At 44.8% G+C, this 60,948-nt stretch overlaps 1 protein-coding gene across 2 annotated transcripts; it reads left to right on the forward strand.

The window, feature by feature from the left end:
* The first annotated feature begins 31,318 nt into the window (after positions 1 to 31,318).
* On the forward strand, positions 31,319 to 60,628 carry Xpnpep2 (X-prolyl aminopeptidase 2). Of its 2 annotated transcripts, XM_063246396.1 has the most exons (21): positions 31,353 to 31,748; positions 35,426 to 35,499; positions 36,944 to 37,054; positions 38,462 to 38,525; positions 39,498 to 39,602; positions 39,729 to 39,815; positions 40,669 to 40,815; positions 43,595 to 43,696; positions 44,355 to 44,436; positions 44,749 to 44,944; positions 45,668 to 45,757; positions 47,749 to 47,858; positions 48,473 to 48,550; positions 49,711 to 49,782; positions 51,500 to 51,560; positions 52,906 to 52,975; positions 53,550 to 53,654; positions 54,042 to 54,101; positions 54,675 to 54,751; positions 57,967 to 58,056; positions 58,646 to 60,628. In XM_063246396.1, the coding sequence occupies exons 1-21, from the start codon at positions 31,700 to 31,702 to the stop codon at positions 58,829 to 58,831; spliced, it is 2,016 nt and encodes a 671-aa protein (XP_063102466.1). In that variant the 5' UTR covers positions 31,353 to 31,699; the 3' UTR covers positions 58,832 to 60,628. The 2 variants fall into 2 exon arrangements, with proteins under 2 accessions (XP_063102467.1, XP_063102466.1); XM_063246397.1 differs by lacking the exon at positions 54,675 to 54,751 and having other exon boundaries at positions 31,319 to 31,748; positions 58,646 to 58,825.
* The last annotated feature ends 320 nt before the right edge of the window (positions 60,629 to 60,948 follow it).

The raw sequence follows: 60,948 nt of genomic DNA on the forward strand, positions 1-60,948 counted from the left end.
AGCTCAGGAGTCTCCATTTCCCTCAAGCAAAAATCTTGGAAAATTCAATTCCACATATACAACTATTTATTCATTTTAATCAGAAAAAGAAATCCAGACATAACCCCACTTTATCCAAGATCCATGCCCTTGAGAAGTTTGATGCAAACTGAATTGGGAGGAAATTGATGCCATTGTTTGCATCCCGGGAGGGTTTGCATTGAAAGGAAGCTCCGCATTACATCCAAGACAGCCAGTATGCCACATCTCTGAGTTGACAGAAAAATTGACAGTAAAACTGATGACGGTGGGTATACTGTAAAGTTAAGCAAACAACAATTGCAACAAGACCCTGGCTTTGGGGCCTCCGGCCCACTGAAGAGATAGCCAGGATCCACTCAGACAACAATAGGCCAGGAAGGATAAATTAAAGTAAGATCTGGGTGGTGACACCATTGCTAACTCAGTAGTTCTGAGAAACAAGAGAGTGTTTCGGCAAGAATTTTCAGGGAGACCACTGCGGGTGAGTGTCTGGGACTGAGTTCCAGGCCTTTCCACCATGAACACACAGAGCTATACCTTTTCGGCCTTTCCTTGGTTGTTCTCGTTGCTCCAGGGTCCCCTGCACTGTTCCCTGGGCCTGGCCATATGGTTGGCTGCCTGGGGAGGTCCTGGCACAGCTCCTGGAGCCTGAGGAGGGGTGAAGATGTGTGGGCTGGTTGGAGTGTGGCCAGCGCCCTGGGCCAGCTGCAGGGCACAGGGCCAAGTTGACAATGCCAGCCACTGGAGACAGAGTGGCAACTGCTGCCGTTGCCTCCAAAATACCAGTTGAGGTTTTCTCCTACTTGGAGGTTTAGAAACTATTTCCAGTTCTATTATGTCTTTGTTTTGCCCTATTTTTGCTTTTATTTTTAATACTGTTGGTGGTTATGCCTGGAGGTAAGAAAGAAAGAGAGAGAGAACAGGGCAAGAGCCAAAAGAACAGTAGAATCGGGAGCATGTACCCTGGTTCTGGCCCTCAGCTTCTCCTCTACTAATCCCATCCTTGGGGCCTGCGCCTTCCAGAGCCTTTCTCCAAGCACAAGGACCAGCGGGGCTGCCACTCTGCCCTATACTGTGGCCCATTCTCCCAGCATCCAGTTCTTGCTGATAAATGAGGACTTTTACTCTGCCATGGAGATTTACTCTGCCTTCCCCTCTATCAAACACTCTGTCCTCGGGCAGCCTCACTGGCATCCCTGGCCTGCTTTGCCATTTATATGCTATAGATTCTACATCTATTTCTCCAACCCCCGCCTCTCCTGTGAAACCCAGACTTACATGTCCAACTGACTTCTCCACTTGGATGCAGACGTTTTAAAAACTGCACAACTGGCAGTACAGGGCTGTGAGCCCTGAGAGAAGGAAGACAAATGAGGTGAAGTTTATGCTGTCCCTCGGTTTCTGCTTGGATATGCTTTCTAGGCCATCCTGTAGGAAAGGTCTCTCTGAGTTCATGGAAAAGATATTGCAGTTTTGGAGACCCAGTTGGCTGGATTTGGCAGGGTAGAGTTCCAGGGAGGCAGGGAAAACCCAGAAAAAGAGTTGCAGGTATCTTCCTAGGTGTCCTCCTGGTTGAATTGCTGGTACCAAGCTATGCATACATTATGGAGTGGAACCCTATTCAGCTTGCTGAAAGCCTGTTAAGATGCCACAAGTCAAAATTCTCAGAGCCCTAACGGAAGTAGAAGACATGCAATTTACCATCATCCAGAGTAAAGAAACCTTGTGAAAATCCAGGATATTCAGTAAAGAATGCAAGAAGAGTCATACCTTAGCAGTAAGGATAATGTAGTCGTAGAATAGATGCTACCCTAACCCTGCTCTAATGAGTCTTAGAAACAAGCCTTGAAAATCTCAGGCTGGTTGCAAATACCCTAACAACCATCCAGAGCAAAGCTCAAGACTCCTTAAAAGAAAACACAAAATCCAAAGACTCAACAATGTACATTTACAGTAAAAAAGTATTAAACATATAAAAAAGCAGGTAAAATGTGCTGCTTCCACAGCCCAGGGAGAAATACCAGTTATTAGAAACAAAACCAAGAATGGCAGAGATGAAACAATTAACAAACAAGGATTTTTAAAACACCTACTATAAATATGCTCAAAGATTCAAAGAAAAGTACATAAGTAGCAAGAAAGAAAATTTCAAAATCAAAAATATCAAATAGATTTTGAAGGTGAAAAATATATTTGAAAAAAAAATCCACTGTATAACAGTAGATTAGACACTGAAGAAAAAAATTGTAGTGAGAACTAACAAAAGTTACCCACAGTCACCGGGGATATAGCTCAGTGGCACAAGCACTTACCTGGCAAGCACAAGGTCCTGAGTTTGAGTTCCAATACAAAAAAGTTGCAGTGAAGCACAGAGTTAAAAAAAGTGATAAAAAAGTTAAAAGAATGAAGCTGGATGTGATGGCACATGACTATAATCACAGCGCTCCGGAAACTGAGGTAGTGGGGATCACCATGAGTTCAAGGCCAGCATGAACTACATAGCAAGACTCTACCTCAAATAAACAAACAACAAGTTAACAGAATGAAAGGGGGAATAGTATGTGATACATTCATATGGTGGAATATTATTTATGAAAAGGATGCATGCTACTACATAGATGAATCTTGAAAACATATGCTAAGTAAAAGAAGCCTGTCACTAAAAACCACAATTTATGATTTATGACATGTCAAAAAGGAGAAAAAATACAGTGACAGAAACAGATCAGTGGCTTCCAGGGACCGTGGGACTAAGAAGTTGGAGGAATAACTAAAGAATTTCTTTCAATCTGATGAAAATGTTCTAAAATTGGCTTTAATGCTGGTTGTACATACTTATGAAAATGCTAAAAAGCACTGAATTATGCACTTCAAGTAGGTGAATATGTGGTATGTGCATTATATTTCAATAAAGTTGCTATTTAAAAAATTAACAGAGTTTAGTGATCTATGGTTCAATATTACCATCTAACATATGGTGTCATTAGAGTTCCAGGAGGACGTAGATGCAGAAAAACATTTGAATAATTAACAGCTGAATTTTGGCAAATCTGATTAAAACTATTAAATACCTATCTAAGAAGTTCAGCAAACTTCAAAAAAGATAATAATGAAGAAGATCAAACTAAGTCATCTCATGAGCAAACTGCTGAAAAATACTGATGAAAAAGTGTTAAAAAATAGTCCTAGGGGGTGGGGATTTAGCTCAGCAGCATTAGCACCTGCCTTGCAAGTGCACAGTTGTGAGTTCAATCCCTGGTACCCATAAAAAAAAAAGCAAAAACTTTCAACTGAAAAAAAAATATCCCTAGGAAAGAAACACATTCTGCAGAACCAACCCAGTGGTGACCAAGATGTCTCACCCAGAATGTTGCAAAGTCAAAGATAATGGAGTGACATCTGTAAAGTATTCAAAGGCCTACTCTGCAAGAAATGTTAAAGGAAGTTCTTCAAGCTGAAGGGAAATGATACCAGATAAAAACAGAGATTTACAAAACAGAATGATGAATGCTAGGAATGATAAACATATGAGTAACTATAAGGAAGTGCAAGTTTTCTTCAATTCGAAACATTCATCAAAAGATAATGAACTTAGGCGGGTGGATGAACATAATCAATGCATAATATGTGAATGTATGAAAATATCACAGTGATATTTTCACCCACCAAAAAAGAAATCTTTTAAGTACTTTGACCTTTACAAAAAAGGAAAAATTTTCAGTAAACGTCTCTGTGCTGCTACTAAAACTTCAGTTTTTTAACAATAAAAAAGATAATTAATTTATTGAAATGTCTCACTGTGTCCCATAAGTACATGTAATTACTAGGTGGAAAATAAAAAAATGTATTTAAAAAATAATTCACTGCTAAATGCCACTGAATTATTCATTTTAAATGGCTAACTTAAACCTCAAATTTCATCTCAATAAATTATTTCAAAAAAGATAACTATTAATTCAAAAATAATAGTAATCTGACTGTCCAGGAGAACATGGAAGATAGATAACAGCAGCTACAGAAACTCTCTGAGATAGCCAGCTTAGAATCCAGGAATGGTGCAGTGTGAGGAGTCCTAAGCAGGGGGAGATATACCCTGCTGACCCAGGAACGAACTAAGTTGAGAGAAACCAAGTGGAAATGCAATCCCAGTGCTATGACCAGAACAGATAAAATCTCAGCACCAAAGCTGGAACCCACGCCTCTGGAAACCGCGATTTGAATTTCCTGCCACTGATGCTGCATCTGAATTGGCACAGCAGAGACAGAGATGTGAAACCTCTGAGAGTGGGAATCGGCTAATGGAGTTGAGAGCTGGACTGGCAGGGAGCCCTGCATCGACCTGCAGTGAGTGAGAGGAACCGGGACTCCTCCACAGATAAAAAGGCTCCAACAGAGGACATTCTGGGACTGGGCAGACTAGCAGGAACAGGACACTGCAGTGACTTCAGTCGCATATTCCCCTCTGAAGTGGGATTGGTGGGGAGTGCCTGACCTGGGTGACGCTGCGGACTAAGTCCCAGTAGGCTAGCCCAAACCAGGTCCCAGTGCCTGGCGGTCCACCCTAGCAGTGAAGCCTTCAGTAGTTTGACCTGGAGGGGTGGGCCTAGCAGAGGCTGCCCAGGTCTGTGTCTGTCTCCCTAGTATACTGCAGTGGGCAGGAACACCTAGCTGGCGTGATTCAAACAAACTGTAACCCTCAAAGAAAGAAACTGGGCCTCCTATATATGCCTGTATGGAAGTAACAAAAAAATATGAGAAGAGGAGGCAACAAGAAAGAGTCCTTGGCCCCCAATCCTGAGAAAACTGGTTCAGGAAAGGTAAATGCAAAGGAGAATGAGGACAGAAAACATGCAATATCAGACACGGCACAAATAGACATAAAGCGGTATCTCCAGAGCCTCATAGACGAGTTCAAAAGGGAAGTATTTAATGAAGTAAAGCAAAATATAAGTAGAATAGTTAGAGGAATGCTAAGCACCGCCCAAAAAAAAAAACAGATGGTGAATGGAAGAACAGAAAAAAAGGGGAAAATTGTTTGATGGAGAAAATAAAGAAAACATAGAATACATGAAGCAGGTTCAAAGAGATTACCAGGAAACTAAAAACTCTATTGAAAGCTGGTATAACAGCTTGAAAGAAACTAAGGATAGATTATCTGAACTGGAGGACACCTTTGTAATGTGGGAGCATGAAATGAAAAACTTCTTAAAAATAACAAGTAAACAAACAGCAATAATACAAAAGCTAGAAGATGATAAGAGGATCTGTAACTTAAGAATTAAGAATGTAAAGGAAGAACTAGGGACACAAACAAATGAACTACAAAGGCTATTCACAGAAATAATCCAGGAGAGTTTTCCTAATTTAGTAAAAGGTAAAGATACTCAGATGTATGAGACATACAGGACTCCAGCCACCTACAACCCAAACAGAACTACACCCAGGCATATAATAATCAAAATTCCAGAAATCCAATATAAGAACAGAATATTAAAAGCCATCAGAGACAAGAAACAGATCACTTACAAGGGAACACCCATCAGAATTACAGCAGACTTCTCGGCACAAACCAAATCATGAAGAGTATGGGGCAAAATAATTCAAGCTTTGAAAGATAATAACCTCCAGCCAAGATTGATATATCCTGCACAACTGTCCCTAGAAATTGATGGAAAAACAAGGTGCTTCCAGGATAAAGAGGAACTAGGGGAATTTGCAACCACCAATTCAACTCTACAGAGAATACTGCAGGACATTCTAAAAGAGAAAAATAACAAGATTCCAAAAACAGTAACAGAGAGGCCACAATGAATGGAGCAGAAAGTGAAATGAAGAAGATGAACTGACAACTAATGACAGAAAAGAGCTCAACAGAAATGAGGTAGACAAGGTTGGACATAATTTCTAATATAGATGGCCTAGATACCCTAACTTCAGGGGAAAAATAGAGAATAGCTGGCAGAGTGGATCAAGAGATAGGGTCCACCGAGAGGCTCTTTATAGGAAATATAATTAGCCTGAAGAAGGTTATATGGACCAAAATTAAACATGAGAAAATGGAACTCAATGTGATAGGGAACCAGAGAGTAATAGGGGTAACTACACCAGTATATATGGATAGGTTGAACAGACAGGCTTTACGAAATGAAGAAATATAACTAGAAATCCAGCCCAGGAGTGAGAAAGTTCAGAAACACTTAAGTAAATAGCAGGTTGCCCCCCAATACAAAACCGTGAGTGTTGGGGAGACCCAAACATACACAGTTCATTCCAGGGGAGTAAAGGGGAGGAATAGTCCTCAAAAAAAAAAAGCAGAAGATATAGCTAATAGTGTATCAGTGATTAAAACCCCTATTACTCCCACCACTCTGCTTGGTTGTAACTCGTTCTGTGCTAGTTTGTATACAAGCACTGGGTCTGAGGGGCACAGAAGGCTGCCCATTGCATAGGGGACATCTTTAATTCCCTATTAACTCAGTCAGGATCCATATATGACTTATACTGTTGTATCATGACTGATCTTAGTTAAATCTAACTTGTTTGATTGCTGCTTATTATTGACAGATTTTATTCAAAACCTGTAAGTTTGATGGCAACAAGTTGAGGAGTACAGACAACTATACTGAAAATGACAATGATTCACTATGATATCCATTCTGATTGATTACTACCTGTTTTTGTAGCTCTACGCTATCTATAAAGTTGTATTTCTGTTAATTCTGTTATGTACTGATATGCTCAATTATACTTTATCTGATGATATAGTCAATTGTGTTGATGATAACAAGAAACAGAACAGTGACCAGGATAGAACTCCTTATACAGCAGATTTATATGTCTTTTTAGTTTTATATGTCTATAGGAAAGAGTTTAGTTCTGCCTTGCTTTGTTATGTTTTTCCCTCTAACATAGAAAGGATAGAAATACATGTTAAGACTCAAGCTTACGTAAAACCTATAAACAATTTATGAGCACTGATCTGATTACACATGATGAAATGAACAAAAATTTGAAAGAAAGAAAGTGACACTGCAGTACCAAATCCTGATTCCGGAGTGTTATGATGTGAAATCCAACAATATTATTAATCTTTGTTCAGAAGGATTTTAATCTAACAAGTTTTGCTAGGTCTCAACATAAATGAAGATATGGATAAACGTGTACACGTCTAAGTATATAGGATTGATAGACATAATACTTAGTTTTTGTTGGAGAGTTGAACAGAACTGTTAGCAGTCTCCCTGGTTGAAATCCCATTTATATGTTCCACTTGTGTACCTTGAACAACTATTTATAGGGGGACAATATGTATACATCAGCTAATGATTTATTATTATTCCTTTTCTTTGAAAATATTCACTATTTCTGCCCATTTTCTATCTTGTTTTGTATCTCTTTAAATAAATAATAGTATTCCATTTGGGAGTTTATCATACATGGAGAAACAAAATGGATTATAACAAGACCAGAAAGAATGGGAAAGGGGAAATCAAAGCATACTATTTTAAATTTCTTATTTGTACATGAAGTCACATAATAACATCTAAAGATAATTTGTGATAATATAAAAATGCTTTTTTTAAACCCAAAGCAACTGCAAACATATACTTATAGCTAATAAGCCAAAGATAAAATATTAAAAGATTTCATTTATTCCTTGATACCTGTCCCACCAGGAGGTGGAGCTTAATTCCTCTGAATGTGAGCTTAATCTAGTGACTTGCATATAATGAATAAAATTTGAAAAGGAAAAGTAGTATCTTTACAATGGAGAATGCTGGCGGCTATGACCTTAACTAAATGATCAAGCTGAAAATCATCTGTAAGTCATGTTCATAGCATATGGTACAATGAGATGATGACAGGAAAAGGTTGTATCACCTCCACAATATTTTCCTTAAAGTCCATAACCACAAAATAATCAAGATCAAGCAACAGATTAACCAAAAGTGAGAAATATTCTATAAAATATCTGACCAGTACTCCACAAAATTGCTCAGGTCATCAAAAACAGAAAAATCTGGGAAACTGTCTCAGCCAGGAGGAGTCAAAAAGATAACAACTAATTAAAATGTGATATCCTGGATGAGATCCTGAAATGCAAATGGGCAGTGGGAAAACAGGGAAAATTCAAATGGAGTCCGTAGTCTAGTTAATAGTATGATGCCAATGTTAACGTCTTGGTTTTGTGTGATATATCATGTTGTATAAGATGTTAACATTAAAGAAGGTTGGGTGACATGTCTATGGGAATTCTCTGTGCTATCATTGCAAGTTGTTAATTAAAAGTATTTCAAAATTAAAAGTATGTTTAAGAAAATATTGTATTAGTCATTTTTCATTACTATAATGAAATACCTTAGGCTGGGTACTTAAAAGAAAATAAGTTGAGCACACATTTCTGGAAACTCCAGTGGATCTGCTCAGCTCTGAGGAAGACCTCATGGTGTAGAGCACTTCTGTGAGGAAAGTGTACATAGAAAAATCACATTGCCAGCCAGGAAGCAAAGATGTGCCTGGGGAGTGGCCAGGCTTGATTTTTCGTAGATCTTTCATGAGAAGCCACTCAAGATCCCATAAAAACTACCTTAACCTCTTTTGAGAGTGGAGTTCCCAACAAGACTTAGTCACATCCCACTATACCCCAAGTCTTAAAGGCACCACAGCCTCTTAACATCACTACACTAGGTACCAACTTTCCAACACATGAACCTTTTGGAGGACACACTTAAACCATATTCAAACCATAAGGACACTCGATTCAAAAGAGGACAGAAAAACAAGGAAATATTTGACAAAGAACAGATGGGAAGAACAGAAAACAGGGAATGGATGACCTAACTCCACCTGTATCAGTAGCTATATTAAATATACATAGACTCTAAGCAATACAATGCAAAGATAGATTACCCTGCTTTATTAAAAAACAAAATTAGACTCATTTTGTTCTGCTTTCTGTAGGAACTATCTTTAGGTACTCGTATAAAGACACAGGCAGTTTCAAACTAAGATGATGAATAAAGATATTCCTGCTGTGGCTATATTAATTTCAAGATAAGATTCAAGACATGGATTATTACTAGGAATAAGTACACTTATGATGACAAAAGGGTCACTCCATCAGGAAAATATAATAGTCTTAGATGTATACTCACCTAACATCAGACTTCAAAATATATGAAGCCAAAGTGGACAGAACCAAAACAACAATAGCTAAACTCACAGGTACTGTGGTACACTCCTATAATCCTAGAACTCTGGAATTTGAGGTAGGAAGATAGCAAGTTCAAGTTCCACCTCGGCAACTTCACAAAACCCTGTCTCAAAATAAAAAAAAGGGGGGGTCACATATATAGCTCAATGTGAAGGCCTTAAGTTCAATTTCCAGTACCTCAAAAACTAAACAAATAGACAAACTCGTAGTAGGAGAGTTTGACATTTCTCTCTCAATAACTAATAAAACAAGTAAAGACTTCAGCTTCATCAATCAATTTGACTTATTTTACATGAATAGAACACTACACCCAAATCTGTGGAATACATATTCTTCTAAAGCACAGATGGAATATTCTCTAGCAAAGATCATATGCCTGGCCATAAAATAAGTTGTTAAAAATCTAAAAGGACTGAAATTTTGCATAATATGTTTTATGACCTCAACACTATTAGAAATCAATAACAAGAAGATGTTTGGAAAATCCTTAAATATTTGAAAAATAAAATAACATATTCAAATAATCTATGGGCCAAACAATAAATTCAAAAGGAAACTTTAGAAGCTGAGGCAGGAAGTTGCAAGTTCAAAGCCAGCCTGGGTAACTTAGAAAGACTGTCTCAAAACGAAAAGGACTGGGATTTTGCTTGGTAGTAGAGCTCCCTTGAATTCAGTCTCTTGTACCAAAAAAAATTGAAAATATACTATAAAAATTGTGGAGTGTCACTGAATTAGTATTTATGAAGAAGTTCTTAACACTTATATTAGAATACAGAAAACGTTCTTGCATCAGTGACCTCAGCTTCAAATTTACTAACCTAGAAAGAAACAAGAGCAAATTAAACCAAAGTAAATAGGAAAAGGAAGTAATAAAGATAAAGGCAGAAATTAATGACTAATAAAATAATACAGAAAAGCAATGAAACCAAATCTGGTGCCATGAAAAGATTACTTTCAGCTAGACAATACTGGTTACATGGTTGTATTACTATGGGTGCATTCTATTGCGTGTAAATTATACTCAAAATGGATAGAAGATTAGAAATGACACTTCACAAAGGAAGACACACAAATAATACATGAAAAATTTCAGCACATTAGTAGTCACTGGTGAAATGCAAATTAAAACCACAGTGAGGTACTTGTATACACCCACTGGAATGGCTGAAAGATAACAAAACCAAGTGGAATATGAAGCATTGGCAGCTCTCACATTGCTAGCTGGAGTATAAAATGGTAAGACCACTATGAAAGAAATCTGGTAAATTTCTTATAAAATTAAACATATGTCAATGCTTTGTTCCAGTCTCCACTCTGTGGTAATTTTCCAAGAGAAATAAAGACAAATGACCACAGTAAGACTTACAGGAGACTGTTCGTACTAACTTTATTTGTAAAATATCGAAGCTAGAAAGAGCTGTCCAGCAGTGAGTGAATGGATAATCGAATAGTGGTATAGTTGTGGAATGATATACAATATACATAATAATTTATACCCATAAAAACATATATTATAGCACTAATATGATACATATTCATCAATAAAAGGAACCAAATACACTGTATGCTACAATGTGATAAAATTTGAAAGCATTACATTAATTGAAAGAAACCAGATACAAAGATTGAACACTGTGTAGCTTCTTTTATTTGAAATTCTAGACTAAGGAAATTAACCTATAGTATCCCAAAGCAAAATGATAGTAGCGAAGACTGAAAAATGGAAATGAAATTAATCTGATTACAAGGTTTTTCAAGGAAACTTTTTGCCATGTTGAAAATGGGGTAAATCTTGATCGTAGTGGTGGTTTTAGTTTTGGAGTTTGTTTGTTCACTTGTTTTCATTTTGTTTGAGACAGGATCTCACTATAGGGCAGGCTGACCTCAAGCTTGCAGTGATCCTTCTGCCTCAGCCTCTCGAGAACTGGGACTAAAGGCATGCACCACTATGCCCAGTGCAGTTGTGGTTTTACATACAGCGTCAGTCATTGGGTGCTCAAAGCCTAGGAAAATGTGCTTGGTGCATCCCCTGTCTATATACACTATTTGAATCGTTCAAAACCAGTGTGTCAATAACATTCTAGTGGCTCGATTTCATGCACTTCTGACAAAGAAACATTGCTCTGGTGAGTCAAACAGTCTACACTGACCTCTTAGGACCAGGCCCAACCACAGTCCCATAGCTGATCCTATAAATGAGAACCCTAGAGTTCTGTGTAAATCTGGTGCACCCCAAGCATGGGGTGGCAGGCTAGAGGCTCAAAGTCTTGAACAGTGAATGGGAGAAACATGGACTGGATCCTGTGTATTACTGGGATGCATTCTGGGCTAAGGATAGCTCACCCTTATGATACTGCTGTCCCTGCCCAGGCTCAAACACTAAAGGGAAAACCTGAAAGTTCCACAGAAAATGCTGCAAAGTACCTGGAGGTGGGGCACTGAAGTGCAGGCGGTATGTGTTACCTGGTGTGTTGGTCAGCTGTTATTATTACAATGAAATAACTGAAGTGGGATACTTGTGAAGAAAAAGAAATTTATTAATTTCATGGTTTGGAAAGTTCAAGAGGATGGCATTGGCATTAGCTCAGCTCCAATGAGGGCCAAGTTCAGACTTTTACTACAATCCTCTCTGGAGAAATCCCAAGGGAGCCCATGCCCATTATCTTAATTGCCTCTGAAGGTGTGTCCCTAAAAAGACCTCCCACTAGGCCCTACCTCCCACCACAGGCACACTGAGGACCAGACTTCCAGCATATGAATCTTTAGAGGGGGACATACCTGAGCCATAGTCAAATCATAGCCCACAAGTATACACATTTATCAAAATTCATTGACTGATACACTCATAATGAGTGTGTTTTATTGCATATAAATTATACCTCAATAAAGTAGAGAACAATTCCCAGCCCCATTCCACATAAAATCAGATAGCCTTCTGTCTGGAAAACCTTAGTTTCTTGTTCTCAATTGCCTACAGAATCACATCTACAATACACATCTAGCTCAGCTCTGACCTGCTTCAGCTTCAGCCGCTGATGCGTCCTTCCTCACCCATTTTCCACACTGAACTGTGAATTGATTTCTAAAAATGCCTGCACCTCTTTGCAATGCTGCACCTCTACATATCAGGTTTCCCTTGCTTGAGTGAGCACTGTCTTCATGAAAGAATTCCTACACATTAATCAAAGTCATCTGAAATGTCACTTTTCCATGTAACCCTGCCTGACCACCAAACACAACTGGGACAGTTGGAGGAAGAACAATTTCTTCCCAGTGAACTCACAAGTCTGAGACACTTTTTATAGCAGTGCCTCTTGTCAAAACTGAACTGATGGTACCTCCCTGGGGGTTTTCTCCAACATCAAATTTCAAAGTCCTCCAGGATAGAGACCATACCTTCTTCATCCTTACATCTAGCACAGTGCCTTTGATATGGCAATATCTAAGGCTCTCGAGAGAAGCTTCTGAATAAATGAATGGATGAATGTTCCCCCTTTGGGACTTTTTAATGGTAACATACAGTGGAGAATGATTTTACCACAAAGAATAACCTATAAGCAAAAACCTTCATTCCTGGATATGCCAGAAAGGATAAATATTTGGTTATGGGTCCATTTAAACTCCGAATTATGCCACAGATGCATTTCAGCCTATCCAGGACCTGTATTTGTGAGCCAGCCTGGGGAAGGGGTCATCTGTAGCCAGTTAGATGTTGTATACCCATTGGCATCAGCAGGAGCATCCTTATTTTTCACTGGGCAGTTCTTACATGTCAGGTACTGGTATATATACTTTTGCATATTAACTTATTTAATTTGTGTAGAGGCCCTTTTCCCATTCTCTTCACTGTCTGGGAAATTTATATTTGTAATTTCATGGAAATGTTATTGGAATCTTTGTGAAATAATTCCAGTCTACCATCTCCAGTGCAACCCATGGTGAATCAAGACACTAATACATATTTACAGTTAAGAGCATCCAAGGGGTTCTGAGTCCTGTCCAGATGAGGGTTCATGGAACAAAGGCCCTGACTCAGGGCCTAACCTGGAGTTTATTAATTCTTTTTTTTTTTTTTTTTTTTTTTTTTTTTGTCTTTTTCCTTTTTACCGGTACCGGGGATCGAACTCACGACTGCCTGCTTACAAGGCAGGCGCTTACGCCGCTGAGCTAAATCCCCAGCCCCTATTAATTCTTGAAGAAAGGAGTGGCTAAGAATTAGTAACTGGGACAACTGCAGGAATGATGTGAGAATTGTGAGCTGAGCTAGCTAGGAGGCCAGAAAGCACCTCTGTGATATGCAGAGAAAGATATGCAGAAAGACGAATCTGCATAACACAATTGAGGTAGCATTTAATGTTTAGGAGGCTGTTGCTTCCATTTTGATTTGTAAACTTTTGTGTCCAGGGAAGACATAGCCTCTTATCTTGAGGCTCAAGCCTAGTTGACAGTCCTAGAGCTTTGGTTCTGTCATCCCTCTAGGCTCAAACATTTAGAGGGAGACATTAAGGTGAGGAAACAGTCAACTGTCAGCTGGCTTCAAAGTTTACACATCAGCACCTCAGCTAGCTCTATTTACATTTATTTAGAGCCAGTTAAAAGAAAAGGAAATAGCTATGCCAGCTCTGGGTGTATCAGTACATAGAGAGAGGGCCAGGTTTAGCCAAAATAGAGGTAATTACTCTATATTCAAGGAGATCTGTGCAGATGGCCTTCTACAAATTTGCACAATAATGATGAGAGGAAAGTGCTATTGTGTTGAACCGTATGAAATTGGCAGTATTCAATCTTTTGTTGACCTAGAAAATAGCATTTTCATAGGGTTAAGCCTAACGTTACCATTCTCTTTTTAGAGCCAAGGAAAGTGAGGCTCCTGGAGGTGAGCCCCTTGCCCATATTTGAATGTTGACCCCAGTGTTGTTTTGCTATTTCTCCACACTGCCACTCACATAGGCTTGAAATTCCTGCCCTAAGCAAATCCACAAGGACTAAGAAGTGGGATAGGATTTGCCCTGGCTAGGATTTCAAATACTCTTTGGTAACTGGAGAGAATGACATGAACAGTGTGGCCTAAAAATGTTTGTCTTTCAGTGGTCGCATGTCCATTTTTTTTTAGTCTCCTACTCCTCCAGTATCCACCTCTCTGGCACCCCACCCCTACCCCCACACACGCAGAAGGGAAGAGCCAAGCCGCTGAGTCACACACCACACTGCAGTTGCCTTGACTTTGTTCACGTAGGCTCGGTGGCTCCAGACTCTGACTTCGGCCTTGGCAGTGTCCTTAATTGGCACCCAGTGGAGCCACTACATGCTCTCCTTACCATGCACACAGCTGGCATAGGCGCTATCACCCTGAGGAAGACAGCCATCAGGACAGGCCAAGGCTCAAAGCTGAAGTCAAAAGCCATGCCTCGCATCTGAATGAGCACAGGCATCAGCAGGGCAAAGGAGAGGCAGCTTCCTTCCAGTCGTGTTTTGAACCTTGACAGATCTAGCAGATCCTGCAACCCTGACATCCCCCCTGCTCACTTACCAGACCCTAGGCATTACCTGTTGGTTCAACAGGCCTGGAGGTCAGCAAGAGAGAAACATGATACAGGATGTAATGACCCAGCAGGAGAAAGTCACAGTGACCCCAGCTCATAGTGTGAGGAAAGTGACAGAGCACTGCCTGGACTAGGGATGGGCACAGAATGGAGGCCTGGGAAATGCAGGTAGGCAGAATGTCAGACATCAGGTGGCCGGAGGAGTGGAGGGAGAGGCAGGACGTTGGGGCAGGCACTCCATGAGGTTCCAGCTTGAGATGAGCACTGGGGGAAAGGGGCAGTTGACTGGGATATTGATTTGAGACTACAAATACTGGGCCACAGGAGGAGAGAGAAACAGGAAAGGCTTCCTATAAGAAGGTCAGAAAGAGAAGCAGACAGACCTAGGATCTTAACAAAAGATGGTTCAGAGGCTTGTTTTCCTGTTTCCTCTCTCAGGATGGGAAAGCATGAAATACCTCAAAGGACTGAGCTGGAAGATAGGAGGCCTGGGTACTAGTCCCACCTTGCCACCCTGAGCCTTGCCCTCAGGGCCTCAGTTCTCTGCAAGTATAAATGATGAGGCAGGATGGGTAGAGAAGGTGGTTGGTTAGAGCAGTGTCATGGTTCTTAAGCTTTTTCTATTTGGAAAATGTTTTTTAAAAAGATCCAATGTGACAGTTCATCATGTTAAGCAAACAAAAATAGAGCTGCTCTCATATCCATTCCTGAGGGTTCCCCCAGATCCTACATGGCAGCCTAGAGCCTATTTTAATAAACATTGGGCTAGACCGATGGTTCTCATACTTGTACGCCACCATCACCTGGAGGAGGCATTAAACCACAGATAATTGGGTCCACTTGTTGGGTCTCTGAGTCAGTGTGTCTGGTGTGGGTCTCAAGAGTCTGCACTTCTAACAATTTCGCAGTTGATGCTTGTGCTGCTGGTCTAGGGTCCACACTATGAGAAGCAGTAGGTTACATTATAACTATAGGCCTTTCTGTATTCATGCCCAGTCAATATTTACATGAAATACATACCTGATAGATTTTCTATGATAATACAGCATGAGAGAGCACCTGGCATCATGCATGGCAAGAACTCAGTAAGTTCTTACTTCTTACTTAGTAAGAACTCAGTCAAAGCTGGTAGGATCTAATTCTAAATGCCCTGTTCTTAGGTCTCTTTAGATGTAAAGCTACCGGCCAAGGGATTGACAGAGGCAGAAGTATTTCCTATGATGAGTCCTATAATGAGTTTACCATCTGTTATGCTCCCCCAGAAAGCAACACCCCCGCTAATCCTACCATCAGAGGTTATTGCATGTCAAACTTTATCCTTTCCAGACATCTTTTTCCAGCTAAACTCCCCAAGATGTGGGTAGTTGTTCATTCCTGATTCCTCAGTGTCTCTCAGATGTTTTCCCCATGTGTAATGGGAACATAGTTGCCATCTTCTGTGAGTTCTCTCAGGACAAGGACCTTACCTGTTGTATTCTTCTCAGCATCCTCCACGGCTCATGGTTCAATGTGTTATACAGAGTGGGCACTCAGTACAAGTTTGTGGAATAGAATAAAAGAAGCATGTAAGCTCTGACTTGATGGAGGCCTTGTGAACTAGCACCATGGTTAAAGCTACTTTGGAAGGGCGTTTGGGGAGGGCAGGTCTCCAGCCATGTTCACCTGGGATTGCTGCCCAGGAGGTTTTGCGTAGGGGTCCCAAGAATGTTCTCGGCCCCCCATTTGCTACATCCTCCTCACCACTTTCTTAAACACATTGGCACTGACCCTGGTAACAGACTTGATCCTTTCCCTTTGCTTCATGATTCTGTTAAGTGACTGCCAAATCCCGTTCCTGAATAGTCAGCACATTCCTCAGGACTGCAAGTGGAAGCCCATCTGCTCCGGGAGTGCTTCCTTTCATTTATTGTGCTATTTTAACTCCAGTTTCCCATTTGGACAGGAGAATCTTCCAGCCGGTGAGGAAAGGAGAGGGTGGAGAGGCTCACCACAACCTTCCTCATTTTTCATTCATCTCCCTGGTTTCTCTGGAAAGAAATCAACTACGTGCCTGGCAATGCTCTTAACTCTCTACATGTGGCCAATTCTTATAGCACTCCTGTGACGAAGGTACAAATATCATCCCCATTTTCTAGATGGGAAGCTGAGGCAGAAAGAAGTGAAGTGACTTACCCCAAGTCACACAGTTTATAATAGAGCTGAGATGTGAACCAAGGCAATCTGGCTCTGGAGGATGAGTTCTTACCCATAGCCTTTGCCACCTTGTAGGATGTGGATGCCGGAGGCTCCAGATCTGGAATGAGTGGTGAGGACATGGCACTTTCCCTTTCCATTGTCTATCCTGAAACCCGAAGGTCACTGGTATTAAATGCAGAAATGTTACAGATAAGCAGGTTTCTCCATCCCTTACACTGACTCACTCAGTTAATGCAGTGTTTGCACTTGCAGGTCCTAGGCCAATGGGAGAATGTGGGCTTTACCCTGGGGTTAGTTGTAAGGTCCTGCTGGAATAATGCAAAACAGTTGCCAGGAATCTAGAATCTAGTATTGACTGTGTGCTCTTCTCTTTGTGGACTGCTCCATTTGGGTCTCACATCAACACTAAAGGAGGTTGTAAGGAGAAACTGAAGCTCCCGGTTGCTTCCAGCCAACCTTAGCCCCTGTTCCTGTACACTTCACTGCTGCATTGGACATAAGTGCTTGTGTTTATTTGTTCAATTCTCACAGCAACTCCATGAAGTAAGAACTATTATTATCCCGGCATTCCATTTCACAGATAAAGAAGCTAAGGCATAGAGAGATCAAGTAACTTACCCAAGGTCACACAGTCAGAAAGTGGTAGATCTAGGAGTTGAATGCAGACTGCAGCTAACACTGGCTTAACACTGTAGGATTCCCAGTGTGTTATCTTAACTGTTACACTGGCTACCTCTTGGCATTGAGGTCACCTCCAGGCACTTGAGGTGTTTTATTACCATAGTCCTCTCCACCTCTTCTCCTTGTCTCTCTGCTGTTACAGATGAACATGATCTTCCCCACAGCCATAACTCTTAGAAGCTCTTGAGTCCAAATTATAGCTCAGCAACTCACTAGCAGTGACCTCTGTGTCTCTCTGTGCCTCTGATCTGTAAAGTGCAGCTGGTAATGGTAATGAGCTCATAGGGTTGTAAGAAATTAGGTCAAGAAGGGTGGATTCCCCCATCACCACCACCTCCTCCTGCTGCATCTTCTCCAGCCCTGCCCCAGCATCCTGCAGAGGGAAATGGTGCTTAACACCCTTTCACTTATCAGTCTTACCCTCTATGTCTGTCTCTTCCTGTCCCAAAAGAAAAGCAGCCCTCAGTTACACATCCCCTAGGCTTTTAAAAACTTGGTAATTACAATTCCTCCCAGGAGATCAGAGAAACCCATTTCCCTAGCATTTGAGGCAGGAATTCCATTGTCATTTCATAACTCAAGTATGACCAAAGTGACCCAGCCCATCTCCTATCTTCCTCACCCTTAGGAGAGACAGAGAATAGAAAACTTGCCTGAAATATCCCCTGAGCACTCCAAGGCCAGAGTCCCTGAGAAAGAGATTCACAGCAAGGAAAGATACCAGTTTTAAATATTTATATGGAATCTAACAATTCCTTGCCATGCCAGTGACTGTGGGAATAAATCTCCCCTCTTTCCTTCTTCACAGTATTTAAGTGCTGGGTCAGGAATATAAAAGATCCAATATCTTTCACTATCTTCCTAAATGTCTTTGTTCTATTATCCCATTCTCCTCTAGTTACCACTGATGCCCATGTCTTAAGCCAAGCAGGATGAACTAGAAGCTTCTTTCAACTAGTTCTTCACCCACAAACTCTAATCCTAGACACTCAGTGAACCCTACCTCTAGCCGCACCTCTAGAATGTTCCTTAATCCTGTTCACAGAGGGAACCCTCAGAACTGGCTGCCTTTTGTCTCATTCACAGGCTTAATATATAATTGCTGAATGAGGAAACTCGAACATCGAGAGGTAAAGCAACTTGACAAACTTCCGACAATCCAGTCCTCCATCCTGCTCGTATATTGACCCTGAACTTTAGCCCACGTTTTAGCCAGAAAGGACAAAGACTGCAAGCATGCAGATGCATCCCTCTTACTAAGGTTCCAACTCAGATACAGGTGTGTGGACATCATATCTTTGTCTCTGAGAGAGATACCACTGTTTCAGGCTTTCCAGAGTACAAGGGCCATTAAGAAAGAATTCTTGCCTAAGAAGAGGGATTTGTGTGATGAAATAAATCAATAAATTACTATTGAATGCAGTCCAAGTGCACTTACTCAAACGAATTGGAGGTAGCCTTTCAAATTAACGAACTATCTGTATTGTAGGTTACTTATAAAGAAATGAAGTTTTATTGCTTTCGGTAATTCACACTAACCTCAAGTAGGCTAACAAATTGTAGCCTAATCGAGGTTTTAGAAGACTTGCTTTAATGAAATGGAAAGAATCCCTAGCATCAATCACTTATATGCAAATAGTTCTGCCAACGGAATGACAAAATTTGTAGTCTTGAAGTTTGGAAATCCAGTGCTCACAGTCCACTAATTCTCTCAATTCATTTGTTCATGGTAGACAAAGTAAGGCCTGATAGAGCCCAAGCCAACCCCATCTAGAACTCAAGGAGTGACTTCTAGTGAAGTTTTACTGTAAAAGGAAACTGTTGGAGAGAGGCCTTAGAAGTGGCAGGTGCATCTTTCTACTGATAAAATAAAAGATGGTTTTGCAATACTGTCACTTCCTTTCATTTTTTTTCCTGAGAAGACATTAGGAAAAACAAGCTACCAACGTAAGTCAGGTCCCTCAGTGCTTTGTCAAAACCCGGAACAAACATTAAGAGGAAGAAAATCTGAAGGTCGAGGAAAGGAAATAAACAAGAAGAGTAAGTAAAGCATGAATCATCTGTTACCACCTGCTGGCTCCTTAAAAATAAAAAAATGAAAATAAAAACAAAAATAAAAATAAAAATAAAAGGAAGGAAATAGAGTTCATGCCATGGTTTGGCATTTTAACAGAGGACCTGATATGGGCTCTGTGCCCTTTTATTTTGCAGAAGAAACTCACCTTTGGCTTCTGATTTAGTTTTTTGGATTTTTTTTTCTTGGTGTTTTGTTGGTTCTTAGTTTTTATTAGTATATGTTTGGAGTACATGTTTCATTCCTTTGGAGAGTTCCTGCGTATTCATAATACCTCTGCATTCTGTTTGCTTCTTGTCTACTCCCTCTCTCTTGACCCACTTCCCATTTCAGAAGCCTCTATCTCCCTACTTCCTATCCTCTATCTTTTATTTTGCTCTTTTTTATACCTTGGGTTTCTCATATAAGAGAAACCATGTAATATTTAAGCTTATGTGTCTGATGTATTTCACTTCATGTTATAGTCTCAAGGTCTTTTATGCATCTTCTTTCAGGCCCTACAGGGCACAAGGTAGAGAGCGCTAACCCAGCACTGATGTCCACTTCGGTGCTGGGCACTGTGAGTGGAGACAGGAGAAGAATATTTTTCTTTGCATATGTTTACTACCCTTCCCTTGTTTCCCAAAGACTTTGAGGTGACTTATAACAAACTAATAAAACAATGAAAAATAGAAATAGAGAATCAGGATCAGGGGAAATAGCAAGCATTTAAAAAAGTGTTAAAGAACTTAAAGGTCATCTAGAGTGAGACTACAGGTGGTTAAAAGAAGGCAGCACTGGGGTTCATTCCATCCCAGTGCAGTGAACTAACTCCCAAAAGATCACAGGTTTACCAGATTGACCTTTCTGTGCAATGCTGGACCTCACTTCTTTGAGCTTTTTTCATACATTCAGTTCTGAATGATGGGTCCAGTACATATGACCTATTCCATACTGTGTTATGGGGATTCAGTGAAATATGTCTGTAAGCCACTAAGCTGCACTGTCTGCCAGAGAACACATGCTCTACAAGGGGACAGATGTGAAGACAGTCTCCCATGATGCATTTGCCCATGAGGGGGTCTCATTTGATCCCCATGTCAGCTAGGCCCTGGGTCAAGAATCATGGAGAAAGGAGAGCAGATGGAGGAAGTAGTCATACAAGAGGCGCCACTCCAAATGGGTTCCAGGAGGTAGTTTCTAGGAGATGGAACTTGGGTGAGGAAAGTGTTGGGTAGTGTATGGGGACAGGAAGTGTCAGACCTCTCCTGCTGGAGCAGAAGGACAGCAGGAGATAGATGTGCGGAGGGCAAAGCAGGCAGGATCTGCTCATAGAGTTTTTTAAATCTGGCCAGATGTTGAAGGAATTTGAACCTCATTTGACAGGAAATGGGAGTCATTGAAGGATTTCGAGCAGGGGAAGGATATGACACGTTGTTGAAAGGGATGTTTTCAAAGGTGGAGTCTGTCCGCTGCTGTCTGCTCTGTGCAGGCTAGGGTGGTGGCTGAGAGGAGGAAGTAGAGACTGGTAGAGCAGCTGCAAGAATCCAAGGAAGAGACAAGCAGGGAGAGCTCAAACTAAGGCCATGGGGATGGAGAAGATGCACAATTCCCACTTCCAGTTAGAGGCACTTGAGGGTGAATCATTTGGCATACTTCCCTCTAGATGTGAAACTCCATGAAGGCAGGGACCATGCATACTTGGTTCATCACTATAACCCCCTCAGGACTTAACATAATGTTTGGCATATGCTGGGCACTCTGCAAGTGTTTTAGAATGAATGGCTGAATGAATGAATGCCTCTATGCAGACACTGAATAAGAGTAATCAACAACAAGCAGTAGTACCCAGAAAATAAAGGATTGTCCAAAAGAATCTCATCACTATAAGTGACTTTCTGTCACTGTCGCTGGACTAACTCTCACAGTCTGGTATGAGAAGAGCAGCTCAGAAGAGAAAGCCAGAGCTGGCTGGGAAAGAAGGCACCTATAGCAGAATACACACTGGCAATAATAGGAAGCATATCAACCATGCATTCCCTGGACAGCACATACCATGTATGAACAATGCAAAACAGATAAATCACAGACAGGATACAAGAAATGGTGATGCCTACCTCACAAAAAGGCTAGCAGAGGATCCACTTAAAGTAGCACACTTGAATTTGACTCAGTAAAATTGGATTCCCATCCAAGACAGTGAAGAGTGATGGTAAAAGCCTTGATTTGAGAGTCTACAATCCTAACACCTGGCCTAGGCAAAGAACAGCATGGGGTGATTAAGAGGTTAAGCCCTAGAGTTTTGCTACTTGGGTTTATATCTGAATGCAACACCAACTAGCTACTTGAACTTACTTAGCCTTTTTGAGTTTAGGTTTCCTCATCTGTAAAACCTGTTAACATCTGATTTTGCTTCATGAAGTTAATGTGAAGATTAAGCAAGGTAACATAATGCATTCAGCAACACCTGTATATATGGTCTTAGTATGTGTTAGCTTTCACTCTTTTTGTTTGTTGACTGATTGGTTTGATTACTTATGTTGGCCAGGCTGGTCTCAAACTGGCAATCCTCCTGCCTCAGCCTACCAAGCAACTGAGCTTACAAGCGTGTGGTACCACACTCAGCTTTAGCTTTTACTCCTAATCTGAATTATATGACTTTAAACAAGCCACTTTCCCTCTCAGGGACTTGGTTTCCTCATGAGCCTAAGGATTCTTTAATCCGTACTTTAGGGGTGTGATCTTTACCTGTATTATGAACTCATCATCTTTCACACATAAAAGCATCTCCATTTTCCAGGGTACTTAACTGATAACTCTGCCTTGGAAGGGTCAGTGAGACTCCTAGAAAAGAGAGAAGGCACAAGACTAGCATCAATGCATCTTTCTTACTATACTTTATAAACCTCCCCTTCTATCTCTGAATTCCAGCTCCCTCTTCTACTCCCAAGACACTCTGCTTCTTCACCAGCTTCATCCGCGGTGCTAAAGGATAGTTAGTCCAAGACACTGCTGCCCTCTAGACAGCTCTTCTAGCCAACCCCTAATTTGGAATTAGGATCCTGAACGTTCTTCGTTCAGGTTTCTCTTCTCCACTCACCACTCCAACCTCTGTGAGAACTGCAATCGCATCAACCTCTGCTGCCCTCTGCTGTCTGGACCTAGATAAATTGGCTCCAGTTGGGCCAGTAAAGGCAGTTTCCAAGGACCCATCAGTTTTCCCAAGCCCTGGTTGCCACTTGGATCCTAGTAACACATGGTGGATGTATTGTCAATATCCGGGCGCTCTCTAATCTTCAGAAATACAACCTACCCTATTCAGACCTGACATAACTAAGCCACAGCTGGCGTGGTCCATGAGTTTGAAGCTGTTGTCTTCAAGGAAGGTGTGCTATCAGAGCTATCCATATTTTCATACACGTCCCCATTTTCAGGCATTCCACAGTCACTTATTGTGCATTTGATGCGTGCCTGCAACTATGGAAACTCTGCACTGCATTATTGCATTGAGTCCTGGCACCAACTTTGCGAGTAGGTAAAACTCTCCTCATTTTACAGGTGAAGAAACTGAGACTCTGAGAGTTAAATGTCATGCCCAAAGTCACAGAGTAGAGATGACACACAAAAAAGACCCAGCTAGTTCCAATGCCTGTGTTCTTCACCACTGGCCTTGGTGTGGAGGGTAGGAGAGGGTGGCCTTGGTGGACAGGGTAGGAGAGTGAAGGCAGACAAGCTAGCTAGTGCCTGTAGCAACAGTCCATGGCCAGAAAGGGATGCTCTTTAGATGCATTTAGGAAGTGGACTTGACAAGACACAGCAACTGACCGAATGCACGGGGGTTCTGGAGCAGCTCTCTGATTCTTGGCTTGGGCAACTGGGTGAGTAGGGACATGTTGGGGTACGGGGCAAATGAAGGGATTCATGTTAGATGTGCAAGGAGTGAGACGTCCAGGCACAGCTGATCAAGAGGTAATTGGTTTCATAGGTCTACAGCTCAGGAAAGAGGCCTGGGCTGCTGTCAACTAGGAGGTGGATGAGATTTTCTAGGAATTGTGTAACTCACCAGAAAAGGGGGGTGAGGCTGGAGCATCAACATTTAGCAGAAAAAGAATATAGAAAGAAGATTAAGAGTCAGGCTTAGTGCAAGTTTGGGCACCATGAGTTCAGAGTAACCCAAATCCACAGAGTGAGGAGGTATTCTTTCACAGAGAAAACAGAAAATTCAAATGTCCTGGGGTTCATTCACTCCTTCAACAAATAGTTAAGAACTATGCAGTGCTAGAAACTGGCCCTGGGGGGTAGCTGTGAATAAAAACAAATGAATAGATGCATTATATAATGTCAGATAGATGCTCTGAAGAATAGAGGATAAAAGTGACAAAAGCAATGTTTAAACAATGAAGTAAGGGAAGATTTCTCTGAAGAAATGATAGTTTTGTACTGGAAATCGAACTCAGCACCTTGAGCTTGCCAAGCAGGTGTTTGTACCTCTGAGCTATATCCCCAGCCAAAAATGACATTTAAGCAGAAGTTTGCATGAAATGAAAACATGAGTCATGTTGATGTCTTTTAAAAGAACATTCCTATTAGTAGGAATGATGTGTACAAAGACCCTGGGGTGGGACCATGCTTTACTTTGGGGTGGAGACAGACAGAATGGATACGGCCAAAGGACGAAGAATGCTAAATATGTTTAGTGAAAGGGACGTTAGGGCATGGAGTTTGACCAAATAAGAAGAGGCATGAGACCAGGGGATGCTCATAAATGAAGAGAAGCACATAAAATAAGGGAAAGAAAGATGCAGAGAAGCTGAAAGTCAGGTGCAGCAAGCAGGAGGGAAGAGCGTCTGCTGTCAGGAGGACCGGCAGCTGTGGTCAGAGAATAGGAATTTGGAGTTCAGCGTGATAGAGGACAGCAACCCCAGGCAATGACGAGGCACAAGATGCTGCTTTGGGTGTGGGGAGCTGGGGCGGCGGCATAGCTAGAGTTCATGCCAGGGAGCGGTTCCCCAATTTGCTGTGCTCTAACATATCTGAATATGTGAACCTATTTAAAAACTTCCCCACAATGTGTTGCCTGGGACAGACTGCCCCTTCTGCTCCGCCACCACCACTGGGCTGGGGAGGAGGAGAAGATGGGGGACTCTGAACTGAGGAACTTTGGACTCAAAGAACTAGACATTAGAGGGGTCATTGACAGGAAAGGTGATGTCACTCAGTACGACTGTAGAGATGTTGGGAGAGGCAGCCACGAGTCTCTTGCCATGATCTTCCCCATTGCTGGAGAAGTGTTGGAAGGTAGATTGACAAGAACTGTGACAAAGGGGGCTGGGGATTTAGCTCAGCGGCATAAGCGCCTGCCTTGAAAGCAGGCAGTCGTGAGCCGGTACCGATAAAAAGTAAAAAGACAAAAAAAAGAACTGTGACAAAGGCAGAAGAGGAGTCACAGGAGGTCATGGAAAACTTCCGGATCAAGTGGCAGGAAGGAGAGCAAAAGAGTGACATTCTAAGTGGAAGGAAAAGAACCAACAAAGGCCCTATGCTAAAGAGGACATGAAGAATGGGACAGAAAGAAGGGTAATGTGGTTGAAGAGGAGTCGGCAGAGCGAGGGGCATGGGATGACTGGGGAAGGAAGAGGACAGGTGGCTAGAAGAGTACCCGAAGACTGCCAAATGAAGACCAGTGGTTGCCCCTGGAACCTGGGTGAGCCCCGCATTCTGAGGTGGAAGCCAGGTTCATGACACACACAGCTGAGCACACCACTCAGCCAGGACTCGGGACCAACTCAGCCTGTGATCACAGAAGCAAACCAAGGTAGCTTATGTGGAGCTCCAGTTAGGTCCCACTTATTCCACAAGGAGGAAGGGGAAAGGAGAAGAGGGAGGAAAAGAGCTGTGGGCAGCTGGGAGCTACCGGAAAGGAGCTTCCCACTGGGTCCACCAACCACAGCACAGAGATGCCCAGCATCCTCAGGACAGGCCCCTTCCTTGCTGGCCAGCTGTCTGGGAAGGCAGATCATGGGCCACATAACACCAAAGATCAGCTCCATGAAACAAATTCTTGCCCCTTTCCTTCGGATCACCTAGTACACACACACACACACACACACACACACACACACACACACACACACACACGATCATGTGCATAAGCAAGGTGGGGAGTGACAGGGTTGCTTTCCGTCAAAGCACAGCAGGTGTGATGGAATGGACACACAACAACACATGCTTTCTGGGGCTGCAAATCACTCCCCATTTAGCACTTGCCTTTCAGGCAAGGGATGAAAGGCAGAACAGCACACTGCTGGGATTTAAAGTTAACTTGACAAATTTGTATTAATTCTCCTTTATGCTGGACTCTGTCCTACATGCCTTGGTGATCTGAAGATTTGCCAAAGCAAGCTCTTACCCTCAGGAATGGGTGACCTAGAAGGTACCAGTAGCTTAGTCAGTTTCCTCATTGTGGAGACACAGCATGAGACACTCACTACTTAAAGGATGACAAGTTTATTTTGGCTTACAGTTCCCCAAGTTTCAGTCCATGGTTGGCAGGCTCAAACACAAAAACAGCATGGTGAAAGAACCTATCTCAGAAGAAAACTGCTCATATCAGCGGTGCCCAGGAAGCAGCGAGCAAAGGGAAGAGCTGGCCAGGGCACACCCCAGTGACCTGCCTCCCCCAACCAGACCGAACCTCTCAACAGCACATTCATCTCTAAATCCTTCAGTGGGTTAATCTACTGATGAGTGTATCTTGATTCAGTTATCTTCTGCACACTTGAGAACTTGTGGGGAATATCCTTTATCTAAACCTCAGCAAAAAGTCAAGAAAGCAAAGGGTTAGTACAGGGCTTTTAAAATAGATGCTCAGGAAAAATGCTACAGATAGAGAGGTGAATTTGAGGCAGTCAGGAGTTAATGGATGAAGTACCTTTTGAGGTAGACTTTGATGGATGGTGAAAATGTGAAAAAGAAGTGATAGGCAATGAGACACATCAGGGAGGAAGGCTTTTTGGTCACTGGGCTGCAGAAATTTTCAGTGCTAAGGGCAGTAAGAGCCACGGAAGAACTTTAGGTGGGGGAAGACATCAGGGCCCAATGGAAAGAGCACAGACTTTAAAATATGCCCTCAGGGGCTGGGGATTTAGCTCAGTGGCATAAGCGCCTGCCTTGGAAGCAGGCAGTCGTGAGTTCAATCCCTGGTACCGGTAAAAACGAAAAACACCAAAAAAAAAATAAATAAATAAATAAATAAAATAAAAATAAAATAAAATAAAATATGCCCTCAGATCCAGATATGAGTCCCAGCTCTTCCAAGGGGTCAGCTTGGACCCATGCAAAGCCACTATTCTTCTCCAATCCTGTTTCCCCTTCTACCACCTAGGACCCCAGTTGTGTACCAGCATGGTACAAGGCCTAATGAGAGGGTGTGAGCAAGTTTGGAAGAAGCAGTCACATGCCATGTCCACAATGCCAAGGGTCTCCTATCTGTCAGCCTCTGAGGTCACATCAGCAGTTAGGTCCAAATGCCGCTAGCTCAAAGGTCCCCTTCCTACCTGTATACTGCAAGCCTTCAGGTTTTCTATGACTTTATTCTCCTCTTAGTGTTTTGGTGCACTCCCAGGGGTATTTGGCAGTCCTCAGAATCCCCCAGGACACTGACTTTCCCACTATCCAGGCCTTGGGGCTGCCCACCTGTGCTCCCTCATGCTGTTCTTGTATCGCTGCCACCAATACACCCCAGACAGCTGGCCCTACCCAGAGCACCAGACCACTGTCTACTCTGCCTGCAGCCCGCACCTCTTCCTCCTTGTCTGCCTCCCGGTTCCACCCTCCCAGAGGCTCCCACAGCACAACTGCTGGTGGCCTGGTGCTAGAGCTCCTTACATGCTGCTTGCTTTAAATCCATTTTCTCATCCACACACATCAGATAGCTTGCTATCATAAGCTGAGCTGCCATCAGGACTCGAAGCAGATGTCACCTGGCAGAACACGAAAATCAGTTTGGTGCATTCTGATGGCAGTTAGGCTGTCATTGGTGCCCAGAGAGGGCAGGCCCAATTCAGAAGTGAGAGCAACTAGTCTCAGGTGAAGGAAGTCTCAGAGGAAGAGACCTTGTAAAACAACTCCTCCAATTTCAGAATTTGGCCTTCAAGCTTGCCTTGGACCAAAAAGGGCAAGAAGTGGAGGCCAGTTGCTTGTGCAGGCCATTGTGGAACTGTATTGACTCACAGGTTTTCCAAACAACCTGGATACAAGGACCCTTGTCTGTTCGCCCTCTCCATCCTGAATCATTTCTTTCCACTTTGGGCCTGTTGCCAGCTTGGGTTCAAGTCCCCACTAATGGGTATAAAGATAGTGCTTTCAAGATAAGGAGACAAAGGGAGGAGCTTCGGGTGAGGGCGACAAGCCATCTTCACCGCCAGGGCCAAGGTGAGGATCTGGCGACACGGAAGTGGAGGCTGTGTGCTGTGTGGAGACCAGCCCTGGGCAGAGTCCAGACACTGAGGGCAGGCTGCAGTTTGCTGGCTCTTGAGGCTCCAGGCCCTGCTGATGTTTGCTAGAACAGTAACTGCCATTTCAGCGGTATGAGATGCCAAAGACAAAAAGAACAAGGTACAGATGAGACTCGCTTCGGTTCGAGTCATGTATTTGCATTAATAAGCATGTATACAGCATTTCCTTTTTACTGCCGTGTCGGACATTTTCTAGGAGCTTCACAAACATTAACTTTCCCAAGTTAATCCTGACATACACCTAAGAATTTAGGGTTGCTGTGGGTCATGGATGAATTTAAACTATTTTAACCTGAGGTTACCCCAGGGACTTTGTGCTCTCCTAGGCCGTAGGATTGTTTCTTCTTTAGGGCCAGCAATTTGGAGAATCTGCATGCTATGATGAACATCTGTCACTGTGCCTACCCTTGAGAAAAACATAGGCACTTATGTTGTAGGCCAATGTTTAGGCCAATATTGCCAGGATATTATGGTTACATCAGCTCCTGTATATACCAATCCAATAAGTTTTTTTTTTTCCATTTTAAATTGTAGTTTATGTCTTTTAGCTCCTATATATGTCTGCCAAAAAATTTTCTCCCTGTACCTGCAAAACCTCCTGCCCTTTCCACTGGGGCAGCATGGCCCATAGTGTAAGGAAGGAGCAATAGCTGACCTGTGTGATCTCCGGCTTCTATCTGATACAGTTGCCATGTCTGCATCGTCACCTGAATTTCATCCTTACAATCAGAATCAATTATGCCTATTTGGAGAATGGCTCCTTGAGAAGTTAGGCTGCTTCTTCCCATTAACAGACCTACAGTTCCTGGTGGCAAAGGTCCATAGATTCCTGTTTGAATTTTTTGGACTCCTAAAGCTGGAAATAACACACACGCTCTTTAGAGGGAATATCTAAGGCTGCTCTACTGCTGGCGGCAACAAGGAGACCATGCTAAAGCCTGGTCACAACCATTGCTGACAGGAAAGGCTTGATGATTTCCTGTATTGTTTGTCAGAGGGCCCCAAGATGGGTAAAGGATTGTCTGAATGGTCAGGTCCCTGTTCAGGTGCCAAAATATTGGTTTCCATGAGGAGACAGGTCCTCAAAATGAGACGTGGTGGATGAAAAGAAAGCAAGAGAGAAACAAAGTTGTGGGACGCAGGGGTAGGGTACTGGTGTGTCTAGGACTGAATCCTCCATTACAATTTTCTCTGACTTTTTATTAGAGTCTTTACAAAGAGCAGAAGTGGAATGTGGGAAGGGCAAAGTACAGAGAGATGAAAACTTAATTGTTTAACTATTGCAGTGACCCTATTTGGCTACATCTAGCCTTCATGTTTACCGTTCCTTTGGCCATTTCTTAGCAATGCATCTTGGGTTGCCCAAAAAGCATTCCACTGAGACTTAAGGTCCTGCATTCATTTCCTTTAATACAATGCATTTGTAAGACTTCCTCCAGAACAAACAATCATATGGCAGAGTAGAGCATGGAGTCCCTGGGTTAATCTCAAGTAAACTAGTTTGAGTTCACCTATGACCACAGGTTACTGCGACCCCATTTCATAGGTGAAGAAACTAAGGACTCAAAGAGCTAGTCACTCCCAAGCCCATGCAACTAGATGGTGTAAGAGTTGTCATTAAAACTCAGGTAATCTGGCTTCCAAGTTGGTGTTTCTGGCCTTGCTCGTAAAGAGGCAGGGCTGTGTTTGTCCTTTAAGGCTGCCTTTGGGGGCCCTCCTTTGCATCACCCCATAAACTCTATCCGCTTGCCCTTCATATGACTAATCCAATGCACCAAGGAGGCAAGGGGCTTTGAAGGAGAGTCTCCCTGGTCTCTGGCCTCTTGAAGTAAGTTCATTACCAGTCCTGGAAGGGGTAGAAGAGAAGAGACAGACACAAGACAAGAGCTTCTTGGTCTGTTCTCTGAAGGGAGGGATTTCTGGATTTCTGGATTTCTGCCCTCCGCTTTGATTCCTTTTTTTTTTTTTTTTTGTCTTTTTTGAGACAGAGTTGCCCTACGCAGTTCAGGGTGCCTTTGAGCTCAGCTTATAGCTGAGGCTGGTCTCGAACTTGCAACGATCCTCCGCTCTCAGCCATGTGAGTGTTGGAATTACTGGCACACGCCATAACACCTGGCTTGCTTTTATTCCTGAAGGTGGCATTCACAGAGCCTCCTCCCTCACTCTGTCTGGCCTGCCACAGGATCCATGAAAAAGTCCCTTTCCTTCCACAAAATGGCACTCTGTGTAGTCTTTGAATGAATTATTACTGAGAGCTGCCTTACACTGATTGCAGATGTAAGCAGAGACTGAAGACATTAAAAATAAAATCGGAAGGAATAGGCAGTATGCCTGTGGCCTGTGGCACGCGCACCAGCTCCAGTAAGCACAGGTCTTATTGTCTATCAGAAGCCTCCCTCTCTGGTCTTCTCCTTGCCTAAGCCCAGAGGTTCTAGATGGGTGAACTGGGAGCTGACTTGCTGCTGGTGCTGCCTACTGCTGTCTGATGTAGCTAAGTGTGAGAACAAGGCCACAGGGTCTCAGCTTCCCTCACAGGAATCACACCATTTAGGAATGACCTGCACTGCAGGGTAACCGATCCCTGTTCAAAGAGCTGTGGGAGAAGGGCATTTCCACTTAACCAAATCTGTCTTCTCAGAGCCCACAAACTCTGCTTTCTGAGTCTTCTTCTCTCTTCAGTGATCCCATTCCCTGATCCCTCCAAATCAAGGTGTCTTTGGTTTTCTGTTCCCTCCCAGGTAGGAATGGCTCTAAGCAACGTGGACTTTGCCAAGCGCAGAACATACAGCTGAACGGGACTCCCAGGATCCCCAAGAAGGACCACAGGCAGCTTCATGGCGTGGATGCTCCTGGAAGAACTCACACCAGCTCAAGCAAGGAACTCTCCAGCTGCAACCACCCTCCCCAAGGGCTACAGTGAGGCTTCCCTGCCACAAAGAGAGAGGACACTGTTTTTTTCTGGGAATAGCCAGCTCAGAGGAGGAGCAGAAGGAGGGACCAGTATCCCTTCCAAAGCAAAGACAGGGCTGTACCCAGAAACTCCTAAGGGGGAGCTAATGGGAAACAACTTGTCGGAGGGAGGGAGAGAGAGGGACAGAATTCAGGAATGACAGGGGCAGAGCTTATGAAGAGGGGGCTGGGAGAAGCAGGCTAATTGAGAACAGCTGTTGCTCTTCAATCTCGGAGATCTTTGGACTCTGCCAGGGGCAGGCTCACGGCATACGCCAACTATAAGGAGCCCGCGTAGGTTGCCTGAGTCAGCCCTGGGTTTCTCTGCCCACTCTAGTTCCCTGAAACTTCTGAAACAAAAGACCGGAGGAGACTCTCCACCTAACAGCTGGATCCGTCTTCCCCACTGCCAGACCCACCTCTGTCTGTTGCTGCCCAGAAAAGGCCTGGAAGAAGAGACAAGAGAGACAAACTTGCCCTCTCTCCCAGTCCCTCCATTCGCTCAGCACTGGCATCTGGAGACCCCATGGCTCGGGCTCACTGGGGTTGCTGCCCCTGGCTTGTCTTCCTTTATGGTAGGTGCATCCTGGCCTCTGGGACATCTGGCCTGTCCTCTCCGGGCTGAGAAGGGTTGGACTGAAGGCTGGGGCTCAGTTGTCTCTGTCTCTTGGTTGCTCTGTCTGTCTTGAGGAAGAGGCTCCATCAGGTCCAGTCTTTAGGATTCTTGTGGCTTGGGTCAAATCTAGTTCCCACCTTCCCACTTCCCCCTGTTAGTGACAGAATTATTGTGACACTGATTAGAAGTTAAGTAAGACTTTATAGAAGGCTACTGCAGTGGGCATCATGCAGCAGGAGAGACAGCAAAGGCCACTAGGGATTTATAGCCAATGAGCAGAGTTGGGGATCAGTGCATGAAAAGTTACTAGGCACCATCCAAGGAGTCACCAGGGGTAGTAGGGATACTTGCTGATCTGACTTCACAGGATTCTTGCTGAAGGCAGGCCAGGGTGATCAAGGGTAGTCATAAGAAATCCAATCAGGTATTGTGGTTGATCAGATATCAGTGGTTATCTCTGAACTGACTTGACTGAATTCTTGCCAAGGCAGGGCGGTGTAGGCCTGGTGGCAAGGACAGCATAGATATGAAAAGCCAAGTTTGAGGCCTGGTCAAGAAAAGATCTCAGAGGAGATTATCTGAAGTTCTGTCAAGGAGCATCTTTGTCACTCACACAGTGTCCTGTTTGTCCTCAACTAGATGCACAGTTCAGCTCCCCTCCCTTACCCCTGGCTTTAGAGAGGTCTGTCTTCCCTTTGCTCTCTGTCAGCAGGACACTGTTCATAATTCAACATCCAATTCAAGTACCTCTCTAGTGCTGGCCCCTGTGCTAGGCACCACAGAGTCACTGGGCTACAGAACTTGCTCCTGGGAGCCTAAACCTAGCCTCAGAGAACAACAAATCCTTGTGTCCAGAAGGACACATCTGGGTCCTGATTCTTAGGTTGGCACCATCTTGCTAGAGATCTGTTCCTATATAAATGAGCATTTATTTTCTTAAATTAATAGTGTGAGTTTCATCTCCCACTTGAGTTTATAAGACTAACAGCCAAGTAGGGCATCCATGGTGTTAGTCTCAGCCACTGTCTTTCTATCTTAGCTCAGTGTCTCAATACTCAGGCCTCCACATCCCTCTAGGGGATGCATAGGATGGAGAGAACTATCAGAGATTAAGGGATCTTCAGGGCAGGCATGCATTGTAATGCAACCCTCCCTTTTACAGTGGCCCAGAGCTAAAGGACAAAGCCCAGTGCCTGACACAGAGTAGGTACTTAGGAAACATTTGCTTAGTGAATATTGGGGCACACTAAATTGTGGTCTAGTCCAAATGTATAACCAGGTCTCCCTGTCCTCTATCCCTTCTAAGGTATCCCAAACCCTTCCAGGTCTACCTTCCATGGTTGACAGAATGAAAGAATGGAAAGGTTAGCCCCCAGTAACTGAACCCAGTGATACAGGGGACTGAAACTCCTGACCTATTGTGCCCGCGAGTTTATGGTCTCTAAAATCGAAGAATGAAGTTTAGGGACAACGGAGGTTAAGAGTAGAGTATATTTATTGAGAGAAAGAAATCTTCTATCTGAAGAGAGACAGATGGGGTCCCCAGCGGGTTGGCAAGGACTCTCTTTTCCAGGGACTTTTATAGAGTAAAACCATGGGTTCAAGTGTGGTGGGTGAAAGAGTTGCTGGCTCAGACTGAACACTGTAACCAGAAAAGGCTGCAGCTAAACTCCTCCCCCCCCCTGCCCCCTATGGACTTGATTGTAACCCTATATCCCCATCCTTAAGAACCTGTGCGCCAATGAGAAGCCTGTGCATCTCTAATGGCCTTAGGGCGCTGCCCTAAGCTTAGGCTATTTAGATGCCCCCATGCCACGTGTCAGAGAGAGTTCGCCAGAGAGAGAGTTCGCCAGAGAGAGAGAGAGAGCTCGCCAGATTCCAGCGGCCAGCGCCAGCCAGTGCGCCAGTCTCCACTCCCCGTGTTCCCGGAGAGACCACCAGCCCCGGGTGCAGAGATGCTGCGCCCCGGGGCCGGCGGCGGGGGGCCCCCTCCCCGAATTCCCGGAATAAAGCCACCTGCTGCCCACTACTTTCACGGCCATCCACTCCGCTCCATACCTCCCACGGACTTCCCTCTCTCTCCGCCTCTCCCTTCTCTCAGACCTAACAGTGGGGGGACTGGAAATTTACAAGGCAGATGGGCATAAGGTGGGACATAGCTGTAGTTAGCTAATAAGATCAATAGTTCAGGTAAAGTTGATTACAGTAGGGACAAATGGGGAAGCGACTCACATAGGAAGTGACCATTCTTAGAGCTGTGACTTTTCCCTAGGGGGATGGGATGGTGACTCTAGGCTTCCTGAGGGTGATAGGGAACTAATTAGAACATCAGTCCTTAGGATAGGGATGCATTTGTTTGATCCTTTGTTTTGAGGCCTGGCCCACAACAGGTGTCTGTCTCCCCCACAGATGCAAACTATCTTGGTTTCTGCACTGGCTCCATCGAGGACCAAGTCCTGTCTCACTGCCTATAATATTTCTAACTCAGCTGCCTGTCACACCAGGGCTGCATGCAGGCTAGGCAAGCAAGAGCTGTACCACTGAGCCACACCCCCAGCCATGCTCTTGTTTTGCATTCCAATGACCTGGGTTCAAATCTCCATTTGACTACTGACTCACTCTGACAAAGCTTGGGCAGGTTACCAAATCTATCTGGGCCTTGGCTTCCTCCTCTGTACAAAGAGAGCAGGAATATCCACATAGGGTTGTTCCAAGTATCAAATGAGATACAACTGTGCATTGCTTAATAAAGGGGATGTGTTCTAAAAAGTGTGCCATTAGGAAATTTTGGCATTGCACAAACATAATGAAGTGACTTACACAAACTAAGATGGCTATAAGATCATTCCATGATATAATCTTTCAGGTCCACTGTCACATACACAGCCTTTCGTTGAGCATCATTCTGCAGCATGTGATCATGCCATAAACATACCCATTGTTGACTGGGTATCTGGCACCCAGGAGGAGCTCTTTAAATGCTGTTTTTTTTCTTTGTTATCGGTACCGGGGATCAAACTCACGACTGCCTGCTTGCAAGGCAGGCGCTTATGCCGTTGAGATAAATCCCCAGACCGAAATTTTTAAATGCTAATTGCCTTTCACCATCAGGCCACGATACTGGACTAGGACTGCTGTGTTATATATTTAGAATGTGCCTGCAACAATAAACAGAAATGTGGATTACAAAAATGGTACGAGTGGGCCTTGAATTTAAGTAAACCCAATATATATAATTAGATTTTAGGAGGCTAAAAGGAAGGTGATTATTTAGCGAGATCCTCCAGAGCATTTCAAAGAAAATTTGATTACAAAAATTTAATTTACACACAACTTTTCCACTTCACTAGACCCTGAAAAGACCCAATTAGATTAGAAGAAAAATTGATGTAATGAGCACTAAATTTATCCAAAAGTGGCAATCGCTTGTCGATAAAACTAGTGGCTTTGATTGTGACCCCGGGTGCCATCCAGTTCAGCCTAATTTCCCATGAAATACGATTATTTTTAACCTCAAGAAGAGTTGGTACGTTTCAAAGAATGGAATGCGGGGGTGGGGATAGGGGCACGAAGGAGTATATTCCTGCTCTTTGAGATCTTTCTAGTCTCCAAATAATCCTGGAATTTTTTCCCTAGCTTGTGCCTGGAGCCACCCAAAGCCAGGAGAACTTGGAAGAGAAGATGTGAGAGACTGTTCGACCAATCCTCCGGTGAGGCCTGGTTCACCACGCGTGGGTCCGCCCTCACATGTGGCCTGGCCCCTTAGTCCTCTCCATCCCGCATTGGCTCAGTTGCTAGTCTCTCCGCCTATAGGGTTTCTCCTGATTTCCGGACTGTGGGGCCTCTGTTTCTTATTAACATGCATCAATCCGGTCTGGCAGCTGTGTAACTCCTAACAAACCAGGATCCCGGTCGTGTCCCCAGCTCTCTACTTCAGTTCTACTCTCCCTTAGGGCCTGGGAAACCCCCTTCCCCGAGGGAGGAGGAGTTGGGGGGGGGGAGGGGCAGCCCCCAGCTGGTATTGGGTGAGGCTCAGCGGAAGCTGGGCAGAGGCTGAGAGGAGAGAAAAAGTCTAGGGGAAAGGCCAAAAGAGAAGCCCAAAAGGGAGGAGGGAGGAAGTCAGTGGGCCAGAAAAGCCAAGGGAAACACAAGAGAGGGAGGCCTCTAGGCTGTAAAGACCAAAAGGTCCAGCAGGATGGAGCCAACGGGATCAGGTGGTCAGCTTCCCAGCTGGAGATCAGAGTGATCCTGAACTAGAGTGGGGTTTAAAGATCTTCTGCAGGCAGGGGAGGCCCCGAAGTAAGAGGAGGTGAGCAGACATGTGAGTACTCTGAGCCCCAGGATAAGCACCGCACATCTAAGCGGAGTCAACATCATCAGACTATTCAGTTAGGCAGATGGGTGGGCAAGCACATTGCTTTTATATTAAAACCTAGAGTAGATCCTTGAGTAGGAAACAAACAAAAACCATGGTTTTCATTTGAGAGATGGCCTTTGAAGAAGTATCAGGCTTGGAGGGAATCTTTCCCAGCCATGTCTCAGACTGATAGGGATGCTCATTCACTGTCCTTTGCCATTTGGGACCAGTCAGTAACAACTGGAAAATCCCCAACGGTAGGGTTGCCAGATAAAATACAAGACACTGAGTTACATTTGAATTTCACATGACACTATTTCAGTCTAGGTTGCCCTAAGTAGTACAGGGGACATACATACATTAAAACATTATTCATTGTTTATTTGAAAGTCAAATATAGCTGAGTGAGTGTTCTGCATTTTTATTTGCTGAACCTGGCAACTCTACCCCAAAGGCACCCAAATTGGGGACTGTCCCCATGGCCTGGGCCGGTTTCAGAGCTCAGACCCTGCAGTTCTCACCCACATCCCCCTTCCCAGACTACAGTGTCATTGCTGTCACAAGGAGTCCTCCAAGCTCTGCGCTTCTATCTCAGCTTCACACAGACATTGTAATCTAGGCTAAACAGAAAGCATCAGCTACCCCCCCATCCCACCCAGGACTCATCACCCCTAACCCTGCCTCAAGCGAGGCTGGCAGCTCCTCTGAAGGCTGCGGTGGTGATGGTGGGGGAGGGGTGGAGGTGTCATATTCTTTAAGCAATGTATGTGTTTGGGTGTCTTCTTGTCATCCGTTAGTACCTTCCAGTTACTGTGGTCAATACCACAGCGCGGCTCTCAGCCATCCGCCAGCAGATGGAGGCCTGGAATCTTTCTGCCTACATCATCCCAGATACGGATGCCCACCAAGTAAGGGATTGCCCCTCTCCCCTTTGCCCTCGCTACTGCCCCGGGGTTGGCCTATAAGCACAGGCACAAACAGGACACTGTTAAGACACAGAAGATGAAGGCAAAGAAAGGATCCAGCAGGAAATGGAGAAGTTGCCCCCAGTAGTTTTAGGAAAACTGAAAAAGCATATTCCTTTACACAGGAGGGAGACATAGCCCAAACTCCTTGACCTTGAGAAATTAAACTATAAAACAACTTCAGAATCAATTCTGATCAGTTCCCAGGCGGAGGATCCAGAAGGAATGTTTAGGCATTCCCGCCCCAGAAGGTCAGAATGGAGACTGGGAATTGGACTGGAAGGACCCTAAACTCCCTCCCAGCCCAGGCCTTCCCAAAGCCTGCTGCATGGAAGCAGCAGATGACCCAGCATGCTGAGCTATGTTAGTGTGAGGGAGAGCAAACAGGAAACAGGATGGTCTGCAAAACAGCTCTTTTACCCAAGCAACAGCCCTGGCCACTCATCCCATTTCCCAGCACCAGCCCACTTGAGAAGGCATTTTCAGTGTCCATCAACTGGCTTGAATTCACTTTCTCATCTGCTGGGGAAGGCTAAGAATCTTGGATAAATATCTGGAGTTCTCTGATCCTCAGTTTTCTCTTTTGCAAGATGCATACAAGGAGCTCTGTCTCTGGGGATTATGAAGAGCAATATGCAGCCATCCAGTGTATAAGGGACTGGCTTCAGGAGCCCTGTAGACACCCAAATGAGTGGATACTCAAATCCCTTATATAAAATGCTGTAACATTTGCACATAATCTATCTCTTCCATACACTTTACATCATCTAAAGATTTTGTATAAACCTAATACAAGGCAAATGGATGTCATGTTGTGTTATTTAAGGAATAATGATAAGGGGAAAAGTCTATACATAATCAATACAAACACAATTTTTAAAAAAATATTTTTTGTGAGGGGTGAAGCTGCAGATGTGGAATCCATGGATACAGAAATCTGATTGGACAATATATAGACATGATTTATGATGTGTACAGAGGGAGAAACAGGGAGGAAGAGGAGTTCTCTGAAGGGCAGAAGGAGATGCCATGATCCTAGACTACCCAGAATTTGCATGCTGGTTAGGGTGACAAAACTCCTTTATAGAATAATCCAGTGAAACCCTGCGTCCAGTGTTGGACAGTGAGGTTGAGACCCTAAGAGTTACAGCTGTTGAAAGGAAAGGAAGAGAGAGGGCTGGGAAAGTTATAGAAGGCTTCCTGGAAGAGGTAGGCACGATGCTTAGCCATTTGGGAATGTTTACAGTAGACCAGAAAGAAAAAAAAAAACTAGGATGTGGTTAGTGGCCTTCTATGTGATGTCTGACTTTATTAAAAATACTAATAATTATGGTGGTGTTAATTTCCTAGAGTGAATACATTGGCAAACATGACGAGAGGCGTGCGTGGATGACAGGCTTCACAGGAAGTGCAGGTGACAGCCTCTACCTCCCCTCGTTGTCTCTGTTGGTACACCAGAGGTGGCTGGAGTGGACTTGGCATAGCTAAGTCCTTAGCAGCCAGGACCCCAGGACCTAGGATCCAGAATCGCCTTCTTTTCTCCCTGCCCCCTACTCCTCTGCCGTCCTGACAACAGGTCCCTATCAGACACATCTCTCAAAGTACACTGGCCACCTTTCTGTAGAGAAAGGAGGCAGATGGCCCTCCTGGCTCCCTTTCCATGATCACTGACCCTCCTACAGCCAGGCCCAGCCTAGTACTCCCTGGGCTCCCTCTCTAAGATGGTTTCTACTTATGGGCCCATTCCTCCCTTCACATGATGGCTCATTTGGGGATAAAGTTTTATTTGCAGGTGTTTTCACAGACAAGGTCACTTTACATAGTAGAAAGAGACACAAACTTGTAATGATGTCCCAGTTTCCAAAGGGATGCCTAACCCATTAAACACAGTGTATGCTGCCTTTGTCGATCCTTTGGCATGCTTTTCTGAGCCTCAAGCTGTCCTGCGTTGCCTGTCATAAACCTTATTTCTTTGCCAGTGTTGCTGGATTTGTCTTCTCTACCAATCCTCAGCTAAGTCTCTGGCTTAGTGTCCCTATCAGCCACCAACTCTTAACACTGACTCTCATCTTTCCTGAGAGCACATACATGCAGCATGAGTTCTTTGTGGCTGGCCAAAACAGATTTTGTCTTCTGCTGCCAAAAGTTCTGATGACCTCCTTGAGAGGCCTTCAGTCAAAGCACAGATGCCTGCCTTGAGATACTCTTTTGGCCAGATTCTCTTTAGCATTTCCTGCTCACTGCCTTCCATAGGAGGAAACAAACTCTTTCTAGCAATACCTTGTGGCATTCTCAGAGTCCACACTGCATCACACACCCACCTCCTAAAGCCATGCTCCTCACCTTCACCCTCCCCTCACCTACAAGCCCCCTGTTATGCCCCCAGGTACTGCAGTAGTGACTATGGGGAAAGCAGCTGTCTGGACTGACAGTCGCTACTGGACGCAGGCGGAGCGAGAGATGGACTGCAACTGGGATCTCAAGAAAGAAGGTAGAAAGCCACATGAGATTGTCCCCAACAAGCACATATGCAAAAGGACTGTCACAGACAGAAGCCTGGCTAGAGGGTCTGAGGCTGGCTATGCAGGTGACCTTGGAATTCCGTCCTGTCTTTCAGTTGGTATCACTGTTATTGTCTCCTGGCTCCTAACTGAGATGTCTACCGGAGGACGTGTGGGCTTCGACCCCTTCCTCGTCTCTTTTGGTATGTTCTTCCTTTAGTTCCTTGGATTTGTCCTCACCAACAAGGGTCACTCAGCTGCTGTAGGAGGTGAAGTAGAGCCTTCCAGGCCATATGACCATAAAGCTAAAGTATTTTGAGGACATGGTTGCAGAATATTTTGGAACAAATGTATAATTATGGATTGTATAATTTAGAAATGTTAAAGGAATGTACCCATTTTTTAAAAAGTCTTAAGTGCAGAAAACCAGAGTGGAAACAAGGGATAATTAATATCTAGCACATGAATAGACCTGGATGTCCTTGAACTGTATCCTGAAACTACTCAGGGTTAGTATTCAGAATGACTTGGAAGTCCTCTCCTAGAAAGTAGCTTAGAAGGGTCAAAAGAGTTGGGAGAGAATATAATTTGCTGAGCTCCAGGCCCCATATGTCCAGCCCACCCATGACCTCAAAGGTAGAATCCTCATGAATATGCAGACAAGATCCTACTTCTGAACTGACTTCTTTGCCAGCCTGTCCAGTGGCCTGAATGTCACCATTCCTTTGAACCATAGCATGGAATCTTGGGGAAAATAGTACCCAAAATAGGAACTACCCCAGCCATTGGCACTTAAAAAGACAAGATTAGCCAATTGTTAGCAGACACCATTGAGGCAGATTCAGCATAGATCAGCTTGAAAAGCAGGAGGAGAGGCACAGCCCTATGGTGGGGCACACACTACAGAAGGTCTAGATTGCTGGGACAGGCTTGGGACAGCTAGAGTGACACAAGTGAAACTGGGGCAACTGGGAACAAAACTAACTTTATCTGAGCCACAAGTTTTCCTGAGGTGTGAATGAGCAAGGGACAAATGACTCCTTCCTGTCTCCACAGACTCCTGGAAAAGTTATGACGCGAACCTCCAGGGCTCCAATATACAGCTGGTGTCCATCACAGCCAACCTTGTAGACCTGGTGTGGGGCTCAGAGAGGCCGCCGGTGCCAAGTGAACCCATTTTTGCCCTGGAAAACGCATTCACAGGTGATTCAGCTTTCCAACTGTACTGGCACAAGTCCCCACTAACATGGGCCCCTGGTGCTGCTCTTTTGAAAAGGCACCCTTGGAAGTCTCAAAGCAATGGTTTGCAAAGCTTAGCAAGAACCCAAGTTGCCCAAGATGCATGGTTAAAGGGCACACTTTTGAACCCTCTCTCCACGGAGAGTCTTAGTCCAAAGGCCCCCAGACCATATTAAACTTCTGGAATAAAGAGTGTCAGGATTTAAAAGGCAGTGGGGAGGGAAGAAACAGCAGAGTCAGAGAAACCTGGTACAGAACCTTCTGAAAAGAGAAAATATGTGCATTGTTTGTCTGATAGTGGAGACTGGTTCATGTTGAATCATTCATCCCTTTCCTTCTGACCCTCCTATGAGGAGATATTTAGATCTGTGAGATGGCTGGGGTGGACAGAAGTATAAGTGCAGGGTCAGTCTGCGGCACAGATGAGGGTTCAGGTTTTTGTTGAACCACAAAGGAAAATTAATAGACCTAGAAAACGGTAACCTTGGTCTCATTAACACCATCTAAATCTTACATCATAAAAGATCAATATGCAGTATGATTCTTGTAAGTGATAACTAAAATTCTGACTAGAGCTAGGTTACTGATTATGAATCAGTATCTTAGCTGCCAACCTTCTCTACTTCTCTGGGAATTCTGAGAGAGCCAATAGGCTTGGATTCCCAGTCACACTGAGCAGTCTAAGAGGCCTCTCTCCACATGTGGGTCCAGCTATGTCTCTGGTTCAGAAAGGAGGCCAAGAAAGCTGGAAGCAAATTTCAAAACTGTAGCTACGATAAAAATAGTGAAAATTGTGTCCAATTCTCTTTATGTGTTCCTACCTAACTTACAAAATCATTCTTCTGCATCTTGACAGTTTTTAAAGAAACTTGCTGTACAAGAGTGATCATAAATAAACTCATAGCATTGAGATAAGGAAGGTCACAAATATGGCAGGAAGCAGCAGGGATAAAAAGAAAAAGTCTAGCAGGGCTTGGGACAGAGTCATATGGGTTTTGTCACTACCCACAAGTGAGGGGATGGCAAGGCATCACAGGCTACAGATCTTCAATGAAAAGCTGTCCAGAGCCAGAACTGAGCCTTGGAGGCCAGAGGATGGAGTTAAGCTTTAAGAAACTTTGACAAGAAAACTTAGGTTGCAGGTTTTACAGAAAGGGTAGAAGAGCAGGAACAAAGGACAGAACACAAAAATTTAACTACTCAAAGGGAGCTGTATGCATCAGACCATTTCAATTTGGTTTCTTTTGTTTTCTCAAAAATGTGTCATGATCATGAATCTTAAAAATGTAATTCTAAGAAGCCAGTCAGAGACAGCCACATATTATACAGTTACATTTATATTAACCATCCAGCACTGCCAAATCCATAAGGACAGAAAATGGATTAGTGGTTTCCTGGGCCTAGAAGAAAGGGGTGATGGGAAGTGACTCCTTAATAGGGACAAGGTTTCCTTTGGGGGCGATGCAAATGTCCTACAGATAGTAGTGATGGTTGCACCGCATTGTGAACCATACCTAAAGCCAACTGAACTGTGCACTTTAAAGTGCTAAATTTTATGTGATGCCTATTTTACAACAATAAAATAAATCTTAAAAGTTTATCATACCCAAAGCTTTAGTTCTTGTTGAATAGTTTTATCTATTTGCATACAGTTTTAATGGCATTAAGTTATAATTTATGCTTGTATCTGAGCCCAAGTACGATTCTTAATGCTTGTGATCTTTTGCCCCCCAAACACTTCCTAGTATTGCCTAAAGGCAGACATTTTTAGCACTGGGAATTGAACCAGGGCCTTCACCCTGAACTACATGCCCAGTCCTTCTGCTTTTTATTTTGAAACATGGTCTCACTAAATTAGCTAAGTGGGACTCAAACTTGTAATGCCCTTGCCTCAGTCTCCCAGCTACTGGGAATAGACAGTAGTTATATGTCTTATAGGGGACAGGGATAGATGATACAAACCGCAACCCTAGATATAAGCACCCTACAGAGGACTTCCCTGGGACAACGAGATGAAAGTCAAGTTTGGAGATTGACAGTGTTATCAAGGCAGCACAGTGTCTGCACAGATTTGTAGTTTGAGCCATGTAGCCTGACGTACCTGGGTTCAAATCCCAGCTCCATCCCTTGCAGCTGTGAAACTCTAAACAAGTCATTTTACCTTTCTAAAAGGCTCAGTTTCCTTATCTCTAAAATGGGGCCAAGCAAGACTTAAAATAATGCATGAAGTGTTTAGTTAGCCTAATACCTGTGGCTTAAGAACTGGAGTTACTGCAGAGAGGAGTTAAACACGGCCCCAGCCCTCTCCCTTTGCTCTTCAACAAGGGCCGCTCTCCTGATCTCTTTCTGCATGCTTATTTAAGACTGAGAAAGCTATACCAGACTTATTATATACCAAAATACCTTTTTACCTGCTTTATAAATCCTCATTCAAACTTCATATTGAGCCTGACGAGGTTACAGACTATTATTATGTCCCACCCTCATTTTATAGCTACACAAAATGAAACACAGTGGGGGTCAGTAATTTGTCCAAGATCAGCCAGCCAGTAATGGCAAAGCTAGGATTCAAGCCCAGTCTGGGTCCACAACTCATGTTATTAATGTGCACGCAGATAAGAGCTTGCTTGAAAAAAGATTTCTACTGCCTTTTTTAAAAACAGAAAGCCATTAACCTTAAGGGATCTAAGTGCCAAAGGTAAGGTGTGTCACTCACAGTTTCTTTGGGTTCCTTTGCTTCTAGGGAGCACTTGGCAAGAGAAAGTATCTAATATCCGAAGCCAGATGCAGGAGCATAAAAAGGCCCCGACTGCTGTCCTTCTGACTGCACTTGATGAGACGGCCTGTGAGTGTGGATTTGTGCACATGGGTGGGTGCCACACCCTCCCCAAGTTCGTGGGCCCCACAGCACAGAGTTCTCCCCACAGACAACCAGTACCCAGCAATTGCTGTGAGTCACAGTAGCCATGGCCTGGGGGAACCAAAGGGGTAAGTGAGGAGCAGCTCATACCTAAAGAATGAGGAACCAGCTCCCCTGACCCCAGCAAGCTGGGGCCAACCCACAGGCCACCAGGGGAATGGGCTGGCCACAGCAGCAGAGAGCATGTGTTTTCTTAAAGAGAAGAAGACCAGCAACGCCTCCCACCAGCCTGGCCAAAACATTCACACCCCTGACTTCAACCCCCCAGGAGAAGCCTACTTGATCCCAACATGGCACAGAGCTTCTCGCCCAGTCCCTCTGACTGGGCTTCAGCCATCCTAGGGACCCAATGAAACTGTGTGGTCACTGTAGGTATCCACATTTTTCTAGAGGGAGGACTATACAGTGCTCCCCAACATCTCAAATACCATCTCCCAAGGACTGAGAGGCACCCAGAGGCAGATGCTACCAATGTGCTGCCGGACATCACCTGGGGCCAATGCAAACAATGGAGCAAAGGGGCCAGAAATGCTTTCTTCCAGACAGATTAGCCTAATATGGTCTCCACTGATTCTCTTCCCAGGGCTCTTCAACCTCCGCAGCAGTGACATCCCCTATAACCCCTTCTTCTATTCCTACACACTGCTCACGAACTCTTCCATCAGGTACCACTTTTCCTTGGCTTCTGTCACAAACTTCCTCCAATTTTCGCCCTCTCCCTGTCCCACCAGTGATCCCACCCTGATTATAGTCTTTAGACTGCCCATGAGCTTGGCATCTGCCTTAGCAAGATCCTTTAGGAAACAGGCATTTCCTAACCCCTTGACCTTTGCTCGCAAGGAATCTCAAATTCAGGCTGCTTGGCTCCCTATGCTGCCTTCCTCTGACCTTTAGGAACAATGAAACTGTGTGTGCCTCTGGTTTTTGTGTGGGCTTAGTAGATACTCAGGACCCACTCGATCTTCCCTCCCCTCCAGGCTATTTGTAAACCAGAGTCGTTTTAGTCCTGAGACCTTGCAGTACCTGAACTCTGGCTGCACAGGGCCCATGTGTGTGCAACTCGAGGACTACAGCCGAGTCCGTGACAGTGTCCAGGCCTATGTCTCCGGAGACGTTCGGGTCTGGATTGGGACCCAGTACACCATGTATGGGCTGTATGAAGTGATACCCCAGGTGGGTTGGCAGGGCCCTAGCCCATGCCAGGTATTGACCTCTGCTCAGCCATTCAGTCTGCTGGTCAGTGGACAAATGTGCAGTGTGTTTCCTTCTAGGGGTCTCTGAGAAGAGGCAGAAGTAGGTATGTTTGTCCACAGAGAGCTCATAGAGTTAGTTGTTGACAAGCCTAGAGAGAATACAGTCTGGTCAGCAGAACCTGACACTGAATCTCGGCTCTGCTCCTAACTGGCTGTACAGTGACCTTGAGCAAGTAGCTTAGTCAACTAAGTCTCTGTTTCATTGCCTTAAAAATGACAAGAGTCCCACCTCATAGGAGTTGCTCTGGGATTTAGAGATGGGACACATCAAGCCCAGTGGCTGGCACAAGGTAGGCACTCTCTATAATATGGACAGGAAATTCACCTTGTCTGAGCAGCCCAGCCTCTGACACAGGCCAGGCTCTGAGCTACTGCAGAGTGCTCATGGCAGTAAGCTGCCTAGCCGGGGAATGTTAATCAAAGAAGCCTGCCAGAAGGAGAGAGGAAAGGAAAGGAGGTGGAAGGGAAAGTTCAGCTGGGCCCTGAACACCAGGAAAGACATAACCAGAGAGGATCAGAGTGGAGAGGGCGGTGCCACAATATGGAGCAGCAAGTCTCAGCTACGACTTCCTGACAGTCCTGGACAACACTGCTGTGCCCTGGAGGGTGCTTCCAGCCCTGCTCTTCCTCTTGTTCCCAACAGGAGAAACTTGTAGCAGACTCCTACTCCCCGGTGATGATAACCAAGGCGGTGAAGAACAGCAAGGAGCAAGATCTCCTCAGGGCCAGCCATGTAAGTCCATGTGCAGGCAGATGTGGCCTCTTGGGAGCTCCCGGTCTGATGAGTTAGAGGAGAAAACTTTCCAGAGCTTTCCAGAACTAAAGAGAGCCTCGCTGAAACAAAGGAACAGACACCAAACTCCTGGGCAGCCCCTAGTGCCTCAGCCACTCATGCCCAGGATAGTATAGTGGTTAAAAATGTAGGCCTGGAAGGTAAAGGCTCTAAGTTCAAACCCCAGTAACACCTTTCTAGTTGGGTGACCTTGGGCAATCACTTTTATAGGCCTCAGTTACTTCATTAGTAGGGTAAGGGGGATCAAAATAGTAATATTACAGCATGCAGTTATTATCAAGTCAGTGAAACAATATACATAAACATATACACACAAGAAAAAATCAAAATACACCATGAAAGTTTACATTTCAAAAGTGTATTACAAGGGCTAGGGATATAGCTCGAGAGCATAAGCACCTGCCTGGCAAGGGCAGGGTCCTGAGTTCGATTCCCAGTATCAAAAAAAATGTATTACAGTAAAAGACACATTATCGTAAGTTTCCCTCACTTTGAACACACTTATTCCATTGTCTTGGCACTTTCTGAAGCAGTTCTGGAAGTCTTCTTTTGTGACTATTTACGAGGTTTGATCAAAATATGGGTGCTGCTGCCAATTGCTATGCAACACAAAGGCAGGCTCATAAAACCATTACTGTGTGTCCTCATCTACCTAATTCACTAGGTCTCACACTGTATGACCTCTGGGTCTTCCCCAAAGTCAAAATGACCATGAAAGTTAAGAGCTTGAAATCAACTCAAGACATCAAGACAACATAGCAGCGCAACTCAAAACATTCGTTCTTTTGTGATGTCTAACAAGTAAAAAAAAAAAATAAAAAACATGTGAAAGAGGACTTCCAAAGCTGCTTCAGAAAGTAGCAACAATGATGGGCAAATGTGTTCAAAGTAAGAAGCGGCATATTGAGGGGATTAATGGCAATATGTCCTTTACTGTAATGATTTTTTTTTAATTTAAACTTTCGTTTTTCAAGCCAGGTGTGGTAACACGCACCTGTAATCCCAGCCCTTGGGAGGCTAGGGCAAGAGGATTGCTACAAGTTTGAGGCCAGCCTGGGCTAGGAAGCGTGTTCAAAGCCAGCCTGAACTCCATAGTTAAACCTTGTCTCAAAAGGACAAAAAAAATTAAAATAAACTTTCATTTTTTCAAACATCACACACACACACACACACAATGCTTTGAGCACTACCTGACACATTCTAAGTGTTACCTGTAATGATTTCCTCACTCTGGAAAGAGAATTGCTCACCTCTTTAAAAAAAAATATCCTTGTTAAACTCAGAATAAAATAGGGTTGCACAAGGTGGCACACAACTAATAATTTCAGCCCTCAAAAGGCTGAGGAAGGAGTATTGCCATGAGTTTGAGACCAGCCTGGGCTACATAGTTACTTCAAGGCCAGCTTCAACTATTTAATGAAGTCCTGTCTAAAGCAAACAAACAAGCAAATACAAATAAGTAAATAAATAGGATAAAGCATTTCACAAGTAAAAAAAAACCTTTTCCCAAGGAAAACTTTCACCATATACTGTGGTAGGGAAACCAGCATAATGACCCACTCCGTGTCTCAATCGCTCAAATTCAACAGTCATCAACTCACGGCCAGTCATGTTTCCTCTATAACCCCGCTAAAAACCCTACACATGACCTCCAGTGCAGCTGGCTTATTTTAGAATAAAATCCAAGTATCATATCATTTCTGCTGTCAACACTTTAGGAAATATCTCTAAAGAGAATACTTTTAAAAACACGCACATACTATGATCAGATATAAACATTGAGAATCCTTTGATATCAGATCAGCCAGTCAGATCCTCCTGTTTTTAAAGCTCCAAATCCCAGAGCAGCCATCAGAGATCTGCGGCTGACACTCTGACCACACCTTAGCGCACTTGTCCTGACCCCCCACTCCCACCCCCACCCCCCGCAGGTGCGGGACGCTGTGGCTGTGATCCGGTACTTGGTCTGGCTGGAGAAGAATGTCCCAAAAGGCACAGTGGATGAGTTCTCAGGGGCAGAGTTCTTGGACCAGTTACGAGGGTGAAGGATTGACTCTCTTTCTGGCTGGGGGGCAGGGCAAGGGAGGGTTCATTATTCTCCCAGGTAGGGAAAAGGAGATCCTCCTTGCATTTGGAAGTCAGAGCAACATGTTCTGGGGTGATCTTGGAGTTGGCAAGGAGGTGTTGGGTAATAATTCCCAGCCCAGTTTAAAACTGAAAGCGGGACAACCCAACAGCACCCCCTAGTGTCTGCTTCAAACCCAGGTTTGCCATGCTTGGGGAAGCCGGCTCGGGCCAGGATATGCCTGGCCCCTTGAGAATTTCCAGTAGGGAGTAGGGCTTCCAAGGCACCCTCACACTGTAGGTTTGAGTGCATGACACTGATCTGGGATTAGGGTAGATTTCAGACACAGTGAGCTAGCTTTCTTCGACTGTCATTTGTAAAATGGAGATGGAGGCATAAAGTTTGTCCTTCTCTGATATTTAGTTCTCTGTAAGTGGCAGGACAGGGCTTGGGGAGATGGAACCAGAAGGTGGGCTGGGTGCCAATTGGACATGGACTGCAGTAGAGGCAGCTGTGGTCTAGTGAGACATTGGGACACAGCCTAGTCCCTGGGCACATTCACCAACCTTCCCTTGCCTCGCACTTTCCAGAGAAGAAGACTTCTTTACTGGACCCAGTTTTGAGACCATCTCTGCTAGTGGCCTGAATGCTGCCCTCGCCCACTACAGGTAATTCAGAAGAATAAATTTTCCGGGGCTCTGTGCGGAGTCTTGTAATGAGTGCAAAGGGATGGAGTAGGGGAGGAAATGCTCTGGGCCCTGAGTCCACATTTAAGGTTTGAGGCCCTGGACACTGTGAGTGGTGGGGCTGGGGGGAGCTTGATTTCAAGGAGCCTCCTTGAAATGAAAAAGTCCGAGCAGTTTTTCCCCAAGACACTGCGACTTTGTAAACACTTGGGTCCAAGGGGTACAGAGGGGAGACATGGAAGATACTCAGTGCTTTTCTTTGGCTTCCTGTGAGTTATTTATGTAAGGTATTTCTTAAAGTTCGTGAGCAGTCGTGGAGAAAGGGATGTTTGCTCAACCTGAACCAGTCATGATAGCCGAGGATGTAGACTAGCCAGGTATTAGTAAACAAACTACGGCATCCTGCCTGATGAAATGGGAAGGGTCGCACTGTCCAGATGTCTCAGCCTAGCACGGGCAAAGCATGAAGAAGGTGGATGCCCCTCCAACGGTTGGCCTGGCACAGCCCGGAACTCCCTCCCCTGGTGTCTCCTGGTATCTCTCAAGCATTCAGCTGCCTTGCTCCAGCCCCTTTTCCCCAGCAAAGCTAGACAGTAGCAGGGTAGCTAATCCTCAGCGCTCCCCACTCTGCCTCTCCAGCCCCACGCTCAAGGTCCCCTCCCTTCCTGTGACCTGGCTTCATGAGGCCTTCTGATGTTGAGGCAGCGGAAGTTAGAGAAAGAGCACAGGATGAAGGATCTGGGTCCAGGCTAAGCTCCTTCCTGCCTCCTTCCGTGGCCTTGTACAAGCTCTTTTGCCTCTGTAGGCCTGCTTCTCCTTGTGTACTAGGAAATGCTAGGCTGGGTGGTCTCCATGACTCTCCTAGCTCCCATGTTCTGGGCTGTTTCCTTCCTCCCTCCGTTGGGGACCAAGGCCTTGCTTGGCCAAGGGTAGGATAATGTGCAGTGTGTTGGGTGTAGCAGCAGCAGCAGCAGCAGCAGCAACTCTTTGGGAAATAATGACTTCTCCAGAGTAATGAGCCTGCAAGTCCAGCGCCCAGCATCAGACTTTCCTGTGCTGTCACTCAGGGACCCTACTCCCACCGCGTCCAGCCCAGTGCTCAGTCAGGCTGCTCACCTCTCAGTGTTCTCTCTCCTTCTCAGCCCGACCAAGGAGCTGAACCGCAAACTGTCCTCAGATGAGATGTACCTGGTGGATTCTGGGGGACAATACTGGTAATGTACTCCCCACCCCATGCACCTGGCTGTCAGTTCACACATCCAGAGGTGGCCAAAGCTTCCCTTTCCGGGCCCACCTGAACCTTGAGAAACCTGCACTGAGTAAGCCTTAAGCATCCTTCTCATTTTCAACTTGGGAAGTCAGTGCACAGTGTAAAGTACACAGAAGCCCAGATGGTGGGGGTAACCATGCAGCACCTCTGTGAGAAGAAGGAAAAGACTTAAGTAAAATATTTTTTAATCCACACATTATTGCACAGCCTTGCCTGGATGCAGACACACAGCCCCATATTCTCATACAGCTCACACACAGCCGGCACCATGCATACCCCTGAGCCCTTATCTCCCCCCCCCCGTGGTTCAGCTCAGGTGACCATGTTAGGGGGGAGTCAGGAAAATAAGAAAAGCAACCCTTTAGATGTATTTCCTTCGTACAGTGCACAACCTGAACACCCAGAGAAGACAGCCTTGCAGATTAGGCTAACACTAATCCTTCCAAGAGTGAGACTATAATCTTTCACACCCAGAGCTGATCTAGCCAACTTGACCCCAAAGATGTTCCATTCTCATCTAGGAAGCAAGTAGACTGTGGGAAGCTCAGAGTGAAGCAAGGGATGCAGTGTGCTGAATTGAGGAAGGAGCAAAGAGCAGTTTCAGATCGCTTCCAGCTGCTTTCCTGTGGATGGAGCGAAGATGCCATCACGGAAGCTCTTTGCATGTTCTTAGTGCAGCTGTCGGGAGCCAGTGTGGCAGGTGCCAGCTCGGCAGCCTTTGCTAGTCACCAGTTCGATTCTGTGTGTATTTGAGATGGCTGATGTGCAAAGGGGAAGTGAAGTTGTTGAGGCGTTGTTGGCTTGGGGCATGCTCAGAGTAGGGTGAGGCTCGGGAAATGATCACCTCACTTCCTCTTCTGTTCTACTGAAGAAGTTCACCACGCCCCACGACCTACTCCTAAAGAGGAGTCCCCAGGAACTTAAGACTATTTCTCCCGCCACCTTATCCCAGGAGGGGATCACAAGTGCCGTCCCATTGCACTTTGAGGTTAGGGGTCAGACCTGATGGTTTCTGGCTTCACCTCCAGGGCCTCTGAGCAAATTCCTTGGTCAGATCCATGTTCACAAGAAATGTGAAGAGTCAGTGCTTACCCCAAATGGCTTCACCAAGGTCCAAGGTCTCCCAGGCTTAAGGCTTCAGTTGCCTCATCTGCGAAATGAGGATGATGAGCCCTGTTCTGCCATCCTGCCCAGGGAGCTGCAGAAGCATTCTCTAAATGGTAAATAATTGTGTGAACAAGGGAATGTTGTGACAATGTAATGCCTTGGAAACTCAGTCTCCTCTCTGTAAAAAAGGAAGTAATCCCTGCCTCCTAGAAAGCCTGGAAGGAACTTTGCCTTTAGAGCCATCCTGACTCACAGACACCAGAGCTACAAAATAGCCAAAGGGGTACTTTGAGGGAAACATGTGTATGAGGAATTGTGATTGTCAGAGAGCATAGTGACTTTCAGCTTTGGGGTTCTGCAGAGCCCTTTCAGGCATGGATGCTGAAGATGTGATGTTAAGGAGGATAACTACTTTCCTTTCGCCTCCTACTGGCCTGATCCCAGCCCTGTTGCTGGGGCCTTAGTTGAAAACATCCAGGAAGCCATGGTCCCAGCCTTCTACCAGCTTCCAGGCATTCAGCGGGGCCAGACATGTCAGTTTCCCCTCTCCCCAGGGATGGAACCACAGACATCACCAGAACAGTCCACTGGGGTACCCCCTCTGCCTTCCAAAAGGTAAGCATCATGCCCAGTATTTCCCTGTCCACCTTCCCAAGAAAGCCCCTAAGTAGCCACCCCCCCCCCAAGAGCCCTTTCAATTGACAGAGTAAAACAGAGGCCCAGAGAGGTTCAGTCATTTGCCCAACAAGTTAGTTTTAGGAAATTCAATGTGCTGTGCTGATCCTCTGCTGAGATTTCAGAGCAACAAAGAGGCCCCAACCCAAGCTTCTCCTCTCCCCATTTTGGTGCATCATTGCCCACATATTTCTTCCATACTGTGTGTCTGACCTAGTGCTTGGCAGAAAGGAAGAAGGGCATCTCAAATGGAGGAACGTGGCACAAGCAAAGTGTCAGTGTGGAAAGGACCTGGGGGTATTTGGGAAGCCTCTAGAGCTGGTCAGCTAGAGCAGAGGCTGGGGTGTTGTCTCTTTGCCTAAGGGGCCTCTGAGGGTGGAGCCGGGAGCTGCATTCCTGTATTGAGCAAACACACTGTGAGTCTGACATTCTGGAAATGGAGAGGGGAAGTGCTGTCTGGACCTACTGCCTTCTGGCTGCTGGGCAGCCGGTGACAAGCTGGTGTGGATATGTGGTGAAGACTGACGGCATCGGCACTGGTGGTGACCAAAAGAGGCCACCTTCAGCCCTAACAGAGAGAGATTGGCCGGCCAACCGACCAGGCCCAACCTAAGTTTCAGGCTTTAGGCAAAGCTACAGGATAGGCTGGGAGTGTGTGTATGTCTCAGGGGTAGCACTTGTGTAGCATGTATGGGGTTCTGGTTTCCATTGCCAACACTGAGAGAGAGAGAGAGAGAGAGAGAGAGAGAGAGAGAGAGAGAGAGAGAGAAATCATCAGAAGCACAGTATCAGAGTACTAATATTTACTTTAGCATTTACTTACTACATTATATTCATTATTGATGTACTCCCCCTCTTAACCATCTTAGGATCTAGGTACAGTTATCATCCCATTACAGATAAGGAACTGAGGCAAAAAAGGGCTGCAAGTTATTGGCTCCAAGTCTTAGAGTTCAAAAAAGGGGAGTGGCCAACACAAGATTCCAGCCCAGGAAGTGTGCTTGAAACCACCTACAGGCACCGCCTTCTCCAAGCATGCCCTAAGTACATTAGAATAACCCCTGTGTATCAGCCAAAGAAAACCACATAAACCAACACCCAGCTTTAGGAATATAAACCTCAGCCTTCTGTGGCCATCATCCAAAACCTGGGTGACTGCGCATGAGAATATGTCTCCCTAAACCCTGCGTACACACCCAGGGCTGAGTGGCCACACCCACATGCTCTCAGGCCATGCAGCCAGGAGCTCCCTGACTCCTCCACATCACTTCTTCCTCTCCATCAGGAGGCGTATACCCGTGTGTTGATGGGAAACATTGATATGTCCAGGCTCATCTTTCCAGCTGCTACATCAGGTGGGTATCAGAGACCAGGCTAGACCTAGAACCCAGGCCCTGATGTCATGAAACTCAGACCATCACTCAGGAGGCTGATAAAGCAGGGATTATATCATCATCCCACCTTCCTATGAGATGAGAAAATCTAGTCCAGAGAAAGAAAAGGATTGTGTATGGTCACACAGAGAGTTACTGGGAGAATGGGATCTTGAACTCAGATCTCCTGCCTCCTAATACATTGTTGTTGTTCAGGGATGGAGGAGATCAGTTTGGGTTGCAACAGTCATGGGAAGAATCCTGGAGGAAGTAGGTCTCATAATGTTAAGCCTTGATCCAGAGAGAAATTGTAGTAGGGTCATTAGTCCAAGTAATGGGTACAGTGTACAATGTGTTGCAGATAATGAAGGTCTGGCTTGGCTTCATCCATGAACTGCTCTCCATCCCAACCCAATGTCACTGTGCTATCACTTACTTACCTGCCTCTCAGGAGCCTCTCTCCTCTGATACCACCTTGGTGGTTGAATAGAAAGGAGCAAAGTGAGCAATCTGGAATCCAGCCAAATGACCAGGGGTGATCTCTTTTCCCTTCCAGGGCGTGTGGTGGAAGCATTTGCCCGCAAAGCCTTGTGGGATGTTGGGCTCAATTACGGCCATGGAACAGGCCATGGCATTGGCAACTTCCTGTGTGTGCATGAATGTAAGTATCATAGCCCCTGCCCTAGAGTCCTGTGTAACGCTTCCCCCGCTGAAAAAGAGTACTTCACAGGGATGGAAATTACTGAGATGCCATGACTCACCCAAGGTCACTCAGCTGGTGGGAGGGGATACAGTGTAAGTGAAGAATGCCTGTTGCCTGTTGGCATACACAAGGGCACCAGAGAAAGGATAAATGCCTAGTGGCTGATGGTATAGACCCCAGAGAAATAAAACCCCAGCGCCAGCTCCAGGTAGACAATGATGCAGTGGACAAGTAGTGCTAGAGATTCTCGGAGGCCCTCAGTTAATTGGTCTTCCCCAGAACTTCCTTGTTTCCAAGCTGGTAAGGTCAGGAGAGTTGACACTGCACCCATATCTTCCTTTTCAGGGCCTGTAGGATTCCAGTACAACAACATTGGCATGGCCAAGGGCATGTTCACTTCCATCGGTATGGCTCTTGAGTTCTTCCAGCACCCTACCACATCCCAGAGCCAGGCTAGCTGGGGACTGCTGTCATAGGTGTGCCTACTTTCAGAGAATATTCCAGGCACAAGGACAGAGCCAGCCCTGGGCTCTTTCACTTCACCTCCTCACTTCCTGGCCCCCATCCCTACCCTTAGCCCTAACAGGCTTGTCCCTTACTCCAATCTCCCTCTGTCCATATCCTTTTATCCTTGGGAGTTGATTTCAAGATGTATATCCAGACTCTTGAGTTGCCAGTCAAATGCTAGGGTAACAGGACAGTTGCAACAGGAAAATGGTAGTGCCTCCACAAGTCCAGTGGGCTCTTCAGTCTCCCCTGCTATGATATAAGGGAAGAAGAGCCATGCCTGGGGGTCATCAGAGGCTAGACAATTACCTCTGTTTACCCAGTGAGCATCTAACAAGTTATGGGGCTGCCAGAGCCAACAGCCAGAAAGCAGCTAGATAGCCTGGTCCTTCAGCCACTTGTTGATTGGTATAGAACCCCTGCATATGGGTACCTTCTGGTTAAAGCTGTTAGTATCTCTGTGTCTCCCAGAACCTGGATACTACCAGGATGGAGAATTTGGAATCCGTATTGAAGATGTGTTCCTTGTAGTGGAAGCAAAGACCAAGGTAAAGTGTAAGCGAGTTGGGCTGGAAGTTTGGACAGCATTTGCCCAGCAGGCACTTTGGATTTGCATAGGGGATGAGGGAGACCACAGGAAATGGACGTTTTAAAATGCATGTGAGCATGACTTTATTTAGTGCCATAGGAATTCTATAAACCAGCCTCTCAAACTGCAGGTTAGGATCATCTGGAAAGCTTTTTTTTTAAATGTCAATGCCAGGCCTCACTCCAAAGCAAGTACATCTATATCCCTGCCTTAAATCATTGGTTCTCAGTGCACATAATAATCACCAGGGGAGCCTGTTAGAAATAAAGATTTGCTATTATAGCAACCCACAAGATGAAATACCTAGATATAAACTTTAAAAGACTTACATGGAGGAACTCTCTGCTAAGGGACATAAAAAAGATTTAAGTAAGTGGTATTCTCTGGAAAGGAGCCTTGATATTATGAAGATGTCATTTCTTCCTAAATTAATCTATAAATTCAAGACAATCTCAATTTCAGTTTTAACCAGATACTTTGGAACTTCACAAGTGATAATAAAGTTTATTTGTAAAAATAAACATGCAAAGATAGCTAGATAGCTAAGCAACTTCTTAAAAAGAAAGGCAATGTGGGAATATTAGATTTTAACACAAGCTACCATAACTAAGACAGGATGACACCAGAGACAAAACAGAACAATGGAACAGAATAGTTAGTCCAGAAATAAACCCTCTAATTCCCATAAATGATATGGGGATTTAGCTTCCAATAAAGCTGATGTATCAAAACAGGTAGAGTAATTATTCAGTAAGTAGGCTAGGAGAAGCAATGGCTAATCATTTGGGAAGTAAGTAAATCAAATAATAAAATCATTACATCAAAATAAAATCTCATATTGACCAAAGTTTTAAGGTGAACAGTGAAACCATAAAACATCTAGAAAAAAAAACGTATAACAGTTTCTTTAATATCAGGGTGAAAAGGGACTCTTTTATAAAAAACCCAGAAACTATGAAGGAAAAGATTGGTAACTGACTTAATTTAGTAGAGTGTCTATATGGAAACGATACCGTAAACAAAATCAAAACATCTCTAATAAATACAGCCAATATGACAAAAGAGGGTGAAGTTAATTTTAACATGTGGTTTTAAGTAGGCAAAACAAGATACATGTCTATAAACCCAGCACTTGGGAGGCTAGGGCAGGAGGACCACAAGTTTGAAGCCAGACTGGGCTCCATAGTGAGTTCAAGGATGGTCTGAACTACATGGTAAGACCTTGTCTCAAATAACTAAATGTAATTTTTAATTTAAAAAATAGGCAAATAAATAAGCAAATAAATAAAGTACATTTTTAATTTTAAAAAATAGGCAAGACAAAAAAATGAATGAAGTCTACAAAGAGGCAATTCACTAAAATCAACACAAATGGTGCACACACATGAAAAAAACATTCGGCCTCATCTTTCAAGGAATATAAATCAAGATACCAACAGAATACTGTATTTCACTATCAGATTGGCAAAAATTAAAGGCTTTGGTGATATCAGGTACTGGTAAGTATGTAGTGAGATGGCCATTTCTCATACATTGTCAGGAAAAGTATAAATTGGCACAAACTTTCTGGGAGAAGTTTTTAAAAATCTATCAAAATGTCTATTGAAATGCCTGTGCCTTTTGTCTCAGTAACCAGTCCCTGCATGAGGTATGTATGTTCTGGATAGTCTGAAAAGTTCACCAAGATGCTTACACAGTGCTATTGATTTGTAACACTGATGATAATAGTAAAAAAATGAAAACAACATAAAAATAAAAATCTATGACTGGTTACATAAATCATGTGTATCTCCACTTTGTGGACTCTTACGCAGTTTTGAAAAGAATGAAGTAGGGCTAGGGGTGTAGAGCATTTGCCTGGCATGCACAAAATTCAAGGTTTGATCCCCAGCACCAAAATGATGATGATGGTGGTGATGATGATGGTGATGGTGATGATGGTGGTGATGATGATGATCTTTTTGTGTTAACTAATAGGGAGCACAATCCCGGATTTACTATTAAGTAAGGGAAGGAGAAAGGTACAGAGAAATGATTATGGTAATATCCATTTTGTGTGAATTTAAAAAATATATATCCACATGCAGATATATACCCTACATATGCCTAAACTGCTTTCAGGAAGGAAACTGGGCAGCAAGGACTTTCCATTTTCATTGCTTATCTTTGTGTAGTTTGAATTTCCTAAGCACATACATACAAGACTCTATGGGAGATGAAAATTATGGGATTTTCCCCCTTCATTTTACTTGTCTCTATTAGAGAGAGGAGTCAGGAAATAGATACATAGCTCCAGCTAGTTGGGAAGCTGAGACAAGAAGATGACAAATTCAAGCCCAGCCCGGGCAACTTAGTGACTTAGCAAGATTTCTAATTCAAAACAAAAGGTGGGCTGGGGATGTAGCTGAGTGCTAAGGACCGGGGCTTAGTTCCCAGTATCATAAATAAAATCAGCAGGGCATGGGAGCACACACTTGTAATCCCAGCACTCAGGAGGTTGAGGCAAGAGGATCACTGCAAATTCAAAGCCAGCCTGGGCTATCTAGTGAGTTCAAGGCCAGCCTCAACTACAAGCAAGACCTTTGTCTCAAAAACAAAAATCAATAAATAATCAATTAAGTATTTAGAAGGTGCTTGGGATGTGCTCAGTACTTAGTGTGAAAGCCCTGGGTTCAGTCCCCAGTACTGCAAAAGATAAATGAATAAAAAAACCTAAGAACTTCCTTTTATGCTATTTAAATGTGGATTTCCAACTCTACCCTAGAGACTGTACTTCCAGTAGGTCTGGGAGGTCAGCTGGACTCCAATAATTTTTTTTTTTATATCAGGGATCAAACTCACCACCACATACTTGCAAGGCAGGCACTTATGTCGCTGAGCTAAATCCCCAGACTCTACATACTTAATGAGCTTCCAAGTGCTATTGGTGTGCACACTCTGAGAAGCACAGACCTAAGTCAGAATGGCAGGCACAAGAAGGGAGCTCCAAGCTAGATGTCAAGTGGTAGACAAGGGGATTGACCGAGGGAAGGGACCCTGGAAGGCTCAGGCCTGGGTAGCATGTCTGGGGTAGACAAGTTCCTTGTAGCTGTGGCTTCTTGGCAAAGTGCTCCCTTCCTCCCTTTCACTGAGCTCCTCTTCCTCCCCCCTCTCACTTTCCCTGTGGGATCTCAGTACCCAGGGAGTTACCTGACCTTCGAAGTCGTGTCTTTCGTGCCCTATGACCGGAACCTTATTGATGTCAGCCTACTGTCCCCTGAGCAGGTAAGTGCCACTCAGCATTGCCTACACTTGAGCTTGTGATGACAGCCTTCTCCCCGACCTAGGCCTATCCTGCCTCTACTGTCCCTATGCCAAAGCCCTCTGCCCTTGCCACACCCAGGAGGGTCTACACTGGCAGCACTGTAGATACACACCAGGTTGTACCTCCCCAGACTGTCAGAGTTCCAAAAACTTTTAGAAATGTCCAGACAGCCCAATCCCCGAACGTGAAACAATGAATCCTTGGGAAGTGTGAGACTAGGCCGTTGAGCATTGTCGCTATAAGGCCTAGAACTAAGCAGTCCCTTCCTTTTCCTCTCAGCCTCAGTCTCCCCTTTTGTAAAATGGGGCTGCCAGCCCTGTTTACTCTGATTCAAGAGCCTGAAATCCACCCACCCTACTTTTTCTGACCATCACCACAACATTAATCAGCCACTACAGTGAACTGCTTCCGGAAAGCCCAGAGAATACCTGAGGCCTGACACTCACTGGGTCCCTGAGACTGAGGTGGGCAGCTGGAACACTTTACAGGAGAGACTGACACAAAGCCCTCATCCCCTAAGACTCAGTTCAAACCTTCTTCCCTTTGCAGCTCCAGTACCTAAATCAATACTACCAGGTCATCCGAGAGAAGGTGGGCCCAGAGCTGCTGCGACGCCAGTTGTTGGAGGAGTTCAGCTGGCTCCAGAAGCACACAGAGCCCTTGTCTGCTGGAGCTCCACACACAGCCTCCTTGGCCTCTGTTCTGGTAGCTTCTACTCTTGCTACTCTCAGCTAGAGTAGCTAGAGGCTTCCGATTTCCTACTGACCCTCCACCTGGATGTAAGACTCACTCAGCTCCCCTCTGCCTGAACCATGCATGCCCTAAGAGTCCTTGGCGGCCTATCACTGGAAACCATTACCCTCAGCTTCCTCCAAACAGGCCCCAAGCAGCACATCCCCTCCCCCAGGATCTGTATGCCTCACCCTGGACTGCCAACCCCAGGCCAGGAATAGCAGAGCCAAAAGCAGTCCCTTCCTCTTGTGAGCACAGCTTGCCATACAGCTGCTGTCCCTTTGCACAAATAAAAGACCAAAAGGGCAGTGCCCTCCTCCCAGGAGCTCCATGACCCAAGGAGAGCCCTTCCCTGTCACCACCTGCTTGGAGAGCTCCAGAGTGCTTCCCACTCACTGGCTCAGGACTCTTGAGTCTTCCAGCCCTTTAGGCCATCTCTGACCACCCCTGCTGGCTCCCAGTCCTAAAGTGGCCTCCTGTCTCCAATCCCTGAGGCTAAAGCCCCTTCCAAGTTGCCCACTCTACCTGTAGAGGGAGGGGAAGCAAGGATGGCTGGACTGGAGAGAACAGACCAGTCACAGGCAGAGTGGCCCTGCAGCTGGACACCAACCAGGAACACATACCCACATATGAGCCCACACTCCCAAACCCTGAGTCCACTCCATGACAAGTGACAGCATGGAGCATTTAGGTGCAGGAACTTGGCTATGGGGTAGCTGGGAAAGTGGCTCTATCAGAGATTGAAGAACAGCCTATGCAAGTGCACAGGGTGCCAAACTTCTCCATCATTCTAGGAGCCCCTTTAACTTTTGAAATTACAGCTACAGACAATACTGTTAAATCCTCCCGTGTGCCTGGATGGCCCCAAACCCCATGTGAGTAGTCTGGTTTCTCCATTATATAGACAGGAAAACTGAGCTTCAGATAGGAGGAGAGCCCTGCCCCAGGCCACACAGCTCCTGGTTGAGAGGTGGTAGGGCCAAATGGGCTGGCAGTCTAACTCCTTAGCCTCCAGCAGCAAGTAGAATCACTTAATCTGTCCCCCATGCCCTCCTCATTCTCTGAGCCCACCGTTGGAGTAAGAAGAGATTTCTTCAGCCTTAGTCAGGCTGGCAGGCAGGCCGTTAGCCACCTGGGCTCACATCCTGCTAGATACTTAAAACAGCCTTGCAAAGTCGCCTGCCTCTGGTTTTACATTGTGTCTGTGTTGCTGGAGGCTGTTGTTACCTGTGGCTTTTGTGGTGGGGGAGGAAGAGAGGCTATAGTGGGGGAAGGGATGTGAGACTCCTGTGGGCTCAGTGGGGGGAGCACATGGGCTTGAGAATGTCTGCGTGAGCATGCGCGTGGATGCGTGTACATGCACCTGGGCACAAGTGCATGCACTTGCGCCTCCAGCCTGTACACAAAATGGTGTGTAACCTTGTGGAGGGGACAGAGGAGCCACATGCTGGGGAACTTGTCAAACGCGCTCCATGGTCCAGAAAAGTTGGAGCCAGCACTTTTGCCTCAACAGAATACAGTAGGGATAGGGAGAGCAAGGCTCTGGGGGCAGGGTACCGGGCAAAGACATCAGGCTGGGAACCACCCTGGGGCCACAAGGCTCAGTTTGCTGAGTGTGAAGATGACCTGTGACAATTAACAACACCAAAGCTTGCATCCGTAGGGTCTAGCCCTGACCCACCCTCCCTGAGGGCCTGTAGCACCCTGAAGCAGGCCTTTGGTTTGCTATGTCATCTGCTCTCTTACCTCTTACCACACAGACAGCTACTACCAATAAAATTAAGGATGTTGTGGTCGTCATCACTATCATTGTTACTACCGGTACCCTTTGGTGTATACCACTATGCAGAAAGCTTTACACACATTTTCCCATTTTATCCTCAAAATCCATGAGAAAATACTTGTATTCTTCCTGCTTTACAAGTGAGGTAACTGAGACCTCAAGAGATTAACCACCTTGCTCAAGGTGACTGTTTTAATCAAAAATAAGATACATACCAGTCATATGGATCCAAAACCCAGTCTCTCCAAAAAAGGGCATAGAAAAATGGGCTCTCCCCATTTTACAGATGATAAAACTGAGGTCTGACTAAGACCACACAGCTGGGGAGTAGCAGCAT

Source organism: Cavia porcellus, unplaced genomic scaffold (genome assembly GCF_034190915.1).
Source record: "Cavia porcellus strain 051 isolate PalLab524CR breed Dunkin Hartley unplaced genomic scaffold, mCavPor4.1 scaffold_3, whole genome shotgun sequence".
In the NCBI taxonomy this organism is placed as follows: Eukaryota; Metazoa; Chordata; class Mammalia; order Rodentia; family Caviidae; genus Cavia; species Cavia porcellus.

Coding starts and splice junctions, on each gene's coding strand:
- Xpnpep2 (XM_063246396.1), top strand. CDS start 31,700: ATGGCTCGGGCTCACTGGGGTTGCTGCCCCTGGCTTGTCTTCCTTTAT. Junction 37,055..38,461: donor CAGATACGGATGCCCACCAA/GTAAGGGATTGC, acceptor TTAATTTCCTAG/AGTGAATACATTGGCAAACA. Junction 49,783..51,499: donor GATTCTGGGGGACAATACTG/GTAATGTACTCC, acceptor CCCTCTCCCCAG/GGATGGAACCACAGACATCA.